Here is a 72,089-nt window from a genome sequence, read left to right as displayed (position 1 = left end):
TGATGGAGGAGTAGTTTCCATCGCAACATTTTCAGCAACCTTGGAGCTTTCCCCTACACTCTTCTTTTTCACCCAAACATTGTTTTTCAATTTTGGGATTGGGGCCTTTGCAACCTGTTTTCCTTTCCCTTTGACTATTGGAGCTTTCTTGCGAGTATATGGTGAAGGTTCTTTAATTTTCACATCTTGTTGCGCAGGTTTGGAGGGAGCATTTCTTTTTGTTTCCTTCGAACGAGCCTTAGGGTATGAGAAGTCTAACTTTCTTCTCACTCCTTTGTTTTGACCACTAGGAGGAGTAGTAGTGGTTGAATGCATCAAAGGCTTAGTTGGATTTCAAGGGGTGGCGGCTTGAAGTTGAGATTGAGCCTTGTTTAATTCACCCTTATTCGCCGCATTCATCCAAGCTTTGTAAAAGGAAGATAATGTGATACTCGCAGGAGGATTTTGTATTACCCATTTAGAAAGACTTTACCAATATTCCATCCAACGAGCAATCCTTTTGGGTTTAAAAGTCACATATTTAGGGACATCACAATCTTGCGGAGGAATATATTGCCTTATCCCGTATTGTCTCATCACCCTACAAGGAAAAATATAAGTAGTACTAGATAGGCCTAAAAGCCTAATGTAAGGGCAATTGAGACTATTCCCAATCATACTATTTATGTCCCACCAAGGAATCACAAATCGTATGTTAGGAACTCCATGACAGAAAAATGATGTCCATTTCTCTTCATTGTTATGCTTATAAAAGATTCGACGTTCAGAAAATGTCTTTACTCCATTAGCCTCAAGGTTTTGAGGCTGATCAACAATCCGCAAACGCTCCATGAGCCAAATCTGAAAAAAGCAAAAAAAAAAAATTATTTTGCGATTTATTACACGAGCAGGTGGCGCGCGCAAATAAGTTGCGAGCACCCTCTGCGCGCAACTCAAAAGATTGCGCTAGTCATGCCAACGCAACTTCTTGACTTGCGCTGATAAACGCGGAAAAAAAAAACGTACGTGTAATTAGAGTGGACTTCCCATGAAACCATTTTCGTTAAGATCTCCTCTAAGGCGATTCAAGCATAGAACGGTTTCCGCCAAAACCAAAGGAGCGGGTGAATGACATCCCTCTATTTGCTCTACTATGGACACCATTAAATAATCTCCGTATTATTTGCCTGTCCTAAGTAAACAATTAACAACAAGACAATAACATAAAGCACGAATTTTAAAGCGTTGCTTAATCATGTTGTCACAAGGGCGACGAAGTGTTCAATAAATTGAATTAAATTCACGCCTTTTTCAGTTCCTATGTTGGTCATATCATTGTCAGACAAACCAAAAAATCTTTGGAATATAGGTTTGGGATCCGACAAGGTAGGTGAATAAGTCATAGGGACAGTGTTTGTAGGGAAACCTAGCAAGGCCTCAAACTTACCAGGAAGGGGGACAATTTTATCCCTTCTAAACAAGAAAAGATGGTGGTTAGAGTTCCAACGGTTGACTGCGGCATGAAGAAAATCAAAGTTAACCACTAATTGCATATAATTCAATAATGGGTCCAAGTGATAAATTTTGAAAGCTAGTTTGTCATCGGTTGAAACAGAAGTGACCCATTGCTTCAAACGTTGTTCAAAGGTCTTCACCATTGTTCAAAAAAAAAGGAGAGAGATAATAAGATTTTAGAGAGATTAATTCTTTTTAATTTCTTATGTTACTAAGCGAATGAATACGAGATGATCAAAAGCCTACACAAAACCACGTTTAAATAGACCCAAGAGTGGCAAATTTTCGGCAAATTCGGCTTAAAGGAAAGTTCACTGACTGGTGGCGCGCGCAACTCCTGAGTTGCGCGCGACATCCGCGCGCAACAAAATTACATGCGCGCGACTCCCCTGACGCGGCATGTAATTATGGTTAATTTCCGTATTTTGGCTCATATAATGACGTAATCTTCACGAGATCTTAAGACGAATCATACGCTTTCCTTCTAACACTTTGTGTCCCTTTTTTTCTTGCCTACCTTTTTTATTTTCTTTTATTATTTTCTTGTTTACTTTTATTTTCCTTTTTTCCATTGTTTTCCTACTTTCTCTTTCTTTTAATTTTTTATTATTTTCCTACTTTTATTTTTCTTTTTTTTTCCTTCTTTTTTGCCTTCTTTTTTGAGTTTGTTTATTTTTGCGAGGGGAGTAAGTCGGGAACCCTTTCCCTCCCTCGAAAATTTTTCGCATTAAAGTACACATGGAAACAAAAAATAATAATAATAATGACATATATACAAATGTGTCACATATATACAAAAAAAATACAAAAAATATATATACATAAGTTTCCTAAAAATATAATGTGTACAAGAGGAATCAGGGTGCTCAGCGACTACTAGACGGTTGCTGCACATCCTGCAAAATCCAAAAACGAAGATTAATACATGAAATATAATAACTTCATTGCGAAAAAAAGAAATAAAACTTATCGCGACCATCCGATGATCATGACATGATAAAGTCACGAGGGCTCTCTGATAAGCAACTCGGAAAGCGCGTAAAGTCCTCACCATGCAGTTCACGGTCTCTCGCGGAACCTGTTCCAAAGAATACAAGGATGGTTAGTAAACAAATGTAAACAAAACAAAAAAATAAAATAGAAATATTTAAGTACATATACATAAAAGGCATACCGACTCAACCGTCTCAGGTACGAACGGTATCCCCTCGATCCTCCTCAACATCAACAAACGGAGGCGAATCCATTAATTAGTTTATTTTATTTCCTAAACTAAACTAATATACGTATTCTAGACCCATTTCGGCAGCATAACAGCTACTGGTAGGGCAAAACACGGAAATCGAATGCCACCCATACTTGGGGGCTTTGATACCTGTAATTAAACTCAATAAATGAGGGCTTTTAACACCCACAAAAGCCATCCTATACCAGTTTCAACTAAGCAATCAAATGATTATATTCTTAAATCTCAAAGAATCAACTAATTCTAGATGAATAACAGTAATATAAGCATGATTATCGTCTACTAAACAATTTGGGAGTTCGAATATGGTGAAAATAGGCTAAGTATACACTTCGCGCCATTTTTTTCGGATTCAAAATTTTCAAAATGTTAATTATGGAAGCAAAACTAGTTCCAATACTACAATTGTTGCATAATTAACAAGTTTAACCAAAATGGGCAAACAAAATAACAAAAAAACCAAGCAAAAATTCGAAAAAAGAAGCAAGAACGAACTTGAAACAAGAAATGCTCATACAAGGTTCAAAACTGAACCATTTTTCATGAAATTTGTTGCAAAACACTCCTTAAACATAACATAACAACATAGAGCAAACAATTCCAAGAAAAATAAGCCAAATCGAAAACCCCCAAATTCGAAATTTAGGGTTTAACGATTCGAAAATCGTTCGAATTCAGCCAAAAAAGAGCAAATTTTAGCAAAAAACTTACATTGGATTACGACAAATTTGAATTGAAAACGAGATTAGCTTCCTTTAGCTTCAAAAATTGCAAAAAACCGAGCTTTTTAGAGAGAGAAAGAGTCGAAAATGGCGAAGGAAGGAAAAAATGGCAAAATGAAAAATCGCGCCTGCGATTTTCATTTTACTGACATAAATGTCGCGCACAACTTTAAATGTTGCGCGTGACATACCAGCGCAACTCAAAAAGATGCGCGCGCCTGGCCAGCGCGACCTTTTGAGTTGCGCGCGGATACAGGTCACTAAAAGACCGGATTTTTTTATTTTGATCCGTTTGATCATTTTTTAAACGGTTTTTGCTCGTTATTAGACGTGGCACGCAAATCATCAAAATCTTTTTAATTGCTTTGCATATTGTAGTTTGTTTTATTTTTTGTTAGTTTTTGCACCATATTGCATGCACACCGTGCTTTGTGCCTTCCCCAAGCATACGTTTTGAACGTTTTTCGTAAGAGTGCCTTAAGACGTTATGTCTTGGTGCTTTACGTAAAATTAAAGCACCCATAGACAGGTTTGTCATTTTACTGTACTAACGTTACAAATGTCCGGGTTTTCTTCTTTTTTCACTTTCGAAGCAAAAAGGAAGGCGTTTTCATGCAGCGTAAAAATGCAAATGGCATATCGTACGGCGCAAAATTGTACGGCGTAGGTGATGCGTAAAATTTCACTCAGCCCAAGCTTTGCGAGATCTACCTCTCAGAACTAATAGGTAGAGCATTACTGTAGGCGTTAGCTCAAAGAGTCGACAGGCGCGCCGAACCTTCAGGATCAGGCACTTCTTGAATGGGAGCAAATACGGTAGTTAGTGCGCTTACTAACTTACCGGACAGTTATGGTGTCGAATCCATCCCCTGTATAAAGAAGCGACGAGACGATGTCGCACCTATGTAGTCACGTGCCCCCAGTCCTGAGACAAGTGTACTCATCTTGTGGACAAAACTGATGAGAGAGTTGCTGACTTTCTTCCCCTCACTGAATTTGGATATATGCCTCCAGTCCTGAGACATGTATTTTTATCTTGTGGACGTCCGGCTCGAATACCGGACCCGACTCGAATACCGGACCATTTCGGCTCGAATACCGAAAACCCCCTTTTTCATCTTTTACTTTGTTAAAGTCAGGCTAAAGTTTCAATGACATTTCGAGGGACTTTAGACCAACGATGACACGATTGAGAGGAAATCTTCCCCTTTTATTCTTTTAAAACCGATTTCTTTTCATGACCTGACATCACCCAGAATACTTTTACTTGTAAGAACGTTCTACGATTGCAAAGGATCAATCTAGATTCTTTAGCACGTTAAGACTAGGAAGGAATTTTTCTAGCCTCAATAGCTACTTGTTTTAAACACTTAGCGAACCAAGTATTGTTTCGACATCCTTAAACGTTACTGAAAGATTTTCTATCCTTAGAGAACTTCGCAGAATGAGTCTCGGATTTATTTCCTTGGCTACTTTGATCATCGTCTATTCTAGACTCGATCAAAGTGGGGGCTAACTGTAGACATCTATTTCTGGCCTCCTGTCCCGACAGGAAGTGCAATGACGATAAATAAATCCATCTTCGTGTTGGATCAAAGTGAAGAATACTTATGGATAACTGGTTAAGCCACAAAACACAAAAGACTAGCCCAAATTAAAGAAAAGCCAAAACAAAGGTCCAATTAACTAAACCCGATCATAATTAGGATTAAGCCCGTGCTTAAACCCTAATAATGACGGATTTAGGAGCGCCTAGGTTAAAACTTAGTGCTGCCGCAGGAAAAGCCGCGCGCATCTGACAAAGTCGCGCTGGGCTGCCGCGCGCAACTATTTCAGTTGCGCGCGACACCTAGAGTTACGCTGCGGAAGATTTGTAATTATTCGGAAATTATACAGAAAATATAAAATCGAATCTTACCATAAAGTCGCGCACAAGACCAATAGTTGCGCTACACATAGCAGCGCAACTCTATAACTTGCGTTGGGTTGCCGCGTGCAACTTCATCTGTTGCGCGCGACACCTGCTGCGGCAGAAAGTTTAAAACCCTAAATCTAATCCTTCTCTATAAATACAAGCTTAAACCGAGGCTTCAACAGATAGAAATTAACCTAAAAACTGTGGAGAAATAACTTGTGAACTTGTGCAGCCTAGCCTTCTTGTCCTAAACACTCACCCTTTCGTTACTTTGTTACTACGGTGGAGGTTCCCCAACAAGAAGGTGTCCATAAGTGTTCTAAACGAAGAACTAACAAAGAGAAGTGGTAAATTCCCAAGCACTTAGTTAAATCACCTTTATTTTCTTGTTTAAAAGGACTTTAATAAATTAATTAGTGTTATTTGATCACTTTTAAAATAATTAATTAATCAATTCCATATAGTATTTTGCGTTAAATAAAGGCTAGAATTCAATTAAATAATTGTTGGTTGATCACCTAAGCCAAGGCGAATCTTATTTATTCATTGTTCTTTCATGAATTTAATTAAATAAGAATAACGACTTTGCAATGTAATTCGTACGTGAATTAATGTTTGTACAGAAAATCAACTAACATAGTTTTAGGTATCACGTTGCATATATTGTTTGGTGATGAAATTATGAAAAAGGAAGAGCTAGTAGAGGCTGTAATAGGGCTAGGATGACGATTCCCCTCTAAAAGGAACGTTATCTTAGTACCCTCACTCCCGAACTCATTTCTAGTTTATAGACAAATTTGGGCATGGGTAAACTTATGATTTGTGCTAATTATTCCATGAACTCCACATAGAAGAAAAGCAGGTGATAGGCCATCATCGAGCCTACCAAAGATAAAGTCCTATCTTGGTCTCACTAGCTAATAGCAAGGGTAAGAAAGGGTCGAACCCAAGAGAGGCGTTGAATCAACCACCGAAATACTACCGCATAAATAAGCTAAATGAAGTCGAAATTGGTTTGGTTTTATGTAACAAGTGCTAGTTTAAGTCAACTAAAGCTAGGGGGAGATTAACAATATTTAGAGAGTTCTAGGGCTTGGGATATACCACTCAATTTCGTCACAAATCACAATTAGCAAGTAGCAAACAATGGTAATTAAAGGGGATAATATAGGGGAAGTCATCTAAAGCACCCAACTACTCTCTCAAGCTAGAGGGATTACTTGAATTATGAATACAACCTACTCTCGTGGTTACAAAGCATAAAACAAGTATTAAAGCATAATCACGATGACAAAAACATTCCCTTGACTGGAAATTCCTATTCTCATGGTATTTCAAGTCAATTAAGCATAAGGGAGCTAACTCAAGTTCATCTCTCGATCCTTCGTTGAGAAAGCTTAGATAATAGTTCTAGCAATGACCATATACAAGAACTAAGCAATTAAACCACTTAAGCTCAACTAATTAATACCCAACAATTACCAAATTAACACATGCATCAAGTAATTAGTGACTACATTGAGGGTTTTACCCAAACCCTATAAAATTAGACTACTCACAATCCATGGAGATTAAAGCAATTAAGGATTTCAAGTAACTCATGAACAAGAATTAACTAAAGATTAAGCTAAATAACAATCTAAGCATACAAGAATTAAGCAAGATAATTAACAATCAAAGCAATTAAAATGGAAGAGAAGAGTGAGAAAATGTTACTAGAAGCTTCAACTTGAATATCAATGGTGGAACTTGTCTTCTACAATGATTGAGAATGAAATTTCCAAGCTAATAATTATAATCTAACTAATGATTTGAGAATATTTGTGTTTCTACAATTGCAAACTAAGAGGAAGCACTAAAAACTTGGATGTCGTACAAATGAGCTCCCAAGGTTATTTATAAAGACCCCCAAATAAAAAGGACGAAGAAAACAAGAGTCGGGCACGGCTACAGGTCAGCACGGACGTGCTGAGGTTGGTACGGACGTGCTGAGATTGGCACGGGCGTGCACCTGGGAGGCAGAAGGTACTGTTTTAGTTAGGGCATCTCGCACGGACGTGCTGATATTGGCACGGGCGTGCACCTGGGAGGCAGAAGGATCAGTTTTGGCTGAGCAACCTGCACGGACGTGCAGGATCAGGCACAGACGTGCTGAATATCCTGCACGGACGTGCTGGGTTCTGCACGGACGTGCAGGCCTTGAAAGCAGTAGGCAGTAGCTTCTGGTCGTGCTGGAACACTTCTGCACGGACGTGCCATACATTGCACGTCCATGCAGACTCTCTAAGGCCTCTATCTTCACTTTTCTTCGGTTTTGCTCCATTGTTTCGGCTTCTAACCATGGTTTATCATCCAAATGCCTCAAATGGTCGTCTTTGAACCTAAAAACCCGACAAAAACACTAACAACCCGTGAAGCAAGGGATACACTAAAGTTGAACAAAAATAGAGTAAAAGTGAACCAAAATGTCAATATACCAAGTAAACAAGGTTCGAAATCACTCTAAAATCGTATCAAATAACAAGTTATCAAATCCCCCCAAGCTAAGCTTTTGCTAGTCCTCGAGCAAAAAAAACATGTCAAATCAAGAACATGTCAAATCAAGAAGGAAGATTACTTGCTAATGATCAAACCAAGAAAAGATACTTAAAGAGAAAACACAAACACAAATCCGCATGGCAAGAACCATAAACACTTTTAGCACAAGTGAAAAGCAATTTGAACCCCTAAGTCGCCTAAGAGGACGAGTTTTTATCTCGTGAGGGTTTCCCTTGAGCTTAACCCACAACTCACACAAACCATGCCAAAATTGTCATAACACATCATCATCATCAAGGTGATCAATTCACACCAAAACCAATGTTTTTATTGCCCAAGTCAACTCATCGGGATATAAATCACAAGCAAGACAAGTGAGCGACTTTCAAGAATTACCGATCATACAAATGTGCACATGAGTTGGGGGTAGAGAGGAGAATTAAGCAAGGTTGCACTAGGATACTTCCTTATACCTTTTACTAGTTCATTAGAGCACGTCTAGATATTCCAAAGTTGCAAAAAGCCCTCCTTCGGTTATAAAATCTCAAAATGCAAGTCCACATCCCAAAATACACTCCCAGTCCCCTTTAACTACACTCTAACTCGGAAATTTACACAAGAAACATCAAAATAGACAATGTGTGGGAGGCATCCACAATTTGACCTCTATAGAAGAAAAAGTGAAAACTTTGAGAAATTTGGAGGAGTTTTTGATCTCCTTTTCTTTTTCTATTTTTTTTTTTTTTTTAACATTCATTGCCCTCACCTCTTTTAACTGTGAGCGGCTCTTTCTTTTATTCGATACATGTGGCTTATTATGCCACTTATTACACAAGATACAAATAGAACCAATTTCCTAATAGAGTTTCATTTAGGGGGAGGAGGGGAGGAACATCAAGGGCACAAGGGACCGCAATTCGATTCAAACATATCCTACTTTGGGCAAATTTGAGAATATCCTATACTAGACGTGCAATTGAGCATTCATCGGTTTTCATTTCATATACTCTAATGCAATCAAGAATAATAAGCCTCTAAATGACCCCAACTCTTGCACACACGCTTCTAAAAGAACTTTTACTCATCACTCAAGAGTCAAGCAAGCAAATCATATAAGCATCGTCATTTGAGTCTCATCCAAGGGATTTTTTTTTTTTTTTTTTTTTTTAAGCACAACTATACATCTAAATAAATAAAGAGAGAAGAGAAGAGAAGTATTCACATATTAAGAGATTTGGATTTAGGGTGTTGGATTTCAAAGGGAGCAAATTTGGATGTTTAGGGGTTTGGATGCTAGGGGAAGGAACAAACAACATGCAAGGTTTATACCAACAAGGACATACAAGAACCAACATATGAACCAAAGAGAAAGACTCCCCCCAAGCTATCATAAACATTGTCCCCAATGTTAAAACAATTAAAGCATAAGAAGGGGAAGAAAGAGAACTAACTCATTAGCTCGGGCCTCCTTGGGAGCTTGAGCCCCCGGGGTACTAATGTCGGTAGACGTTCCGGAATTCACCCAATTCCGATCAAAGATCCTCAAAGCTTGTCCTCATATTGTCATAGGAGGACCTCATGTCTTCGTGAGACTTTCTCATAGTCTCGAACTCGGTGGACATGCGGTTGAACCCGGCATTCATCATCTGCATTTGTTGCTCAAAGGAAAGGGGCGGGTTGCCCTCACCCATGCCTTGAACTTGGTACCCTTCTTGGTACCCTTGTTGGTGCTCATATTGTTGTTGTTGTGGTTGTTCTTGCTCTTGCTCTTCTTCATCATCACCGGGAATCCAAGGGTGGTCCCTCTCGAAGACCCAGTTGCTCTCGTCGTAGATGTAGGTCCGCTCCGGATCGGGGAGGTAGGCATAGGGGTGGCCACTCACTTGCCACAAGTAAGGATGTGGCCCTTCCACATCCGCAACCCATCTCATGATCCTAAGCGACTGCATGTCTAGTTGCATCGGCCTGGGCAAACCTGCTCATCTGCAAAATCAAGGTTAAGAGCAGAAGCAATAATAGTGATCATGCCGCCTATGGTGATGTTGCCGGACCCAGTGGCAACATCCTCTAGGTGATCGACAAACCAAGCCCCTACATCTAGGGCCGTACTACCCTCGCTCAAGTGCCATAGGAAGTGAAGCTCCCTAGTGGACACTACACCCGAACTATCACCTCTAGCGAACGTCGTGTTCGCTATGGTGCGCTGTGACATCCTAAAGGCAGGGTGGATTATGGTCGTAGCTTTATCAGTCCTAGGGTTGTAGTCGAAAAGGCCAGTGATCTTCCTCCAAAACTCACCCGTACAATAGTTACGGGGGGGCCTATCCTTTGGTCCTATGGTGCCGTTAATTGGCCACCCAAAAGCTTGGTTCACCCTCTTTATATTCAAGTTGTGTTGGGTGTTCATGAGTTGGAAGGTAAGGCGGCGGGGGGATCTATTATTATCTCGTTGCACTTGAAGGGTGGAGAGGAATTCAAGTGTCAACCTTTTGTAGGTCGGGGCGCTTAAATCTAGCCAATTTCCTAAGCCACAGCCCTCGAAAAGCATCCTAACATCGTCCCCTACCCCTAAAGCCTCGGCAACACTCTCGTCATAGAACTTTGTAGGTCGAACTCTCCTCCTACTTATTCTTATATAGTTATTCAAGAATGTTGGGTCATTGAACACGATTCCCATGGTGTCCACTTGTGGTGGATCAACGGGAGGAGGAGGAGAGGGGTTGCGGTACCTAGCATCCGTGTTTCTAGGTCGATTTCTTCTAAACATGGTCGGTCTTAATGTAATGCAATCAAACAAACCAAGACAAAATAATCACCTCGCAACCACACAAAGAGACTAAGTCCGCAAATCGACCAACCAAAGCTCAAACAAGGCCAATGGACACAACACAATCAAGTCAAGTTCTAAGTCTCCCACCTAAAACAAGCAAATCACCAAGCAACAAAGACCACTTCAATAATGCATCTACAACAATTTTGTATCGATTTCATGCAACATTATCAAACAAACCAACACAACAATCCACCTAAACAAGCATGTTCTTCCTTCATAAAAATCAATTTTTCAACCTCACTTACAAAAAATCCAATTCTCAAAACACACCAAAATTCATTCAAACTCAATAATTCTTTTCAATTATCAACTATCAATCACTCACAAACAATTCAAACAAACTTTCTCAAGCAATTTCATGCAAAAATTCAAGGAATAACATGAAATTAGTAAAAGGGAGGAACGATTATACCGAGCTTATCGTGGGTGTAAAACCCGCAAATGAACCTTTCTAACCTTCCTCTTGCTTGCTTGCACTTACTCCTTCAACCAATTGTCTTGAACTTCAACTCCAAAGAAAACCCCCAAATTGATTTTTCAAGGTTAGGGTTTGAGTATTTTGGGTGATTTTTGGGTTTGAATGTGAGAAAGAAGTAGTAGATTGTGAAAAATGTTGAAATGGAGTGAAGATTTTGGAGAAAATTGTTGAATTTGGGTGAGAATTTGGGTGAGAATGGAGAATTTAGTGGGTTTTGAAGGAGGAAGTTAGAATTTTAGAGAGAGGAGGAGTGAGAATCGTGAGATAGAGAGTGTGAGGGAGTAAATTTTTTTTTTTTATGTTATAACCGTGATGCTGCCAGTCAATTTCGGGGCGGCACGGACGTGCAACAATTGGCACGGACGTGCAGACTCAGACAGAAGCTTGAATAAGACACTGACTTGTTTGGCACAGACATGCAGAATTCGGCACGGACGTGCAACCTCTGACAGAAACTTAGTTAACATACTGACTTGTTCAGCACGGACGTGCAGGACTTGGCACGGACGTGCTTAGCCACCTTGCACGGACGTGCTTAATTTGGCACGTCCATGCCAATCTGAAGAAATTTAATTCTAAGTTTCTAATTGCTTCTGACTGCCTCTGCACGGACGTGCGATACTCTACACGTCCGTGCAGACCTGATGCTGCACGATCCTCTTTTTTTTTTTTTTTTTTTTGAATAATAGTAATAGTAAGGCATAATAATAATAAAATTATTATCATTATCATTATTATTATTATTATTATTATTATTATTATTATTATTATTATTATTATTATTATTATTATTATTATTATTATTATTATTATTATTATTATTATTATTATTATTATTATTATTATTATTATTATTATTATCTATTACTTCACTTCCACAAAAACCTTTTCTTACTTTTCTTTTCATCAACACCTACAAAAGACATTTGAGAGAAAAGTTAGTAATAGTAAGAGTGATGGAAATTAAATAATAGTTTGTGAGAGAGAGAGAGAGTTGAGAAACTCGGGTTGCCTCCCGGAAGCGCTCTTTTAACGTCACTAGCTTGACGACATTGCGAGATCAATGAGAGTAGGGAACATCAAACTCATCAAGGTGAACAACCTTGGCTTCCTCATGCACAAAACCGTCAAAGTATGCCTTAAGCCTTTGGCCATTCACCTTGAACGGTTCACCATTGTTATTTGAGATTTCTATCGCTCCATATGGAAACACCTTCTTAACGGTGAAAGGTCCACTCCATCTTGACTTAAGCTTACCCGGAAACAACTTCAACCGGGAATTGAAAAGTAGGACCTTATCACCTTCCTTAAACTCCCTTTTGCTAATATGCTTGTCATGCCAAGCCTTGGTCTTTTCTTTGTAAATCCTTTCACTCTCATATGCATCCATTCTTAATTCTTCCAAGGCGTGGAGGTCAAGCAACCTCTTCTCACCGGCGCTTTGAAGGTCGAAGTTCAATGTTTTGATAGCCCAATGAGCCCGATGCTCAAGTTCTACCGGCAAATGGCATGACTTCCCATAAACAAGCTTGTATGGTGTGGTGCCAATAGGAGTTTTGAACGCGGTGCGATAGGCCCATAGAGCATCATCAAGCTTTGTAGACCAATCTTTTCTAGACCTATCCACCGTTTTCTCAATGATCATTTTTACCTCCCGGTTTGAAATTTCAGCTTGACCACTTGTTTGGGGGTGGTAAGCTAATGACACCTTGTGCCTCACACCATATTTCTCAAGGAGAGCTTGAAAGGATCGCTTTGCAAAGTGTGAACCTCCATAACTAATCACAGCCCGGGGCACTCCAAACCTTGGGAAAATTACTCTTTTGAAGAGCTTGACCACAACCTTAGCATCATTAGTAGGAGATGCAACCTCTTCCACCCACTTTGATACGTAATCGACGGCCACTAGAATGAACTTGTTCCCAAAAGAGCTCGGGAAAGGCCCCATAAAATCGATGCCCCATACATAAAAAATTTCAAGTTCAAGGATGTTGTTCAAAGGCATTTCATTTCTTTTTGAAATATTACCGGTTCTTTGACACCGGTCACAAGCTTTCACCATGCCCCACACATCTTTTAACATTGTTGGCCAAAAGAAACCGCATTGCAATATTTTCGCCAAGGTCTTGTTGGCACTCATATGTCCTCCACAAGGTGAGGAGTGACACATTGTGACAACATCTTCAATTTCATTATCCGGGACACACCTTCTAAAAAGGCCATCAACACCTTGTTTGAAGAGCAAGGGGTCGTCCCAAAAGTATTGGTGAACATCATGAAGAAACTTCCGTTTTTGTTGATAGGAGAGGTCGGGAGGGAGAATAGAGCAAGACAAGTAGTTTGCAATGTCCGCAAACCATGGTGCCGGTGCTTGGAGAATAGCAAATAGTTGATCATTCGGGAATGAATCGTCGATTGGCAAGTTATCAAGATCGCCTACAAGGATAGGCAACCGTGAAAGATGATCGGCCACCACATTTTCGGCACCCTTCTTGTCCCTAATCTCAATGTCATAGTCTTGTAAGAGCAAGACCCACCGTATCAATCTTGGCTTTGGTTCCTTCTTGGACAAGAGATACTTCAAGGCCGCATGGTCAGTGAAGACTATGACTTTAGATCCCAACAAGTATGACCTAAACTTCTCAATTGTGTGAACAATGTCTAAAAACTCCTTTTCTGTGGTTGTGTAATTCCTTTGTGCATCATCCAAAGTTTTGCTAGTGTAGTAGATAGCATGGAGCTTCTTATCCTTCCTTTTTCCAAGAACGGACCCAATGGCAAAATCCGATGCATCACACATAAGCTCAAAAGGAAGCTCCCAATTAGGGGGTTGAATGATAGGAGCCGAAATCAATGCCTCCTTCAACCTATCAAATGCTAGCAAACAATCATTAGTAAACACAAAAGGGGCATCCTTTACCAACAATTGAGTGAGCGGCTTTGCGATTTTTGAAAAATCCTTTATGAACCGGCGATAAAAACCCGCGTGTCCAAGAAAGCTCCTTATCCCCTTCACATTTGTAGGGGGTGGGAGGCGCTCAATGACCTCAATTTTGGCACGATCTACTTCAATGCCCCTACTAGAAATTACATGACCAAGAACAATTCCTTCCTCTACCATGAAATGACATTTTTCCCAATTCAAAACCAAGTTCACCTCTTGACATCTTTTCAATACTTCAATCAAATTTGAAAGGCAAATGTCAAAAGATGAACCAAAAACAGAAAAGTCATCCATGAATACTTCAATTGATGATTCAAGCATGTCGGAAAAAATAGACATCATACACTTTTGGAATGTGGAAGGTGCATTACAAAGTCCAAATGGCATCCTTCGATAAGCAAAGGTGCCAAAAGGGCATGTGAATGTAGTCTTCTCTTGATCCTCGGGTTGGATTGGGATTTGGAAGAATCCCGAGTATCCATCCAAGAAACAATAGTGACTATGTGATGCTAGTCTTTCCAATATTTGATCGATGAAGGGGATTGGGAAGTGGTCTTTCCGGGTGGACTTATTCAATTTTCGATAATCAATACACATCCTCCACCCGGTGACCGACCTCGTAGAAATGGTCTCACCCTTATCATTCTTGATGATGGTCATGCCTCTTTTTTTAGGCACAACTTGAACCGGGCTAACCCACTTACTATCAAAGATAGGGTAGATTATGCCCGCTTCAAGAAGTTTTAAAACTTCTTTTTTCACAACTTCCTTCATGTTTGGATTGAGCCTTCTTTGGTGCTCAATCGAGGAAGCATGATAATCATCAAGTAAAATCTTATGCATGCATATAGTAGGACTTATCCCCTTAATGTCATCAATTTTGTACCCAATGATACCTCTATACTCCCTTAAAACAACTAGAAGTTTCCCAAGAGAGGTATCATCAAGTTTATCATTGACAATAACGGGATAACTCTCACTATCATCAAGAAAAGCATATTTAAGTAAAGGAGGAAGGGGTTTAAGTTCAACCTTGTGAGGAGGCGTAGTCCTCTCCTCTTTTACCTCCACATTAAGCACTTCCACTTTCTTTTCGTTGTGGACTAAAGGTTGGTTGAGCAAAAGATCATACCCCCTCGTTTCTTCACCTTCCTCAACTAAGCCTCCCGTTAGGATAGCTTGTAAAGGATCTCCTTCAAACAAATTTTCTTGGGACTTCTCTAAGTCCCTTTCCAATGTATCAACTCTATGAACTTCATCATACAATGGCTTTTTCAATGTTTGTGGAAATGAGAATGATATTTTCTCATCTCCCACATTCAAGGTCAATCTTCCTTTCTTCATATCAATCACAACACCCGCGGTGTTCAAAAACGGTCTTCCCAAGATTAGGGGCACCGTAGTATCTTCTTCCATTTCCATTACCACAAAATCACATGGCACAAATACTCTTCCAACTTGAACCGGTACATCTTCAAGAATTCCCATAGGTAGCCTAACCGTGCGGTCGACCAATTGTAAGGACATCCTTGTTGGCTTCAAGTCTCCCACTTTCAAACTCTTAGCAATATAATAGGGCATCAAACTCACACTTTCCCCAAGATCACATAAAGCATCCATAGCCTCTAAGTCTCCAATCTTCACCGGTATTGCATAGCTACCGGGGTCACCAAGCTTTTGAGGGAGCTTGTTTTGAATGATTGCACTCACCTCCTTAGGAAGGGAGATGGTTGCACTCTCTTCAAGCCTACTCTTGTTGGATAAAAGATCCTTCAAAAATTTTGCATATGTAGGCATTTGTGACATAGCATGAAGAAAGGGGATATTCACTTGAAGTCCTCTCATGACTTCAAGAAAGTTTGAAAACTTTTCATTCAATTTCTTTTCAACAATCCTATGAGGGAATGGAATGGGAGGCTTGTATACTTTCATGGGGGGCTTTTCTACCTTTTCCTCATCTCCCTCATTCTTACTTTGTGGCTCCTTTCTCTCAACATCAACTATCTCATTTTCAAACTCATCCTCATTTGTCACCACAACTCCCTCATTTCTCTTTTGTGGCTCCTCTTCACTCATAATCGGCCCTTCATAACCTCTCCCCGCTCTCAAAGTAATGGCCTTAGCTTTCTCTTTTGGGTTCACAACCGTTGAGCTTGGGAAGTGACCACTAGGATTGGAGGATGAACTTCCAACTTGTTGCGCAATTTGAGCCAATTGATTCTCAATTATCTTGTTGTGTGCTTGAAGTTGTTGGATGTTCGCTTGCATATCCGCATTGCTTCTTCCTTATTGTGTAATGAAGGTTTCAAGTGCGGCTTCAAGGCTAGATTTTTGAGGAGGTGGAGGAGCGGGTTGGTTATATTGTTGCCTTTGTTGGTTTTGGCCCCTTTGGTTAGGGTGACGGTAAGGAGCTTGTTGGTTTTGTAGATGAGATTGATTGTATTGATTTTAAGGGGGGCCTTGATTTTGTTGTTTCCAACCCGTGTTTTGTTGGGGTTTCCAACCTTGATTGTAGGGTTGAGAGTATTGATCGTTTCTTTGCCCGATAGCCGCAGCTTGTTCTTGGTTAGTTGAGTTGCAATAGGAGGACAAGTGATCATTTCCTCCACAAGTTTCACAAGACATGACTTGTTGTGAAGAAGAGCTTGGAGATGTAAGGGTGGCTTGATCTAGCTTGTGAGCTAGCATGTCAAACTTTGATGCAATAAGGTCTATTGCACTAAGGTCGTGGATTCCGCCCTTCTTTGATTGAGGTTGTCGTCTATCACCTCCGTATGCATAGTGCTTTGCCACTTCTTCAATCATCTTGTATGCATCATCCACCGATAGCTTTTTAAGGCTACCACCGGCCCCGTTATCAAGGTTGGCCCTTGAAGTAGGAGTAAGACCATCATAAAAGCTTTGAACAATGATCCATGATGTGAAACCATAGTGTGGGCATTTTCTAGTGTAGTCCTTGAAACGCTCCCAAGCTTCACTTAAGGTTTCATCAATCTCTTGGTTGAAATTAGTGATTTTCCTTCTTAGTTCGGCGGTCTTTTCGAGTGGACAATACTTTCCAAGGAAAGCTCTAGTAACTTCATCCCATGTGGTCAATGATCCCTCTTCTACCGTTCTCAACCAATGCTTTTCTTTGTCACGGAGGGAGAATTGAAACATGTGCATACGGATGAACTCTTCCGTAATGTTGTTTTGCTTTATGGTTGTGCACAATTCGAGAAAGTTGTCCAAATGAGCAAAAGGACACTCATGAGAACTCCCACCAAATTGATCACTTTGTATCATATGGATGAGTTGAGGTGAAAGTTCAAAATTATTTGCATTCGTAGTAGGGGGACGTATGCCACTCCGAAGTGTGAAGGCATTGGGGTGGTCATAATCCCGTAACAATGGTGGAGGAGGATCGTTATCACCCATGTTATCTTCTTCGTTGGCTGCAAAGATTTCCACCGGATCGAAATCCGAATATACAATAGAGAACTCGGGTGTACCTTGCAAAAGCCTCCTCACGTTTCTCAAAGTCCTATTTAACTCTGGATCAACGGGAATAAGCGGTGATTGCTTACTCTTCCATGTCATGCAAGGTCAAACAAAGCTAAGAAAAACGTTAGCAATGACTATCACAAGTTGAAAACACAAATATACAAAAATAAATAGGAAAAATTATAATACAAATATACACACTTAGACTCATTCAACAATAATACATTCAATGTGACTTTGCCTCCCCGGCAACGGCGCCAAAATTTAATAGGTCGTCGTCGAGCCTATCAAAGATAAAGTCCTATCTTGGTCTTACTAGCTAATAGCAAGGGTAAGAAAGGGTCGAACCCAAGAGAGGCGTTGAATCAACCACCGAAATACTACCGCATAAATAAGCTAAATGAAGTCGAAATTGGTTTTGTTTTATGTAACAAGTGCTAGTTCTAGTCAACTAAAGCTAGGGGGAGATTAACAATATTTAGAGAGTTCTAGGGCTTGGGATATACCACTCAATTTCGTCACAAATCACAATTAGCAAGTAGCAAACAATGGTAATTAAAGGGGATAATATAGGGGAAGTCATCTAAAGCACCCAACTACTCTCTCAAGCTAGAGGGATTACTTGAATTATGAATACAACCTACTCTCGTGGTTACAAAGCATAAAACAAGTATTAAAGCATAATCACGATGACAAAAACATTCCCTTGACTGGAAATTCCTATTCTCATGGTATTTCAAGTCAATTAAGCATAAGGGAGCTAACTCAAGTTCATCTCTCGATCCTTCATTGAGAAATCTTAGATAATAGTTCTAGCAATGGCCATATACAAGAACTAAGCAATTAAACCACTTAAGCTCAACTAATTAATACCCAACAATTACCAAATTAACACATGCATCAAGTAATTAGTGACTACATTGAGGGTTTTACCCAAACCCTATAAAATTAGACTACTCACAATCCATGGAGATTAAAGCAATTAAGGATTTCAAGTAACTCATGAACAAGAATTAACTAAAGATTAAGCTAAATAACAATCTAAGCATACAAGAATTAAGCAAGATAATTAACAATCAAAGCAATTAAAATGGAAGAGAAGAGTGAGAAAATGTTACTAGAAGCTTCAACTTGAATATCAATGGTGGAACTCGTCTTCTACAATGATTGAGAATGAAATTTCCAAGCTAATAATTATAATCTAACTAATGATTTGAGAATATTTGTGTTTCTACAATTGCAAACTAAGAGGAAGCACTAAAAACTTGGATGTCGTACAAATGAGCTCCCAAGGTTATTTATAAAGACCCCCAAATAAAAAGGACGGAGAAAACAAGAGTCGGGCACGGCTACAGGTCAGCACGGACGTGCTGAGGTTGGCACGGACGTGCAGCTATACCTGCACGGACGTGCTAAGATTGGCACGGGCGTGCACGTGGGAGGCAGAAGGTACTGTTTTAGTCAAGGCATCCCGCACGGACGTGCTGATATTGGCACGGGCGTGCACCTGGGAGGCAGAAGGATCAGTTTTGGCTGAGCAACCTGCACGGACGTGCAGGATCAGGCACAGACGTGCTGAATATCCTGCACGGACGTGCTGAGTTCTGCACGGACGTGCAGGCCTTTAAAGCAGTAGGCAATAGCTTCTGGTCGTGCTGGAACACTTCTGCACGGACGTGCCATACATTGCACGTCCATGCAGACTCTCTAAGGCCTCTATCTTCACTTTTCTTCGGTTTTGCTCCATTGTTTCGGCTTCTAACCACGGTTTATCATCCAAATGCCTCAAATGGTCGTCTTTGAACCTAAAAACCCGACAAAAACACTAACAACCCGTGAAGCAAGGGATACACAAAAGTTGAACAAAAATAGAGTAAAAGTGAACCAAAATGCCAATATACCAAGTAAACAAGGTTCGAAATCACTTTGAAATCGTATCAAATAACAAGTTATCAGCAGGAACGAGGTTTATGAGTTTTTCCCTAAAACTCATTGGTGACTCCTACTTGTTTCTTATATAAAAGCGTGATGATAAAACCAATTCTAATTCAAGGTCCCCCAAACAGTCAGGAATTCAAATCCTACTACACCTTAACAAGTGTAAAGTCCTAGGCTTTTAAGTGGCCAAGGGAATTTAAGGAGAGTACCCCTTATGACAGGATCACCCTCCTTACACCAGCGCACTGATGTTCAAGGCAGATTCTTTGATCTTTTTGACAAGAATCTTCTTCTATAAGAAATGAATGAAAAACTCAAGTATGAAAATATTATGGTTAATGTAGAACTGACTTAATACACTCTTGCCAATGCTGACTTTAAATCTTCAAGTTCCTCTTCTGAATCATTGCCTAAATTTAATGAAGATTTTGAAAAATTAAAACACAATCTTGATGAGTTAAGAATTGAAAAGGCAAATTTAGAAAAGGAATTTGCAATCAGAAAATAGAGAAGCACTGGTCAACTTGGCATACCTAAGTGGATTGAGAATGCTCAAACCAAAAGAACTGAAGGACTAGTTAGGATACATTCGATCTAAGCATAAAGGTAAAAAGAAATATGTTGATTTACATAGCTATAAGTTTTGTTCCTTTTGTGGAAAAACAGGTCACTTAGTGAATACTTGTTATAAGAAGGAACAATCTATTAATAAGAATGTTAAGCAACTTTGGGTTAGGAAATCTGACATTGCTTCAATGTCTAAGGAACCTAAGGAAACCTGTGTTCTTGAAACTAATCAATAAGTTCTTTTGCAGGTCCTAGTGAGGGGGAACAACATGTGGTACCTCAACAGCGGTTGTTCAAAGCATATGACAGGAGACAAATCAAAATTCCTCTCACTTGAGGCCTATTCTGGAGGAACTGTGACCTTTGGAGATAACAAGAAAGGAGAAGTTATTGCAAAAGGAAAAGTAGGAAGGTCAAGTTCCCATTCAATTGAAAATGTACTTTTAGTCGAGGGTTTGATGCACAATTTGCTGAGCATATCACAATTTTGTGATAAAGGAAACTCTGTAAGTTTTACTTCTGATTCATGCAACATCATTAATGACAAAACAGGAAGGGTTGTTCTTGAAGGAACTATAAAAGGGAACACATATATTGTGGATCTCAATTATGTCCCAAGGAACAACCTTACATTTCTGAGTGCCATTAATGATGATCTTTTATTATGGCATAAGCGTTTTGGACATGCTAGTTTCTCACTCATGGATAAACTTAGAGTGAGGAACTTGGTCATAGGGCTTCCCTCAATCAAGTTCCTCATACAACATATATGTGATGCATGTGTGAGAGGTAAGCAAGTCAGGTCATCTTTTAAAAGTAAAAACATGGTGAGCACCACAAAGCCATTGGAACTCATTCACATGGATTTGTGTGGTCCCATGCGTGTTCAAAGTAGAAGTGGAAAGAAATATGTTCTAGTTATAATTGATGATTTTTCTAGATTTACCTGGGTGATTTTTCGGTCTAGCAAGGATGAAACCTTTGATGAATTTGTGTCATTCGCCAAGAAAGTGCATAAAACTAGTGGAAATCAAATTATTCACATTCAGTCAGATCATGGAACTGAGTTCGAAAATACAATATTTGATGAGTTCTGCAAGGAGAATGGCATGGATCATAACTTCTCAGCCCCAAGAACCCCTCAACAAAATGGGGTTGTGAAAAGGAAGAACGGGACCCTAGAAGACATGGCAAGAACAATGCTCATAGCTAGTGGACTTCAAAGGAACTTTTGGGCTGAAGTTATTAATATTGCATGTTATATTATAAATCGAGTTATGATGAGACCGATCATCAATAAAACTCCATATGATTTGTTTAAGGGCATAAAACCCAATATTTCTCACTTTAGAGCTTTTGGATGCAGGTGCATTGTCCATAATAATGGTAAAAGGAACATTGGAAAATTTGATGAAAGAAGTGATGAAATTGTGTTCCTTGGCTATGCATATAATAGCAAGGCTTACATAGTTTACAATAAAAATACTATGTGTGTCGAAGAAAGCATTCATGTGATATTTGATGAATCTAATGTGTTTATGAATGTGCATGAACAAGACTCTAATGATTATGAAATCGGAATGGTTAGAGACAGGGAGGATGATGAAGAGGCATCTAGTCATCCCAAGGAAAAGCAATTTGAACCTGAACTAGATCATCAAGAAAATGCTGAAGTTCCTCCACCTGAAATTCAGGAGGAACAAGGTCATGAAGGAACAGACAACGAAGAGGAAGCAGAAGAAGAAGTGCCTCAAATAGGAGTTCCAGCCAGAGAATTTCATCCAAAGCCTTTCAAATATCAAGGCTCTCATCCTACTGATCTCATCATAAGTGACATTGGTAGAGGAACTCAGACCAGATCACAGATGAGGAACTTTTGTGCCTTCCAAGCCTTTATATCCATAATTGAGCCAAGAAATCAATAAGAACCTCTCAAAGATGCTGACTGGATAATTGCCATGCAAGATGAACTTAATGAATTTGAAAGGAACAGGGTCTGGCATCTTGAAGAGAAACCCAAGAACAAAAATGTTATAAGACCCAAGTGGGTTTTCAGAAACAAGCTGGATGAGTATGGAACCATTGTAAGGAACAAGGCCAGACTTGTTGTGAAAGACTATAATTAGCAAGAAGGTATTGATTTTGGAGAAACTTTTGCTCCTGTTGCTAGATTAGAAGCTATTAGAATGTTAATTGCTTTTGCTTCATTTATGGGTTTTAAGTTATACCAAATGGATGTCAAGTGTGCTTTCTGTAGACACCTAAAAATGTCTCCCCAAAACCAAGCCCGATGATAAATAACCTTTCACCGCCGCTATTGGTCGGGTTTAGTATTTAATCCCGAGAGTGCTTAAAAAATCGTATTTTATTAAATTCATATTTTTGAAAGGTCCATGGATCAGTCTTGGTGTTTGGTAAAAGCATAGTTTTAATTTTAGCCCAAGCTTGTTAATTAATTTTAAGCCCAAACCTTTTTATTTTATTATTTTATTATTTATTTTTGGCCCAAATATTTTATTTATTTTTATTTTATTATTTTCTTATTTTAGCCCGAATAATAAAAGTCAGAAAAAAGCCCGAAATTATCAATCGACACTTAAAAAGACGAAAGAAATTAGGGTTAAAAATGAATTTAGACGGAAAAATGGACTAGAACTGACCGTGTCACGGGAACTCTTCTCGTCTGACGGTGGGACTTCCCGTGACACGGGAGGTCTGCCGTGACACAGAAAGTTCCGTGTCCTTTCCGCGTAAACCCTTGACGCGTTTTCCGTTCCGTTTTCTGAAAATTTCCCGCGTCACTCCAAAACTGACCGTGTCACGGGAACTTGTACCGTCTGACGGTACAGTCTAACCGTGTCACGATACAGTCTGACCGTGTCACGGGATACGTTTTTAGGGTTTTTATCATTTTAGGGTTCCGTGTGCTCCCTCAGCACATTTCCCTATAAATACCCCCTCATTTCTGATGAACGGGGCAACCAGAATTCTATGATTCTTTTTTTTTCTCTTCTATGCTCTTAACCTAAACACTAGCCTACCCTCCTCACTTCAAAATTCCTTCTTCAAGCACTCAAAGGAGTCCATATTTTACTCGAGGTTCTGTCCTTAAACCAAGGCGTGAAAGGCAGAATCGTTTGAGGGTTTGGCCCCAAAATCAACCTTATTTTATTTAATTTAATTTAATTGTTGTTTTATTATTTCCTTGAAGTTACTAACTCGTTTATTATTTTGTAGTTGCAAACAAACAGATTCAAAGTAAGGGTCGCGCTCTTTTTATTATTGTTATTTTTCTAACGATTTTTTTTATGTTGTTAGAATTATAATTGAATTGGTTTTTATATTGATTCTATTATTTATATTGATCACCATATTGCATGTTTAAAGGGAATATGTAATTGAAAATCATGACTAATAAGATAATTTGGACAACCGGTTTAGGTTCCTTTTTAATCTTGTTATTAAAACAAGTGATCACCAATATTTTAGAATAATATGTTGCATTAATATTCAACCGATTTAGCCTAATAATAGATTGGAGCAAATTGAATCTTTGTTTGTATGCCTTTGAGATCCAGGAATCACTTTTCACTATAAGAATCGAGTAGAGGCCAATACGGGCGAATGTGAATCCATGACTCACTTCGTACCATCATCCCCGATCCTCCTTTCGTGGTTCCGAACCATATGGAGTTAGTAATCTCATGGATTATGAATGGGGTGTAACCTTCACGGGTCAATCGTTGTTGCCTATCGTTGTCCCTTTATCGTGGTTGCCTTTTATGATCCGTGAACGGTTTACAAGTTCCTTAAAAACTTGTTGGCGGCTCCCTACTTTATTTGTCCCTAATCGTAATGTCAATTCCCACTTCCTATGAGTGCCAAGCATATTCACAACATGCTTTTTAACGTAGGCGCACTTCGAGCGACGCCTACAATTTGGCGACTCCACTGGGGAGGATTCTTAATTATTTATTGATTTGAGTGATCGGTATTTAATTAAGATGAGTGGATGAGACTTGAAAGATTCTTGAAAAAATATTCCTGTGATTAATTTGGCATTTTTGCATCGGCATAGACGTTTTAACGTCGCATTCAGGTCTGTCCCGTAGGAAAAATTGGATAACTTGGTTGCGCGCAAAAGCAAACAGGGCACCAGTCAGATTTTCTGACTGCCGTGTCACGGTACAGTCTGCCGTCTGACGGTACAGTGTACCGTCTGACGGTACACTGTACCGTGACACGGGAATTTCTGCCGTGTCACGGCAGTCCTAAAATCAGTCCGGTGACCTATTTTCTTTTCTCACAGTCGACTTCCTTCGATTTTTCTGAAAAAACGTATGTGTTCTACATGCATCTTAGCCCCGGGGGATTTAAGCTCTATCAACCCAAAAACGCTCATGGCAATAAGGGTTCATCCGAGTTATTAAATCCACCCAAACCATGGAGTCGAGTTCGATTTCATCACGAACTCGCGGAGCCGCCCGTTGGCATACACCCTCAAGGGAGGCTGCCTTGCTAACGCGTCCAAACTCTTAACCATGGTACCCTTTTGACACCCAAAGCTTGACCAATAGTTGAACATAGATCTTGACTTTAGGTTGCGAACTTTTTTTACATCATCGTGCCTAAATGCTATGTGTTTGTTCGGTGCTAACCCTAATGTGTTTGCTTTTTTTGTTTGACCCATGACCGAGGGTTTTTTTATTCTCACATAGTAATTAGTACGGACTTAAAATCGATTAAAATCTAAAAAAAATCACAAAACTGACCTGGAACTGCGCACCGTGTCACGGCATTTTCTGCCGTGTCACGGTGAACAGTGTCGTGACACGGTAAAGGCTACTGTCTGACGGTAAGTCTTAACCGTTTCACGCCAGTCTGCACCGTGACACGGTGCCCAGGAAAGTGTCCCGTCAGTCTTTTTTTTCTCGATTTTTGTGTCCAGTATTGAGTCGTGTCTAGTTATACGGTCAAAATACGCGTCTATAACCTCACTTAATCACTCACATGTCGTGTTTACACACTTTTTTGCTTTAAGTCGTGCACCACTTTTTTGACCGTATTTTAAGGAAAGTCATGTTTTTATGTCTTTTTTTAAGTCGGATGGTATCCTCCCTTTAAAAATAAACAAGCAACGTTTCAAAATTATTTTTTTTTTAAAAAAAAAAAAAAAAAAAAAAAAAAAAAAAAAAAAAAAAAATTGACCGTGACACGGGAACTTATCCCGTCTGACGGGAGAAGTGTCCCGTGCCACGTCACCCCTTTTTTTTTTAAAAAAAAAAATAATAATAATTTTGACCGTGACACGGGAACTTATCCTGTCTGACGGGAGAAGTGTCCCGTGCCACGTCACACCTTTTCAAAAAAAAAAAAAAAAAAAAATTGACCGTGACACGGGAACTTATCCCGTCTGACGGGAGAAGTGTCCCGTGCCACGACACCCCTTTTCAAGAAAAAAAAAAAAAAAAATTTGACCGTGACACGGGAACTTATCCCGTCTGACGGGAGATGTGTCCCGTGCCACGTCACCCCTTTTCAAAAAAAAAAAAAAAAAAAAAAGAAATTATTTGACCGTGACACGGGAATTTATCCCGTCTGACGGGAGAAGTGTCCCGTGCCATGTCACTCCCTATAAAAAAAAATTAAAAAAAAAGCGTTAGTTTAGTCTTCCGTGTTAATTTGGTCCTCGCGTCAGTCATTTTGGTTATTGTTCACATGTCTAGCCATACGATCATACCACGAGTCTTATAACATCACTTGATCACTCACGAGTCAAGTATAGTCCACACACTTTCTTTATGTCCGACTCGAGTCGTGCACCAGGTCGTTTATGATCGTATATTAGGTTCATGCACCCTTTTTTTCGTCATAATAAAAAAAGTGAGTGGAGTTTTCTCACCTGTTTTCAAATGTCTATTTTTTCCTTCCTTTCCTATCTTGAGCAATGAGGCAAACAATTAAGTGAATTGTTTTATTTCACAGTACTTGGAACAGAGATAGATCAATACGGTTCGAGCCATTACCGCAGCAATCTCTCAGATCTAATAGGCGTTCAAAGAGAACTTTGTCATCTTCGTTACTCATCACCTTTCAATGGCCACTAAAGAAGACATTGAGAACATCAACAAATCCATTGAGGCACTGTTTTCCATGATGCAAACCCTTACCACTAGGGTCACTACCATGGAACAAAACAAGGTCACTGTTTCCACCCTTGACAAACTGAAGGAACAAATGAGTAAGATTTCTGAGGATTTCACTTATGTGGAACGGCCTCCCACTCCTTTGGATGTGAAGGATAGACTCCCTGAAAAGTTCTCCACTGCTGATATTCCAAAGTTCAAGCCTACTGACAATCCAATATTCCATTTGAAGGCGTTCTCTGCAACCATGGCTCTTAAGGGATTGGACGTAACACTCTTCCCTACGGTGTTCCCTCTCTCCTTAGAACATGCTTGCCAACAATAATTCTATTCCCTAGATGCCAAGCGTACTGCGACTTGGCAAGATGTCACCGACAGTTTCATGAATCGTTACAAGTGTAACATTCAAACTAAAACTTCTGAACGTGAACTCTCCATTCTCAAACAGAAAGAGAATGAAGGCTTCACCGCTTACCTGAACAGGTGGAGGGAAACAGCTTCACTCTTGGTAGATCCCCCCAAAGAAAGAGAGATGTTTCGCCTCTTTATTCAAAATCTGACTCATAAATATAGGGAACATCTCAAATTTCTTCCACTGAACACTTTCGAAGCTGTATACGACATCGGCATCAATATCGAGGATGAGCTAATAAAGACTGCTGGTAGTAACAATAATAACACTTGGAAAAACATGAAGAACGACCATCCTTCTTCTTCGTCTTCTAAGCACGAAAATACTACCAACAATATAAGCCGAGTTGATATCAATGAAGTGTTAGCTCTTGATGCTCCATTGCCCAAGAAGAAAAGAACTTACACTCATTTAGGAATGACTTATGATGCGGCCTTTGATCGCCTTTACGGTCAAGGCTTGATCACGCCTATTGGACCATTTCCAAAGCCAAAACCTGAAGAAAGGAGCGCCAAATGGAATCCCAATGCCCATTGCAAGTACCATCAAGGAAGGGGCCACACTACGGAGCAATGTTGGAATTTGAAGGACGCCATTCAAGACTTGATGGATGCAAATAAACTTCCTGTCCCTCCAGGCGGCAAGAAGTAATGAATACAAGGCACACAGATCCTTCGTGCAAGATTTCATGCTTTTTTTATTCTTTTGTTTCGACCCTCTCCCCCAATAAGTCTAGCATAGGTTCTCGTTATCCATGTGTCTATGTGTCACATTTCTTACATTCTTCATAAATGAGCATCTCTTTCTTACATTCGATCATGTGATTAGCAAAAAAAATAAAAATAAAATAAAAATAAAAAAATGCCGAACTAAACACAAGGTACACCAATGATTTGAGGCACCTTTGCAACCCTGTCATTCCCCATTAACCACTCAATCACATATCCAGTTCTTCATCAACCATTTTGAGCCTCGTCTAACGTTTGGCCTTCATTTCTTCAACCCACATTCACTCAACCCTGGGATTTGAAGATGTGTAATTGTATAACATTCAAAAAGCAAGTAAAAAAAAAGTAGCAAAGCAAAAATAAAACAATGTCTAAAGGCAAGTGTTCCAATGTCTTTGATATGAACACGTCTCAAATTGCGTCTCTCATCAAGTGCTCGGTACCGTGCCTGAGAAACATGAATGCTAAGTGAGTGATGGACCGCATGATCTGAGATTGCCTACATAGATTCAAAAGATTGGAAAAAAAAAAAAGTTCAAAGCAAAAAAAAATGTGTTGAAAATAAACTTGCAAAATTCAAAATTTTCAAATTGAGAAACATGAATGCTAAGTGAGTGATGGACCGCATGATCTGAGATTGCCTTCATTGATTCAAAAGATTGGAAAAAAAAAAAGTTCAAAGCAAAAAAAAAAATGTGTTGAAAATAAACTTGCAAAATTCAAAATTTTCAAATTCACAATTACACATCTTGGGGACTTCTCTCGGGTCTTGAGCCTTTTACCTCTTTCTTCCTTAAACCATCAACTTAACCACATTACAACCCTTGAAAGACCTCTTTGAGGTGTACATACACTTGTGCAAAGTTCGGATAGAGCTAAGTTCGGCCTGATTCCTAACGGATACGTAGGCAACCTCACATCGAGGTGCGGCCACATTCATATTCATATCCATGCATGATCGAGTCAAAGAATATCCAATGCTTATCCCTACCCATTTAGAGCTAGACTTGGGGGCTTGAACCCAAATCACATTAGCTTACCCAGCCGGAGGAGTCATCATTTTTTACTCTTCTCACATCTATTTCCATCACCATAACCCTTGCAGCCAGCCTTAGTATCACATTCACACACTTCACTCACACATCCATATCCATATCAATCATCCTTCCCTTTAAGAGCCCTTTATCATGAAATCTTGTTTCAACACTGTGCATGTTTCATCATATTTGAAGACAACATTCAGTAGAAGAAACATTGCATACTTGCTTAGCTTCCTGACCTAAGCAATGTTCATTGTTTCGCATAATGTGCTAAGAAACATTTATATATCAATGATTTTTAATCATACAAAGCATATCGTGCTTAGCTCCTTGACCTAAGCAACGTTCATTATGCAATAATCACTATACGTGCTTAGCTTCCAGACCTAAGTGACGTTCAAAATCGCTTCTTTACACCATATATGATGCTTAGCTCCATGACTTAAGTTCATTCATCTATCGTGTTATACGTGCTTAGCTTCCAGACCTAAGTGACGTTCAAAATCGCTTCTTTACACCATATATGATGCTTAGCTCTATGACTTAAGTTCATTCATCTATCGTGTCACATGATGTAATTGTCCTTAGCCTCCTGGCCTAAGAACATGCATCATGCATACATTATTTTCAGGACAAACAATTCAATCCATACGAATCATTTCGTCTTGCTCAAGGAAGAAGTTCAAAACTTCTCTCCCTTTTCATTATTTTATTTTTGGGAAGTTCAAAAAAACTTTTTCCAAAGTTTTCATCGAAGGAAGTTCGAAAATAAAAGTTCAGTTTTCACATCTTTCTTTTTCGGGAGAAAGTCGGTACCCTCCACTCATGACAAAAATTGACGGAAAATTTTTGCTTTTGCATCTTCGTTTGCTTATGTCTACACACACACACACACACACACACTCACAAGTCATACACATGTCATGTCACATCAAGTCAAACTTGGTCAAGTTAGTGGTCAAGTCAATCACAGTGTATACGAGTCCATTGACAAATTTATTTTTGCAGGTCTTATCTACAGCCCACGTCTGGGGAAAAACGTACCATTTACAGCCCACGTCCGGGGACAAACGGACCATTTACAGCTCACGTCCGGGGACAGCACACGTCCGGGGACAAGCGGACCATCTACAGCCCACGTCCGGGGACAAGCGGACCATCTACAGCCCACGTCCGGGGACAAGCGGACCACCATCATTTCATGACGCAAGGTTCTCGATACACAGAGACTTGCAATCTCATCATCTTTCGACTTTCCTCAAGCATGGAAAGTATTATCCGGTGGATTTTTCTTCAAGTATAGAAAACCGCCAAGTCGGCTTTCCTCAGGCATGGAAAGTATTATCCGGTAGCTTTCTTCAGGCTTAGAAAGGTACCAAACTCTTCAGTCGGCTTTCCTCAAGCATGGAAAGCGTTTCAATCAATGTCACTCGGTAGATTCCTTCAAGCATAGGAAAATACCAAACTCGTTTGTCACCGATACACTGGTGCCAGATATGTATTCTATCCCTTTACTCTTTTATCTGTGGAATTAACATTTTTCTGCAGGTATCGGCGTATACAGAGTGATTTAGGATCGCAGAACGTCTTAAATCATTCTCCGTCCCTATCGACTACTTTGACTATCGTTTTCGAAACTGACGTTTCTACAAACTCAGTCAAAGTGGGGGCTTCTGTAGACACCTAAAAATGTCTCCCCAAAACCAAGCCCGATGATAAATAACCTTTCACCGCCGCTATTGGTCGGGTTTAGTATTTAATCCCGAGAGTGCTTAAAAAATCGTATTTTATTAAATTCATATTTTTGAAAGGTCCATGGATCAGTCTTGGTGTTTGGTAAAAGCATAGTTTTAATTTTAGCCCAAGCTTGTTAATTAATTTTAAGCCCAAACCTTTTTATTTTATTATTTTATTATTTATTTTTGGCCCAAATATTTTATTTATTTTTATTTTATTATTTTCTTATTTTAGCCCGAATAATAAAAGTCAGAAAAAAGCCCGAAATTATCAATCGACACTTAAAAAGACGAAAGAAATTAGGGTTAAAAATGAATTTAGACGGAAAAATGGACTGGAAATGACTGTGTCACGGGAACTCTTCCCGTCTGACGGTGGGACTTCCCGTGACACGGGAGGTCTGCCGTGACACGGAAATTTCCGTGTCTTTTCCGCGTAAACCCTTGACGCGTTTTCCGTTCCGTTTTCTGAAAATTTCCCGCGTCACTCCAAAACTGACCGTGTCACGGGAACTTGTACCGTCTGACGGTACAGTCTAACCGTGTCACGGTACAGTCTGACCGTGTCACGGGATACTTTTTTAGGGTTTTTATCATTTTAGGGTTCCGTGTGCTCCCTCAGCACATTTCCCTATAAATACCCCCTCATTTCTGATGAACGGGGCAACCAGAATTCTATGATTCTTATTTTCTCTCTTCTATGCTCTTAACCTAAACACTAGCCTACCCTCCTCACTTCAAAATTCCTTCTTCAAGCACTCAAAGGAGTCCATATTTTACTCGAGGTTCTGTCCTTAAACCAAGGCGTGAAAGGTAGAATCGTTTGAGGGTTTGGCCCCAAAATCAACCTTATTTTATTTAATTTAATTTAATTGTTGTTTTATTATTTCCTTGAAGTTACTAAATCGTTTATTATTTTGTAGTTGCAAACAAACAGATTCAAAGTAAGGGTCGCGCTCTTTTTATTATTGTTATTTTTCTAACGATTTTTTTTATGTTGTTAGAATTATGATTGAATTGGTTTTTATATTGATTCTATTATTTATATTGATCACCATATTGCATGTTTAAAGGGAATATGTAATTGAAAATCACGACTAATAAGATAATTTGGACAATCGATTTAGGTTCCTTTTTAATCTTGTTATTAAAACAAGTGATCACCAATATTTTAGAATAATATGTTGCATTAATATTCAACCGATTTAGCCTAATAATAGATTGGAGCAAATTGAATCTTTTTTTGTATGCCTTTGAGATCCAGGAATCACTTTTCACTATAAGAATCGAGTAGAGGCCAATACGGGCGAATGTGAATCCATGACTCACTTCGTACCATCATCCCCGATCCTCCTTTTGTGGTTCCGAACCATATGGAGTTAGTAATCTCATGGATTATGAATGGGGTGTAACCTTCACGGGTCAATCGTTGTTGCCTATCGTTGTCCCTTTATCGTGGTTGCCTTTTATGATCCGTGAACGGTTTACAAGTTCCTTAAAAACTTGTTGGCGGCTCCCTACTTTATTTGTCCCTAATCGTAATGTCAATTCCCACTTCCTATGAGTGCCAAGCATATTCACAACATGCTTTTTAACGTAGGCGCACTTCGAGCGACGCCTACACTTTCTTAAATGGTTTTCTTGAAGAAAATGTTTTAGTGGAATAGCCACCTGGATTTATGGGCTCTTTATGGGCTGAAGCATGTCTTCAAGCTTGATAAATCTCTTTATGGGCTGAAGCAGGCACCAAGAGCCTGTTATGAAAGGCTCTCCAAGTTCCTTCTACAAAATGTTTTTAAAAGAGGAAAAATTAATTAAACCTTGCTTTTGAAATCTAAAGGAACTGACTTATTAGCTATTCAAATTTATGTTGATTATATTATTTTTGGAGCAACTAACGAAATCTTGTGCAAGTATTTTGCTGATTTAATGAGTGGTGAATTTGAGATGAGTATGATGGGAGAACTCAACTTTTCCTTGGACTTCAAATCAAACAAACTGAAAAAGGAAGTGCAATTCACCAACAAAAATATGTCGAGGAACTTATGAAGAAATATAACCTTGATCAAGCAAAAACTAATCATACTCCAATGGGAACTGGCACAAGATTGGATGAAGATCTACAAGGAACTAGTGTAGATCAAACCAAGTATAGAGGTATGATCGGATCCCTTCTTTATTTAACTGCTAGTAAACCAGATATTGCTTTTAGTGTTGGCTTGTATGCTAGGTTTCAATCAAATCCTAAAGAGTCTCACCTTACAACAGTTAAGAGGATTCTAGATACCTCAAAGGAACTGACAATCTCTGTCTCTTCTATCCTAGAAGTGATACTTTTGATTTAAAAGGTTTAGCAGATGCTGACTATGCAGGAGATTTGGTGAACAGAAAAAGTACTTCAGGAATGGTCCAGTTCCTTGGACCATGTCTAGTTTCTTGGGGCTCCAAGAAACAAAATACAGTGGCCTTATCAACTACTGAAGCTGAGTATGTGGCTGCTGCAGCTTGTTGTTCTCAAGTTCTTTTGATAAAACAACAATTAAGAGATTATGGTATGAAGTATAATTGCATTCCTATTTATTGTGATAATACAAGTGCCATATGCTTTTCAAAAGATCCAGTTCATCATTCTCGTGTGAAGCATATTCACATAAGGCATCATTTTCTTAAGGATAATGTGGAAAAAGGCTTAATTAAGTTGGATTTTTGTGATACTGAAAATCAAATTGCTGACATTCTTACAAAGCCTTTAAGCAGGGATAAATTTGAAAAGATGTGTATGGAACTTGGTATGATACAATTGAGTTAAGAAGACCTCAAGTCCCCCCCCCCAAAGGTATAAGTCAATTATATATGCAATGTATGTCTTACATAAACTGAATATGTGAAAACATAGTCCTGAGCATTAGAATGTATGGCATTGCATATGGGATTGTGACTGTATGTGAAGAAATCAAATTGCATTGGGCATGTCTATGTTATAACAAACTATGTTGATTTGTTCCAAGTTCCTCCGAAATATTCTATAAGATTTTTCTCTATCTCTTTGTGAATTAATTAGCTAGTCAGTTAATTAATTTTATCTATTTAAAAATCTTATCTCTTTATTTTGATTTTGAATTATTTCTAAAATGTTTATCTTTAAAATTTCAAATTCATCCTTCAAAATTGTTGATTAAATACTCGTGACTCTTTGCGTTCATTTCAAAGTTTCTGATCAAGCATTGCTTCTAGACTCTTCCTTGTCAAATCATATTTAGTAAAAGTTAAATCTGACCAAGTGAGAAGTATTATTGCTATCCTTCATCAATCGACACCTAACCCATTCAATTCACCTTCTACACTATTCCACCGACCTAATTTACCTCTTAAAATTCCACCACTATATAATGAAACCAAACCCTAACATTGTACCTCACCACCTCACTCCGTAAAATACACTTTCATCTTTAGTGATTCTTCTCCAATTCCCATGGAAATCTCACCCAAAATTCAAACCTCACCTCAAAAGGAATCACCCATGGACATAGAGAATGAAACCTCAGTCAAAGCCGCTATTGAAAAACCCCAAAATAAACCTATGGCTCGCTGTGATTCGAAAAAGAGAAAAAACGAGGTTGAAGAAGAATTGGACTATGAGGAACTTGGTGAACCAATTCAGGGGGAAAAATCGAAGTCAGCTGCTGTCAAAAGGCTTGAAGCTAGTTCTGAACGATTCATTCCTGGGTTTTGTATAAACCTAAAGTGGTGCGAGCTGAGTAAGTACTCTGAACTTCTTGATATTCTTGAAGCGCAAAATTGGATTAAGCTGTTTAGTGAATGTTATGATAATGTGATTGCTTATGCTCCCCTAAAGTAATTTTGTGCGAATTTTAGGAATGTGAATGGTGTGTGTACTAGCAAAGTTAAAAATAAGAAAATTAGTTTTGATGCTCATTATTTGTGTGTTGTGTTTGGAACTCCTAATGAGGGGTTTGATGAGTATTTTAAAGGAGAAACTGAATTGAGTGTTGATGGTGTATCTATTGAGAAAATTGTTGAATCAATTGGGGGTAAAGCTTCCAAAGTTCGAACCAACCATAATTTGTTTTCACCTATTCAAAAGTTGTTATTCATCTTTGTTCATCTAGCTATCATCCCAAGAACCCAGCATAGACATGAGGCTAATCACCTTGATGTTAGGCTTATGTATTGCCTTGAAAACAAAATTCAGATAAATTTTACATCTTTGATGATCCAACACCTCACTCACTGTCTTTCCAACCATCTGAAGGTTGGGTATGCCAATCTGATTAATACCCTCCTTGAAAGCCGTGGCATCTCCATGACAAACTATGAAAGCCTCAAGCTTAAAACAAACCACTATGTCCAACCCAAAACCCTTGAGCCATAAATGTAATTGTTGTTGATGGAGTTACCCAATTCCTTTCAAAATCTCTTCCTAAGCCAAAACAGGATGAAAGTATTGTGAAGAAAATAGAAGATGAAGAGTTGGATAGGTGGTTGGAGGAAGAAGAGAGTGAGGGAGAAGGAGAAAAGGAAGGCAAAAAGGTGTTAGTGATGTCTAATAAGAAAAATACTTCAAGTGTTGGGAAGAGAAAGAGTACCAGATTGGCGTTTAGGCCAAAAGGGAAGGATAAAGATAAGTCCACTGTTGTGGTTGATCTCAGTGAAGAGAAGGGCATTAGTGAAGTGAGAGCTTTTGTTCAAGGGGAAAATGGGATATTTGAGCAAGAAACTGTGATCCGTTCTGCTCCAGTTGGTGAAGGTCTGGGGTTTGCTGGATTCAGTTCTGTCAGTTCCACCTTAGAATTGAAATCTCTCAAAGACTCTGTCAAGCTACTTCTTGATGCTCAGCCTGCCCTGGTTTTGAGAATTGAAGCTCTAGAGAAGGTGGTACGAGATCTGGTACAAGCTTCCAAGGAGTTAACTACAGCTATGCAGCAAAGCACCTCAACTCTTTCTCAAGGACAAGCTGATTTGTTGAAGAAGCTAGAGGATCTGGTCATTGAAGAAGTGCCAGTTGATGATGCAGAAGAAGAGCACCAGCCCTCAGCCCCTGAATCCTAATCTTCTTTTCTTTTTGTCTCACCTATGAAACTTTATATCTTTGAACTTGGTCTGGTTTGAACTCGTTTTATTTTGCTTCTTTTAGTCTGTAAACAATTAAACAGGGTATTTTCTTTTGTTTTGATGTTCTGGAGGAACATCAGTTTGTTTATATGGATGATGCTTGCTTGCTTTATGACTATTTGCATACTATTTCTGCCTATATGTGCTTTGTTCTATGCTTTGGACACAAACCATTACTATGGTGCTGTGTTTAGATATATATGTGCATTAATTTTGATGAAAGCCAAAAGGGGGAAAAGAAAGACAAACTCAATTGTTGACAAGCTCTCCATCCATCTGAATATTGAGGTACATCAGTTCCTTGAAAATTTCTAGTTCATTTATTTTCTAACGTTAGTTTTGTTTTTGTTGTTTTTAACTGATTGTCACTTCTTTATTTTACTGAGTTTGCTTAGGTTTGTCATTCATAAAAAAGGGGGAATATTGTTGACCTTAAGTTTTGATGATGACTCAAGGAACCTAAGCAAACCCATATAAGCTTAACTTTCGTTTTTAGCTTTGATTAATGACAGGTTTATGCTATGAAAGTCTGGAGTAAGAAGGGAGCATGGAACAAGGTCTAAGTCAGCTATGGAAGGATAAAGAAGTCAATCACAAGTCGTGTTCCTTTAGTGAGGAACTAAAGCTCCAGAGTCGAAGATTCTTAGAGTTTCACGGAGTCTAATGTATTTTATCTTTATTTTAGGCTTCTTATACTTATGTTAAGTACAATGATAAATTAGTATTTAAGTGGATTTTATTTTATTTTTGATAAAGATTTTATTTTCCATATTTTAACTTGTTGATTTTCAAAAATATATTTTTAAGTTAAAATATCTTTTTTGAAAAGATTTTCTGTTTTGATCATGCCTATCTTTTTGGAAAATCAGTTTTGGAAAATCTTTATATCATCGTATGGTTACTTTGTCAAAAGTGTTTTTGAGAAAATTGAGGAAGCAGTAAAACCACTTCCTAGTATTTCGTTTTACTTGCTGCCCAAGATCCACTCCTTGCACATCCTAGTTTTAAGGGAGTTGTGGTTGAGTGGTGATTAAGGCAACGACTATTTTAACTTCCTAAATTCTTCTATAAATAGTTTCGGTTTTCTGTTGAAAAGAACACACTTGAGCATTACAATCTTTTAGCTTTCAAAAGAGTCATAATCGACTTAAGTCCTTGAGTGTCTTTGTACTTAATAATTTAGAGTTTAATCTTGAGTTGTATTGGGATAGAGTTTGGGGAAACTCTAAGAGTGTTTATTGTTTTGAGTCAAGCAAGGAGAAAGAGGGAGTGAGAGAGATCAATTGATTGAGGGATTAGTTGAAGGGAGTTTGAGTTCGTTGAGGAACTTAAGTTTAGAGTCTTAATTTGTAATAGGTTGTTTGCCCTATTATTATTAAGAGTTGAGTTTAAAATCCCTTGTGGTCGTGGTTTTTCTTCTTGATTAGGGCCAAAAAGTTTTCCACGTAAAATCTCTCTTTGCACTTTTAGTTTTTGTTTGAGTTCCTTTATAAATCCTGCAAAAATTACCCTAGTTCCTCTACAATACAATTCACCCCCCTCTTGTATTGTTCATTTGAGTCAACATAAGCCTAAATATCAATTCTCATCTCTCGAATCTCGAATTAATATTGCTAAACTCATACATAAAATATCTGCGCAAATCTAGTTGCATAGCATTAAATCAATACATAGGAAATTAATCAAGCATTGATAATCAACAACAATAAATTACCCCTTCGTATTATTTATGGATCCCCATAAACCCTAGGTGTAAACTTCAGTTAAGTGAAGATGATTTAATTGAAACAAAATGACAAAATTATCTGAGGTGTCTTCAACCTTCATTGAATACTTTGTGGAGCAAGTGGTGTATTAAGCTTCTATTTAAGTTCACACTTACATGGCTTTCTAAAAAACATCCTATTTTGATATATTGGGTTTCTTTATTGTTGTCCTATTGTATGAACTCTGTTTCTCACATCCAAACAGGAAAGATTGCTATGTGAACAATGTATGTGAACAATCTATTATGAAGTTTCCTTCACATAAAAAAGAAACAAACACAAATAATATAAGCTTTCAAAGTTCAATATTTCTAAAGTTCAAGTCATGATGGTAAACAGCAGGTATTCAAGTTATAATCAAGCAAATTTCTGATTTTTAGGAACTGAACAACTTTGTCAGAAAAGTAGTAATGTGTTTTAAAAATTTATTGCAGTTGAATGTTGAGGCAAACCGTTGGCCTTACACCTTTGTAGTTTCGGATGATTACCCATTAGCTTACTGTTTTGTGTCATGCATTATTTTTGCTTCCTATATATAATTTCTGTTCTGTACTCCAATTCACATATATAATTTCTGTACTCCAATTCACTTGATTTAAAAATGATGTACATGTATTAACAATGCCCACAAAACAACTTTGACATGTTAGAACATAAAAAACATAGAGGCACAAAACTAATTATACCTCGTGAATCTGTCCTTCTTGAGTCTCAACCACACATCGAAGAGGAGTACAAAAGCCCTCCTCCAAACCATGCTCCGAATGGTTGAAATCACCATCAACTAAAGCCATGTCGCTACAATACAAGTTTGTGAGTCAAGGACCATATCAAACAAAGCAAATATACCAACTCCAAATCATGTATTAATGTCAATTTAGAACTAAGGAATTATACTAAATTCAATTCAGAAATTAAGCCCACCTCCAAATTCAAGGAAATTTATAATGGCCTTAACAAGTTCACCGAAAGTTCAACAGCTCATAAAATTGGCCTACTAAGATCCAACAACTTCTATCATATACTCCCCATATTGCAGTATATTATTTACAAAATAATTAAATAATTGTGCAAAAAAAAAAATAATTTAGAGATTAAAACATAGCTCCAACACAAATTACATAGATACTTCAAAAAACTACGAAGAAATTGAAAACAACACTACCAAAACCTACTGATACGAAAATCCACTTATACTACTCAAAAGGAGTAATTATAGCCCAACCAATTCACTCATAATGTTTCAATTAACAAAAATAAACCCTAAAATTGAGAAGAACAATTCCCCTGATAGAGAAGACAACAATTAAGGGAGAGCTGAGCTACACCTCTTGAAGGACGATCTCTTCTTCATACAGTTGACAGGTTGCGGAGCCAGATCTACTCTGTTTTTCTTGGATATAGTTTAAGCGGTTTTCCGGCCTTCGTAATACCTTTCGCGCGAGTTGGATTAAATTTAGCGGGTTTCAGCCTTTTACCCCCTCCTGTCACTTTTACTTATTTTTTTTCTTTTTAGCTTTAAAAAAATTGAAAAAATTAATTTTTTATTATGGTATGGGTTGGGCATATCCCATACCAGGTAGTGGTACATACTTCCTCTCTTTCATACAAAGAAAAAACACAGAGTAAAAGTTGATTATTTTCCCTCCAAAAGACAAACATTAACATCTCTTCTATGATCACATCTCATGTACCTACCATTAAAACCCAAATCATTTCTTCAATTTTTACCACCATTTTCTTCTCTTTCTTCTTCCAATTTGATATGGGTATCTCATTTTTCGTCGAAATCCCCTCAATTTTTATCAGAATCGAAAACCCATCCCGCAAATTTCTTCAATTCAATCAACATTCAAAGTGGAAACCAAAATTCAAACAAAGAATGTATTGACCATGAACTTGAATTGGTTTCTGCTCTGAAATCTTGTTCTTCCCTCCAGTCAATTTTTCAAGGTCAGCAAATTCATTCCTTAATAATAAAATCAGGTCTTGATTCCAATATTTTTATTCAGAACAGTATAATTAGTATGTATGTTAAATGTAATCAGATTGGTGTTGCTAAAAAGTTATTCTATTCGTGTTCACGATTGGATTCAATTTCATGTAATATTATGCTTGGTGCTTATGTGAAATCCGGTATGTTGGGTGATGCCCTCCAACTGTTTGATATAATGCCTGAAAGAGGGGGTGTTGCTTACACTACCATGATAATGGGTTTGGCTCAGAGTGATAGATGGAGTCAAGCAATCTCAATTTTTAAGGGTATGAGAGTTGCAGGAGTTGCTCCAAATGAGGTAACTATGGCTAGTGTCATCTCATCGTATACTCGTGTTGGTAGGATTTCGGATGGTAGAGCTCTCCAAGCATTGACTACAAAGGTAGGACTCAAAGACTTTGTTCTTGTTTCTACTAATTTGCTGCATTTATATTGTGTTAAATCTAGTTTAGAGGATGCTAGGCGCTTGTTTGATGAAATGCCGGAAAAGAATATAGTTTCCTGGAATGTGATGTTGAATGGATATTCTAAGGCAAAGTTTGTTGATGTAGCCAGGGATTTATTTGATAAGATTCCTGAAAGGGATCTGGTTTCATGGGGCACAATTGTTGATGCATATATACAAGTAGATAGGCTAGTTGAAGCTTTGACACTGTATCGTTCAATGCTAAGTGCAGGATTAAGGCCCAACGATGTTATGATTGTGGATTTAGTTTCAGGATGTGGGCGAGTAGTGGCAATTGGTGAAGGTCAGCAACTGCATTCCACAGTAGTAAAAGCTGGGTTCAACTGTTATGATTTTATTCAATCTACAATTATTCACTTCTACTCAGCTTGTGGGAAAATTAATCTTGCTTGCTTACAATTTGAGGAAGCTTGTCAATCCCATCTTGCATCCTGGAATGCCCTTATATCAGGGTTTGTAAGAAATGGAATGATTCAGAAGGCCCGAGAATTCTTTGACAGGATGCCTGAAAGAGATATCTTCTCCTGGAGCTCTATGATTTCTGGTTATTCGCAAAGTGGACAGGCTAGTATGGCTTTAGAATTGTTCCGAGGAATGGTGGCAGTTGGTGTCCAGCCAAATGAGATCACTATGGTGAGTGTTCTTTCTGCCATTGCATCTGCTGGTGCATTGAAAGAAGCAAAGTGGGCACACGAGTTTATCAGAAATAATTCTATCCCTCTCAATGACAATTTAATTGCAGCGCTTATTGATGTTTATGCAAAATGTGGGAGCATCAGCAACGCATTGGATGTTTTCAATCCTTTACGACCCAAAATCACTTCAGTCTCTCCATGGAATGCAATAATATGTGGATTGGCAATGCATGGACATGTTACCTTGTCATTGAGAATATTTGAAGACTTAGAAAAAACAGGTATTCAACCCAACGCGATAACTTTTATTGGAGTTCTGACAGCGTGTTGTCATGCTGGATTAGTGGAAGCAGGAGAAAAATATTTTGAGAGCATAAAAAATGTCTATAAGATTGATCCAAATATTAAGCATTATGGTTGTATGGTGGATCTCCTAGGCAGAGCAGGGAAATTGCAAGAAGCCGAGGCAATTGTAGAGAGCATGCCAATGCAGGCAGATGTGGTCATATGGGGTACTTTGTTGGCAGCCTGTAGAACACATGGTAATGTGGAGGTTGGAGAGAGAGCAGCTAAGAGTTTAAGGGACTTAGATACCTCTCATGGGGCAAGCAGGGTCCTGCTGTCCAACCTTTATGCCGATGTTGGGAGGTGGAATGATGCGATTGGGGTTCGGAAATCGATGCAAGGTGAACAGATGATAAGGCTGCCTGGTGCTAGTTTTGCATGATATTTTTTTTTAAGAGAAGTTGGGAAAGTTTCGCTGTTGAAGTTCTCGAGTATAAAAAATTATGAATTGTACTAATTGAAGCTCTCCGTAGTTGATGACTTGTAATGACAAATATTAAGTAGTTGACGACTCATACTAGTATTAATTAAGCAATGGCCTTCTGCATTGTAATGAAAAATGATAATGATGCTTGTTTAAACAAAATTTCTGCCACTTGTGTATAAACATTAAACACTACTGGGGTCAACTGCCCTTGTATTATGGTCCAAGTGTTTTGAAGCCGGATCATGCAGCACGCTCATCACTGGTATAGAATAAGCTTGTGAGCCAAAGCATCAAAAGAGGAGACAAGTCTGAGTCCTTTGAGGAGCACTCGTGCTTATTGACTACGAGCAAAGTTGATGAAAAATCAGGGCTTATGAGTTATGACGACCAAGTAAGTTGAGGCTAGCACAAGTGGGTCTAACAATGAGATTTACCTGTTTCACCTATGTCAAACAGTCTCGGACCATGACATTTTAGCAGATGAAGACTAACATTGCCTTGATATTTTAGTAGATGAGCCAATAGTGATCTATGATTTATCAGTAAATAAGTCACCTGGGAGCTGCTTCATTTATCTAAAAACATGCATAAAATTTGGAAATATGGAGTGCATAATAATGACTTGCCAACCAATTTGATACCAAACAAAAAATTTGAATGGAAGGCCTGAAGAAATCATCACCTACGAGTTCACTGGAAAGGAAAAAAAACCAATACTATACACCTCTCCCTATTTAATACTCGTAGCAAGGTAATAAAAGATAGCTATGGTACAAAGATTAGTTACGTAATCTCAATATGAGTAAACATGTACTCCCTACAAATAAAAATAAAAATACAATGTGGTCATGGCTGCACAACTACCCTACATGAAGATGAAACTCATGTACAATTCTACAAGAAACTAGCAGGCACCTTTTATAAAATTTCAGGTGCAGCAAAAAGAAAGAAAGAAAGATGCGCGTTATCCCTCACTTTCTACTATGAGCTTTGCCGCTGCACCCATGGTATTCATCCCACCAGTCGTGAGCAATGCAAAAGCAATGTCCTCTTCATTCCAGTGAATCAGTCCTTCACTCAATCTCATCAATACATTCACGTCCATTTCCACCACCCAATTTGGTGTGCACCCTACCATCAAGTTTATGAACCTCGAAACATAGGCTTTCCATACAACTGAATCACAACCCAAAGAGATCTTACCATCCACAGCACTTGCTAGAAATTCCAAGTATTGCCCAAGAATTCTAGGGCGTCGTCTGGATGCAGGTGATGATGAGTCAACACCCCAAGCAAAGGCTCCACACAGGACTGCAAAATACGCCAATGCATGACCTCTAAACGTTGAAACTATTTCTTCTGGTTCTTCTTGTGCAGATCTCTGAACTGAGATGAACCAAGAAGGTAGAGTTTCTTTTAATAGACACTGAACCAAGCACTGTCCCCCAGATAACCACAGAAGTGTAGCAGCAAGAGAAGCTGCCAGTTTCACTTTAGTCATTACCACATCGAGCGAGACCTGCCCGTATATTGGTCCCATTTTTGTCCTTTTAAGTTTCTTTCTTGATTGCTTAGATATCCCAGCACCTACTATCTCTCGAACAGACTGCATTAAGAGAAATATTATTTCCTCTGCTAAATACATGATCTCTCTAACAGAGCGATATACACGCAAATATAGAATTCCTGGAGCAACAGGAGATATCCCCCCATTGAAATGAGACCCAAATCCATGGCCAAGAAGGGCAGCAACCCCACCTCTGCTTGAAGAAGGATTGGTGCTCAGACCAAGTGTGGTAGTAAAGCAACTACGGAGAAGCTGAACCACAGCATTGTTGTCATGGAGGAAGACGGTACGTGATGCCGAGAAGACAAGGAAATCACTCCAACGTTTTGCCTTTTGTGTCCACAAAGAAGCCACAATAGGCATGCATGGCCATGGGCAGTCAGCTGCAAGGGACTCAAGGGCTGGTCCTGCCAGATTGAGGAAACGCTGCGATACTTTGTCAAGTTTATAGGTTATAGTGAGGCTCAAAAATGCAGCCAACGGCAGAGGAAGAGTAGCTGGAGAATTTACTGCTGTAACAAAAGCATATATGTATTTAATAGATTGATGAGAGGAAAATATATGGGGATCATAATAACTGCGACTCATATGAAATAACTCCAAAAAACAGAGAAAGCTGCAAAACATTATAGAGCAAGCAATTCTAACCAACCATTGAGATGATTATTAAATGAAGTTGCTAAGTGTTATACTGGAAAACATGTATGAGAAATGTAAACCGAAGCGTAACAACTTTGTCCAGGGATGCAAACATAGTCTATGAAGCATCTCTACCCTTTCTTACAAGTTATAATTACATCATTAATACCTTTGAGATCACCTGAGTAGGGAAAATTCAGGAGACAACTCTGACATTACAATCACAGAAACATTCCTAAATTCTTTGGTGTAAATTCACATGCAATTTTTAAATTTCAGAATTTGTTTCTAGTTGCCACAGAAGACAAGCCAACCAAACCCCCATTTTGAAAGAAATGTTCACAACCTATATTATCTTGGATGTCAAGGGACAAAATTTAGATACCAAATCAGCATATACTAAGAATGGATAGCTTTTAAAATTGCCAAGGATGGGAATGCTATAAATTATATTACCTGCAGCAAGGCTGGGAACATCAACCCCAGTTGCAGCAAGTATATTCTTGATTTGTTCCTCAACATTAGATAAATTTGCTGCAGGGCTTGGCCAATCTGTTCCATTCATAAGAGCCGGTTTCCATATTCCCCGAGTCACTTCAGCAGAAAAGTAACTCACTATTGTTGCCAAAGACGCAGGAAGAAAATCAGCAAGATCTTTAAGACCTACATCAAGAAAAAATTATCAGGTTTATGTCATCATTGCACAAAATCACAAAATCCAATATCATTGTAGAATACCTGTGTTACAAATTACACACAAGAAAATTGAAGGAGTTGGATCGGAGTAAATGTGTATATACAATTACTTGAAAAAAAGACGCTTCTTATACATTTTCAGCATAGAAATATTACATGTCAAACTGTAAAGACATTCACTAGTATCACAGAGGTTGAATGAAACAGGATTTACCTGTAGCTAGCTCACGAGGAGTGACCTGTCCATGAGCACAGGCACTTAAGGCTGCATCAACAACATAGGGAACAGCTTCCAGAATATCCCAAGCAGGCAACTGGGGTCTTAAAGAGCTGTCTTCACTAGCAGGCCCAGAAGAATTACTACTTCCAGAAGCTGCAGAAGACTGAACTCCTCTGTTGATCTTTCTGAAAATCATATTTAAAAGTACCTCAACAATCTGATGCACAGGACTTTCAGGAATTAGACCAGAGAGAGGTGCAGCAATGCATGCTTGGTGCTGACGATACCAGACTTTCAATTTTGGAAAGGAATCAACGAATATGGGTTTTGGGCATGATGCACTAAAAACAGCTGAAAGTCTTCTTTTGTTACGATCCTTGAGGACATATCCTGCAGATGAAAGGAGAGCGTTCCGCACTAATAAAAGGTACTCTGGAGTAAGTTGAGACCCAACTGGAGGTACATCTCCCACACCATAGTCAAGAGGCGGATGATTGAACCGCCAGAGCTTCAAAAGTAGAGCGAAGGCATTTGAAAAAACAGCATGAGCGGAAATTTCTTCCTCATTGACTGTCCATGAAACATTAGGAACACATGATCCAAAAACTTCACAGATTGTCATTAATGATGCAGCAAGTTGAGGCACCTGCAAAGAAGCGGAAGACTAAATGAATACCAACAAAATCTCTATCTCCACCTATTTTTTTCATGAATTTTTCACAAGTATAGTTGAGACAAAATAGTCATGCCCCAAACAATCGACACTGTTTAAAGCGAGCACTTGTTTCAAAAAATTAGTTCATACTTCTATATCTACCACAACAAAAAGTATTCCAGTCAACAATCCTAAAAGTCCCTTCTTTACATGTTTGCAAAAACATAAAGCAAATTCTGCCAGCAAATAAAAATCATTCTTGTTTAAAAAAACTGTCAACTTGCTCCAGTAATCAGCAGTTTATTTGCTCAACTACTCCCTTCGTTCTTTTTTTTTTTTTTTATCTTCCTACTTTCCGTTTTGATATGTTCTTTATTTATCTTCCTACTTTTACTTTATTCCTTTTATGGTAAAAAAAATACTCACTTTTTCACCTCCTTCCCCACCACATGGTCCACATTTTATTATACAAAAAATACTAATGTCTCTACACAATTTTCTCTTTCCTTCCCAAAAAAGTCAAAAAAGGGCCCATTTTCCACTAATTCTCACTTATTCATGTTCCAAATTGTTAAAGTAAATCAAAGATAAATAAATAAAATAAAATAAAAAAATAAATGAATAAAAAAAGAGTGGGGGGAGTGCCTCCGTTCCTAGAAGTTCTATTTGCACACAAATTAAGGCAAAGGGAGAGAGAGGGTCAATGTGGTGTGTGTAAGAAAAAAGTGGAAGAGTAACAGATAGTACAAAGGTGTATATATTGAGGGGTAAGGGAGGTAAGGTAGTAAATTGGGTTTGTTAAAATTAGAATAACACAAGAGTGTAAAGAATTTCAGAACAGACTAAACGAAAAGCAAAAATAACTTTCAGAAAGGAAGGTAGTATTTACTAATAACTCCTAAAAGAATATAATGATGTGAACTTATTATATAAGGTGTCCTAAGAAGCTATACAAATTCAACAAGACAGAAACAGAGTCAAACCCCAGCATACCAAGCCATGTAACGAGAAGATCTGGACACAGTCAACTGGTGCTATTCCAACCAAGAGCACAAAAAGCATTGGTGCATATGCTATAAGATGGCTGTCATTACCCAGAAAATCAGCAGGAACTGGAGGAGACAGTAACCTAGTTATAAAAGACACACTATGCTCCTGCAAGACAAGACATCAAATGTATCAATAAATCAATGTTCACTCATAAAATGCCGACACTAGTTTAAAGTTGGAATGTCTAATTTATTACCTGTACATTCCATCCCCGAAGTAAGGATGCCCCACAAAGAATTGTGGCTGCGTAAATCTTTTCATCCTCTGATCCGCTCATTGCAAGCTCAAATACTTTCTCCAGCTCTGCTAAACTTCCATCAAGTGCATGAGCTTAAATTCAGTTGCTTTACCCTCAGTTAATTTACTAAATAGAATATCTTTTATACCTGACTTCAGAAAAATACATGTAGCAAGAGGCCAAGTATAAAACATAATGAAAAAGAGACTTATAATTTATACTCTTGTAATCTCTTAAATAGACCCGATTCACATTAATTTATTGTGGACCACTAATATTAGGGTCACTCTATGCTTACATGTTGAAAGTCTTTATATTAATAAAAAGGTCACCAAGTCAAAATAGAGGTTATTATGTTAAATTGTAAGTCATTGTGTTATAATAAAGGCCATATGATATTAATATATATTATAATGAGAGTTTTAATATACTAGTCAATATATATATAAAAATCACTATGCTAAAATTAGGTTCATTATGTTCAACATAACATCAACGGGCTAGTTCATCCGTCTTTTTTAGTTGCGTCACTTTAGTTTTCACGGACTCCTAGACAATTTTTGGAGTAGAGAGAGGTAGACAGAAAAAACAAATAGGGCCCATGTGACAGGACAGAGATAGAGAGAATTTATTCAGTAAAAAGGAAAGTGATGCATCTACATTGAAGATTCCTTAATTAGAAAGTGATGCATCTAAAAGAAAATGGAGAAAGTATTATTGTTGATCAGGTCACACAAACTTTAATAAAGCTCACTATCTTAAAATTAGAGTCACTATATTTAACATAACATCAGTTGGCACATTATTACTTGTGTCAAGACAAAGAGAATCGATTAAGAACCATTCTAAAATTCTGAATCTCTATCCCACGTCCCACCCTTCACACTACTTTAAAAGGCGCATACAATCTTCCACGACAATATAAAAAATTTACAAACTCTACAGAAAACAAGTAGGAATCGATAAATCCATAGAAGCTTTTAAAAGGCGCATACAATCTTCCACGACAATATCAAAAATTTACAAACTCTACAGAAAACAAGTAGGAATCGATAAATCCATAGGAGCTTTAGAAATAATCTAGAGGAAGACTTCTCAGGTAATTCTTAGCATACCTTGAAGCTGGAGCAGCAACCATAGAATTGATCATCACAGGTCTAAGTGAAGCTCCCTGCATAAATGATGACCAACCAGGCACTTGAGAAGGAATACGACTAGGAAATTGATTTATTTGACCATTCACATAGCCTGGCCAAAAATATGCCGATGTATCAAGAAGATTCCTAGCTATGCAAGCTTCAACTATTAAGTGACGCATATTCCCAGCTGCAAATGAGGATTAATAAACAGATCAAAAATAGGCAGTAAGATCAGCAACAACCATGCAAACTTTCACAAGTGTCATCAGCAAAGCATATGCACAAAGTAACTAATTGGTTACTTCTGATGCTGACACTAATAAATTATGTATCTGCTGCTGTTTGGGTGTAATTTGAAGCAAGTATTTGTGCCTCCCACCCATCTTTTTAATATGAGCTTCATTAACACTTGGTTAATCTATTTAAGTAAAGGATAGACAAAATATCAGACATCCTTATCAATTAAGTTTGTCCAATTACGTAACTTAGAATTAGATATTCAATAGAATGCTTTACTAAACAAAGACGCGTAATCATAAACAAAACTTTTAAGTAAACAAAAAACTGGAAAAACTTAATTACTCTAACCTTTTCCCCTTTCCATCTTTCTCAGAGAAAAACAGCAAAGTTGATAAAGTCCAATACCCTTACTCCAAGGTCAAACAATTTGAAGTTTGACTGAACTTGAGGTGGGGAGCAGAATTTCGCCCACCTCAGTTCCCTGATGAATAATGATCACAGGAAGGAGGAACCATGATCGCTCCATCCAGGTTGGCTTGTTGGAATCCTCCACCACCCCCCCCCCCGGGTTTCCCACCTTCCAAACGCAGAATGATCACATTACCTTCCACTTTATTCTGAAGGCTATTTAATTCTTGAGCTTAAATTGTTTTATTTTCCCATATGAGTGTAATACTGTACACCAGGTATACAGCTATTAAATTATTACAAAACTTGTAGTTCCCCCTTCAAATCTTTCTTGAGAAGAGCAGCAAAGTAGATAATACACAACACTCTATTTCAACACTCTATTCCACCTAAATGGAATTTGGTCATTATAATACCATAGATAAATGGGACATAGTGCGTCTGTAAGAATTGTAACACAACAGAGCAACAGAATCAGTTAATCAAAAGTAAAAATTAGGAAATATGGGACTATGGGCGGAATTCCTATTGCCTTGAAGACGCTGAATGAAAGCAATGACAAAAAGTAATGATAAATATAAAAGATTATAACACTAAAGAGGCAGGCGACAGAAAATCACACAGGCACACAGCAAAATAGGAAGATTGTCACTTAATTCTGGCAGTTTCGCTTACAATAGATGATGGTCAAGCAAAGAAAAATATAGGGATTTCATTAAACTAATGAGGCAGACGACTAAGAACCGCAGAGGCAGACAGAAAAATTGGAAGACTGACACTAGAACTTGACAGTTCCGCTTACAGTAGAAAAACACCTTGGCAGTCAAGCACAGAACATAATCATTCTTTTTCATTAAATTAAAATAATTCAGAAACTTTGTAATTCAATCCTGATAAATACTTACCGCAGTTAGTTGGTAGATCATCCACATTAATGCATTCAAAGTATCCACCAGAGACATCAATGCCTGAAATAATCATCATTGCTTTTGCAGCAGCCAAATTGGCAGAAGGAACAACAGATTGAGGTGGGGACAGCAAAGACTGATAATCGCCAAGTATCTGCAAACAGGAAACCAAATCTTTGCGACGAGTGTAGGGATCACATCTTCTATTCCAATTATTGGTTAAACCACTTTCTGATTCATCTAGTGGATTTTCCTCTTCGTCAATGAGATCAGCAACCACTAGAGGAGTGATCGACAACAAAACACACATCCGGGTGTCAAGGCGAGGAACAGGCCCTTCCATTGGATCCCTTTCCTTGAAAATTCAAGACAGATCAAGAATGTGAGCTGTACCGTTTATATTTCAACCAAAATAAAAGACACAAAATAACAAAAACAAATTCAGTCTGTCTCTTGTGTAAGGCGTTACACACGCAACATATTCCCTTTTGGGATGTTTCACTACATGCATCATTTCCTTCAAAGAAAGTTTATTTTGATGAAATCAATTCACTAACCAATATATAAGTAGAGATTACTCGACTTTTGTACCTTTGTTGTGCACACTCTTTTAATCAAATGTCTTTCTCCACTCAACTGATTAGCGTGCAAAATAAATGATGCAAGTATTCGGAAACAGTGATAGTATTATTTAGGGAGTTTATTATCAAAATATTAAGAAAACTCAACAACTCAACTCATAAGCCGATTACCAATATTAGATACAAGTTTTGGGCTGAAGGGAAACTTCACTCAGCCATGGCTTAAAAATTTTAATATAAAAGATGGATAATAATCATCTTCAATGGAGATGAAAGATTCATCATTTTTAGGCTTCAGATTACAGAATGAATCAAAAAGGCATAGTATTGGGTTTCAGTTTAAGGTTTAAATGCAACAGCCACTCTAATATTGCTGGAGTGTGGCTGGAACTCTTCAGCACCACCCCCCCCCCCCCCCCTCTTAAAAAATTAGGAATATGTGGAAAACATTAATGATGAAATAATTAAATCAATAAATGCATGACATTCTAAAACAAAACAGCATCCTTATGAAAGATGGTTTGGAGTGCCAGGAACCAGATGGTCAGATGTCTTACGACTCTTACCCTTTGAACGAAACGTAGAGCACCAACCCACAAGGCTAAAAAGGTATCATACCAGGAGGTATTGTTAATCGCTTGAAGGGACTTCACCAAACCTGTCGAAAAATGTGACATTAACTTGTCGTCCTCTTTGTAACAAATTCAACATATGTAGTATAACATATCTTGCAGTTCTAATGTCGACTGTACCAGTAATGATCTCAACCGCACTTGTTGCTGTAACTTGAGATCCATCCATGACATCCTCCAAAATTATATCAAGTGGAAGCCACAAACCCGAATGGCAAGTTTCTTGACCATGAACAGGAGAAGCCAGTGATATGAAATCCAAATCACCAGAAAACTCTTCTGACTTTTTGTATTTCCAGGATGAAAGTTTGCGAGCATCAGAAGTCAATTCTAAAAGCATTTTGGGACTTAAAATCTTTGGATTCCTTAACGTTGATGAGTTAGTTGCAAGCAACTCTAATCTTTCAGTTAAAGCTGCCCATTGTTTTGGCCTGAAGCAGGAAAAGACAAAAGGTATTGAGCATCTTTAGCATAACTAAATGTAATAAAGCTTCATAACGGCAATTAATTCTGGGTTCCATGGTTACATAACTGGTACATCAAAACCGATCCAGCACAAAAGCATGAGGTAGGCAAACAAAATCATATGGAGGTTTAGCATCAAGCTGAGTTGCCTTTTATGTTCAACATACATCTGAGACTCCATGCTTTTACAGTAAACAGTTCATAATTAAATGTTGAATGGAGTTTTGAGGGATTTTTGTGCATTATATTTATATATTTTTTGGCCGGGGGAAGGGGTGGTTGGTTGATCGGAACTAGGAAGTGAAAATGGTGTTCTTGACTTCTTTCAAAGGCACTAATAAGTGCTGCCAATGAAACATAGATTGAGATTAATTAAAACTAATGAGATAGGAACTAGGCAATGAATAATTGAATATAGAGTTCAATCAAAGGTTAAAAAGTGCTGCCAATAAATCAGAGTGTAATCAATAAAATGTACTAGCAACTAATGACTAAAATGAAACAATTCTTGCAAATTCAGCCATCAAAATGTAACAAGCCAGCATAATACGGACAATTCTAAGAGATGAAAATGAAGATTTTGACTAAGAAACAATATGAATGGGAAAATTGAAGCAGCAATAAAAAGGAGATGGAATTCGCATGAACAATAAAATTTTTTATTTAAAAAAAAATAGTACAAACTTTCGAGAGGCTTGTTCTCTTCTAACCAACCTTCTAGAGGCCGGAGCTCTTCAAAGTTTTTTTCACTCTCTAACAATATTAAACATCCCCTTTCCTTATGCATACTCTCCCTATGACTATTAACGGAATCATATTTGACTACCCATAATGCCCCTCCTAAAGTCGGTTCATCACACACAACTGACCAGAATATTCTATTTGTTTGACAAAACTTGCACCAGTAAAAAGTGAGGTGTAATCATAGTTGGTGCAATCACTTTAATGTTGTTTTTTAGGGAAGGGTGGCAAAAGAGTGGAAGAAAGGGGAATACTTAATAGCACAACTTGTAGTCTAACTGACCAGAAGAAAAAACAAGAGGAGCTTCCCTTTAAGGGTTTTACCAATATAAAATAGACTTCTAAACAAAAATTTAAGACTTACATGTTATGGCGAACCAAGCAAATCATTCTAAAGGTAACTCCATTTTTAAAAAATTGTCCAATAATCTCAAAGGCCATCTCAGTATTCATTCTTCTCAATTTGTCAAGTTGTTCAAACTTCTTCTCATCATAATTATCATAAGGATCAACATCCATCTCTTGAGTACTAATAGCCCAGAAAGATTTCTTCTCTGTGGTAAGTTCCAGTAAACCCTCATCATCTAGTAATGCATCAAGCAGCTGCCACATGATAGTAAACACAGATTCAACCAATAAAACATTTGGTTCACTTGCTCGTGAACCAAATATCTGAGAAAGACATAGGACATGCTCAATTGACATCATGACTCTGCAAGAACAAAGAAAATGAGATTAAGGTCTTAAGACAAAAAAGGATATGTAATAATAAATAATCATTACAATTAAGCATAATCCACACAATGAAAGAGAAAGTCGAACAATACATGGAAAGCGCCATTAAAAGAAAAAAAAAAAAGAAGAGCGAAGAAAGTGGGTCATTTGAAACAAGTAAAATAAGAAATTTAAGTTCTATATAGATCATAATTCAAGTGCCGCACAGCTTAATCTAAAGGAGATAATAATCTAAATAGCCATGATAAGGGTCTGCAGCTCTGCTATTTGCCTATCAGGACTATCACTAATTTCTTCTCCTCAACAGTTTAGATCTTTCGGCACACAAGAAGTGACCACACATTATTTTTACAAAGTTCACATTAAGGTTCAAACTCTAAATTTACTGGAAAAGGGATAGAATCCAAATCAGCCCACCCCATTTAGTGTTTCTAATCCAAAATTATAAATATTAGACTAGTAAAGCGCCTTTCTGAGAATAACAAAAAGAAAGAGGAACAAAGGTAACTGTAACAGCAATAATAATAACACCAGCGTGCATAAAAAGGATTATTTCAGCAAATATACGGGTAAGCATCAGTAACTACTTATACCACCCAGTGAATCACACTTCTCAGACAGATCTGTAAATTTGACAGCTTGAGAACTAAATAAAGCTAAATCAATTTAATTAACCCATAGAATCCCCATATTGTGCCATCATAAGCAGAAAAACCTGTGACACCAAAGTGACTGAAAAGAATAAGAACTACTTATATACAGGTAGCTTCTTTACGTATGACCACTCCAAGATTCAGAAGCTAATAAGATCTTTGCAAATAACAATTAATTACCAGCAAAATGCATAGCTGAATAGACAGCTGTAGTGGATGCTTTAATATGGACAGAGAGCTGAAATGTTATCTAAACAACAGTAATCTAATGGGAGAGAAGATAGCTCTTAGGAAATGTTAGTGTCATGAGCTCTGAATGTGAAGAATCTTAAATACATTTTGATATATACAAAGCAGCAATGACATATTCCAAGCAAAGAGAGCTAATTCTGCACATAGTAAACACACACAACCCAGACCTACCTCAAAGCAACCTGTAAAAGCTTATCTAACGAACTGTTAGCATCAGTTTTCCCAGCCAATTATAAACAACATCGACTTTCTTTTTCAATCCATTCAGATTTCATCCAATATGTACTCAACATTATTTGTGCACAATTCACTTAAAACTGTCATGAAACACAAAAACTGAAAGCAGCACAAAACTAGATCATGAGTTGAAGACAAAGGTGATGAGTGATACAGACCCCTGCCTCTTAAAGCATCTAAATTTAGAACTTACTTTCCAAAATTAGGCACACTGATCTGAGACTTCAACTTAAAAGCATATCTCTTCAAAAATTCCATGTAAAGCCTATATCCAGTGGGTCGAGAATGTCGACAAGGAATGACCCTGTGGAGAAAGGAAATTCAAGCAAAGCATGAGTATAAAACAAGCTCAACATGCAATGACAAAAAAGGGATGAGAAAATCAGGTAACAATCTAGATTCCAAGATCAGGGAATTGTTAGATATCAGAATAACAGGAAAGACCACAAAAGTAAAGTGATTGAAGTCGGAAATGCCACAATCATCATTTTATGGGGCAGCTAACTGCAATGCATATCAAAAGCTAGAAGAATCTAACCAAAACTTAACAATAAATTAGCCTTCAAAAGAGAAGTTAACATGATAGAAAATTGTAGAGGGGAGGCTAAAAGTGAATAAGAAAAGTAGTCCATCTAATCATGCAGTTTAGTAAAAGTAGAACAGAAGAGCTTTAAGTCAACAGCTTGTCAAAAACAGTACTAAAAAACATCATTGATATAGAATTACCAACATGAGCAAAAGTACAATTACTTATTTTAAATCAAAGTAAGCAGCGCTCATGCAAATACCCCAACCAGTTTTATGTCAATTTTTTTTTTTTCAAAGGTTCTCTGATGAAAAATGAAATACCAAATTTCCCACTGAAGAAATAATTGCTAGGATAGTCATACAAGATCAACCCATACTCGTGCAATTCAGAATAGGGCTAAGACTTCAATATGATGTCGGTTTTTGTGTTGGAGAGAATGATGCCAACACTTTACTAGATGTAGTGAGTAAACCATGGGATTTTTCATTCTGATATGTATGAATCCAAGGAAAATACAGTTTTTCGTGTTAATTCCAGGACTGCTGCAAAGCTATTGATTTTCACAACCTAATATATCATTTCCTCGTTCTTTCAATATTCTCTAAGACTCTGATCCCCTTATAAGACACATCGTGTGATTCAAATCTTCATTCGTTTCCGAACACATAGAGAGCATCAATACACTTTATGCAACACCCCTCAAAAAAACAAGCAGCTTAAGTACACTTTAGGCAAAAAATTAACCACAATCCAAAATTTGAGTAGTTTGCTGCAAATGTTAGACCTGCTGTACAGTCTTGCAGAACCCAGGGATTATCACTGTAATGCATGCCTCAATTTTTTCCATCAAAACAAATGAAATAGAAACAAACAATGACAAGGTTGACCATACAAGATCAAAAGGCAGAAAATCTCAGACAAATTCGAACATTGAATAACCGAGGATAATGACACATAGATTTGCAAAAACCATCAAACATAAGGAAACTTCAATCACCAACTAATCATCTAATTTCAAGAGAACACGTCCACATAAACCAAAAATTCCAAGTTCATCTCCTAGTACTAAAAAAAAGAGTTGATTCCGGGTTATAACCGGAAAATGTTTGGTTGACACTGAGATTTACCAACCTTTGTGAGAGGTCATAGAACAATTTTTTAATACAATTATGGCTAATCACAGTATGAGAGTCGCTAACTCTTAGAGTCAATGTAACATTAATCAATATGAAAATCCAAAGTTTAATCCAAATTACCAATGATGATTATACAAACATCATGATGCAAAAAAACACCCTCAAATTTCTACAAATGCAAAATAACCCACAACATAAAAAGGGCAAAATCAATGCAAAATTCAGATCAAATCAACAAAAACCAATCAAATAACAATCAACAAATATTATAAGCAATGCAAAACAATAGAATTAAAATGACCCAGAACAACAAACAAACCTAGTAGAAAGGAGAGAAAGAACAAGCAAAGGAGGCACCATGTTCAACATAAGGGCTTTTTCTAGAAACTTCCAAGCAGAAGGAACGTTGTTGTCCCAAAAAATGTAGGACACCATAGTATGTGAAAGTTCAATAGAAGGCAAAGAAACATCTACAGAATTCAAATTAGAGGAAATTTGAATTGCCCACAAAAAAGGGTCGGTACCCTTTTGTTGGGCAGTTTTGGTAAGCTCAAGGACAGTGTCCCAAATGCTGTTCTTGTGTGTTGAAATCGCCATTGAAGAGGAGAAGAGAGAGAAAAGAAGGGACCCCAAAAATGGGAGGGAAGAGGTTTGTTATGCTAACTTTGTTGTGATTTGTTAGCCTATTATTTTTGGATGTTTTTGGTGAGTATTAGACCAACAAATTTAAAAAATTACATGTATATTTGAATGGAAGTCAAAGTAACTTTTCCACTTTGGTAATTTGATAATTACAATGGAAGTGTAGGACATTAGGACATGGGATTATTATTATTATTATAAAATGAAGCTAGAGTTGAAACTTTTAGAGTTGGAAGTAAATGAGTAATTATTCTTGTTAGTGAGTGTTATGTGTTAGACTTGTCAAATATGTATTGATTTGTCAGTAATTAGAACGTCTAAGGGATTAACGCGAGTGTCATATCTAGCCATGTTTAGATAGTTCTTTTGGTTTGTCACAACTTTAGTTATTAGTACAGAGTAGTATTAATGAGGGAAAATATGTAAACAAATATTCTTAATAGTATAAATGTCCGCACAATATTATTAAAAGTGAAAATTAATATTAATGGCGGCAATAAGTAAATTAACATTTTGGAGGGTATATTATCCAAATACAAAGTACAATACTATTTATAAGAGTTATATCAAACATTTTAAAAGATAGAGATACTTGAACATTTAACTAGTGCAATGTATTAACACTAGTATACATTTAGATGTATAATGATTTTTATAGGAAATTGAAATCCTAACAATTACAGACTATATTAGAAGTTAAGACATTACTCCGTATTAAACAAAATGGTCTGCATATTATAAATAAGGTAAAGGACAACCTTAAAGAATATATGTGACTATGTAAGAAAGGTCAACATAGAATTTGATTTAGGGTCTGTTCACATTTACTAAACTGAACTGATAGGAGCTGAATTGAACTGAACAAAAATAAACTGGACTGATTGGAGTTGAACTGAACTGAACTGAACTAAATTTAACTGAGCTAAAATGAATATTTTATGAGAGAGGGAAATTAGGAGCTGAACTGAACTAACTTATTAGAGCTGAACTGAAATGGACTGAACTAAACTGATTGAAGCTGAACTGAACTGAAATTAAGTAAATGTGAACAGGCTCTTAAGCTAGCTTAGCATGTTACAAGAACAAATTAAAAGTTTGCAATGTAAGAGCTAAGATGATTCCAAATTAAGCATAGACCACAAAATTTGAACTCATAAAAAGTGGTTTAATTGTTTGTTTAAAGATTAGACAAGTTCAAAAAAAAAAAAAAAAAAAAAGTTCATATGGATTTAAAAAAAAAAAGGTTAATAGTCTCACTAAGAACATACTTGGTTGGACTATTTTTTTGTTGGAAATAAATTTAAACAAACTATTGCCATTACCCAAGTTTGGATAAGGACTACTATTATTATTATTACCTAAGGGTAATGGTTTCCACTAATTTGTTACCTCTCTAAAACCTAAGGTAACAATTACCCTTACTCTCCTCAAACAAATAGAGCTAAGGAAGATAAGTTTAAGTGATTTCATTCCATGATTAAATCAAACAAATGAAAAGGTAAGAGTTAAATGATTTGTTTCCTCCCTTTTATTTGTTTTTTTTCCACTCCATTTTCATTAGTCATACCAAACACCCCCTAAAGGTGCACTGATCTAAAGTTGAATATTGAGGAGTACTTATACTTCACTTGTTTCCTTTTAAAAAATGAAATATTTTGACTTTTACATTATTCATATACTTAACATTGATTAGTTTGATAAAATAGTTAAGAAATATTATAGTAATGTGAAATCTTATTAGATTTATCTCTATTTATATTTTAAAATAGTATTAAGTTATGAATTTATGACAAATTTACGCGTCATTCGTTGTATATAATGTTAGTTTTATTCTAATGTATCCACTTTTAGTTCTCTTATCTAACGCCGGGCCGGGAGCGATATTTAACTTTTACCTATATATTTTAATAATATCTAGTTTTTATACTCCCTTTGTCCCCAAAACTTTGACCCTTTTGGTCTAATTTTAATCCCAAAATGATCAACTCATTTGCATTAAAAACCCATTAATTTACAACAATATTTGTGCAAAATTAGCTAGCTTCCCCATTTACAATTTTGTTTTTTCATGTATTTTTAATACTTTATCTCTCTACTTTTTTACAAACCCCATGTAAATTTATCTTTCCAATATGTTTTTATTTCTTTTTCTTTAAGTTTCTTAATAACTGCAAAATTAACCCAAATGGGTCGAAATTTTGAGGACGGATGGAGTACTTTTTACACACTACTAATAAAAAGATATTAATGATTATAATAAAATAATGTATTGAAAAATAAGTAATGAAAAATATTCCAAAAAAACAAAGAAAGTAGTGTAATTATTAAGCTTGTTAGTGTGTTACTCCCACAATTTGGAGTAAAAATTAAACAAAAATGACAAAACTAAAACTAACAAACAAAAAAAAAATCTTATCTACTTCTCGTAGGTGTATAGTTGTAAATCACTTAGTATAAACGTCAAATCATTCAACCGAATTCAGATAAAAGTCATTTTAACGTGCGAGGGAGTATGGAGTGCGCTTGGACTGAGAAATGAGGCCCATAGATGCCCTCACGTGGACTCGCCTCCTGCCTTTTTAATTGTTTATTTATTTCTTTTTTTAAGATCTCCGTATTATTTGTCAAAAAAAAAAAAAAAAAAAAAAAAAAAAAAAAAAGCAGATCTCCGTATTAATCTTTATAACCTGTTAAGATATAATTAAAGGTTAAATAACATTTCATAAGTATATATCAAAAACAATAAAAATATTTCAATAAGATACTTATTGACAAGTGTAAAACTCCCAACTGGCAATTAAAAAACAACAATCAAATAAATCGCCTCAGATTATGTAAAGTTAAACAAATTGGGAAGTTCGACATTATTATGGTAGACACAAATTTTTGTATGCGGCTTGTTATACTGTGCGGTAGGATTGAGCATGGGACGAGTACCCGTACCGTTAGTACTAACGGTTCGAGTACTTGATAACCAATATCACTAAAAGTGATATCCATAAACCGAATTGATATGTACGGGTATCCGAACTTCGCATACCCAATAACGTATCCAAAAGTGATAATCTATCTATATATTATACTAAAAGACAAGCGCCTCAATGTGAGGATGACAAATGTCACTCTCTTATTGGCTTATCTTAAGTATAAAATATATCTATATAATTACTGTTTACATATTCAAGCATAGTTATTTTTGTTAAACTTCAAACAATAAAAGCAAGTTTCTATACATGTATAAGATTTTCATGATTTCCTAACACAAATATTGATTTGATTTTTTTATAATAAATATATACTTTTCAATACTACAAATAATCCATAAAGTCTTTCCAATCTTTATTTATAGTCAAGTTAAAGAATAATAACTAATTTGAAGCAATATGATTAAAGTGACATAATTAAGGAAACAAATATTTCGTATTTTGAAAGGCTAATATTGTTTTTTTTTATGAAAATTAAATAAAATCGATAGAATTTAGTTTGACGTTAATTATGAAATCAATACAAACATTTAAAAAAAATCAGATGTACAATAAAATATTGTGCACCTATTATAAAAGCTACCCTGTAATGAATGAAAGTTATTTATGCTTTATTGATAAAAGTTACCCAAAATAGTCTACAGGTTATCCTAAATTCAATTCAAGTAATCGGTTGAATACAAAAGTTTTTGATAAAGATACAAAGTGGTGTAAAAATTACTTTTATCGTTTGTTGTACTCCTTGACAAATACTGAATGTTGAGCCGAAATGTTGTCTTGGAAAAAAATACATAATCTTGAACAAAAAATTAATTTTAATCGTCCTTTCATTTTCTATACAATGTCTTTTACGACCTTTTGTTTTTCTTGCATTTAAAACAAAAAAAAAAACCAATAACCAATCTAAACAAGAAGAATAAAAGTTAAATTGAATTAGACATTTGACGGAAAAAGGATAGATATAGAATGTATTATAACTATTACTCGTGTTTTAAATTGTAATATTCGTATTAACAATGCTATTACTTATGAATTTTTTTAGAAAAACTAACATTTTGATTTAAAAATCGTGCATTGCTCATGTACTATACTAGATATACAACAATCATGTGCAATAATTTATGTTGTTTTATACATAATAATATAATACTTTTAACTATAATAATAGTATGTATATATAATATAATATTTTTCATAATATAAAAAAGTATATGTATATAATATAATATTTTATAACACGTGTCCTCCATACCAAACGTTTGCTTGTTGGTGTAGTGGTGATTGAGACTACACTTGGTAGAGAGGACCTGTGTTCGCTCTCCTGCAACAACAATCGGAAGGGGAGTGGAACCTAATAGCCTAGAACAGATCCTCAAATCTGGATTAGCCCAAAGGGTGAACCGGATAGAACACCCAAAACTCAATGCATATATGACGGGAATTAACTTATCCTTTATCTATCTTATACAAAACTCCAAAGTCTAATTTTTTTTTCAAAATATAATAATAACATTTGTAAATTTTTGTTAATATGAAAGATATAAACCTATCAAAATGTATATATAGTTAAATTGTTTAATAGCTTATATCGAATGCGTAGTTTTGTTAAAATTATTTGCATGTAATCATTAAATGTGTTGGATGTTGTGTAGCTATGCAATGTCCAAAACTTTACTTGAGCGACTTTAATTTAGTGATTGTACGGTAAAAAGATATTGACTTCGATCTTGAAACCTAATAGTCTAATAAATTATAAATAGAAAAATTAAAACAAAAGGAAATGAAAATAGTAAATGGCTTTAAATATTAAAATAAACATAACCTTTTAAATCAATTTAGCGAATTCAAGAGACAATTTTAAGGCTTTTAAAATTAAATGGGGGAAAATATATGTAAAAAGAACATTTTTAGATATATAAATGTTCATGCACTATTATAAGAGTTTTGTTAACCATTTTATAATTAAGGTATGGATAAATCTTAGTAATATATACTCCGTATATTTTATTTATATAAAATTATCAGTATCCATACTTATATACAAAGTATTTGTATTGTATACTATATTTAATCAGTTGTTGGTTATATATATGACTATTATATAATATATAGTTTTTGCACAATGCTTAACTTAGGAAAATATATGTTCTGGTAGGTCAAATATAAGGTTATTATTGTGTCTATAGCTTTAATGAGTGCGACGGGTAAATAAAATATGTATATATTAGATTGATTGTAGCTACTGATACGGATGATATGATAAGAAAATTTTAGTTTTTTCTCAACAGGAGATATAAATAAATTAGCCCACTTCTTATATAGCTATGTGGAGTATTATTTAATTATTTTTCAATTAATAAAATAACATTATAAAAAATTAAAAGAAATTCAAATAACATAAAATACTATTCAAATAACGTTTTTTTTTTTATTTTTTATTTTTTTGTAATTGACCATTAGTAACCAAGGGCCTGTTCATATTTACTTATTTTCAGTTCAGTTCAGTTCAATTCAGTTCAGGTTCAGTTCAGCTCTAATCAGTTCAGTTCAGTCCAGTTCAATTCAGTTCAGTTCAATTCAGTTCAGTTCAGTTTTATGCATTTTAATTTTTCACTTCACTTCAGTTCAGTTCATTTCAGCTCCAATTAGTTCAACTCAGTTCAATTCAGCTCAACTCCAATCAGTTCAGTTCAGTTTAGTTCAGCTCAGTTCAGTAAATATGAACAGGCCCCAAGTCCTTTAACAGTAAATAAATTACTTTTTTTTTTTTTAATTTTCCTACGGGTTTAATAATTTGATTTATAAACCGTGCATCGCACGGGCACTATGCTAGTTAAACTTAATAAATTAGTTATTATGATATTTTTTTAACACTAATTAACAACAATACCATATGATCTTGACCAAATTATTAATAATGTTACTAATCATTGATATTATATAGTGCTGTCAAATTTCAAACCGAAACCGTTTAACTGCCCGAAACCGACCGACCCAAATGAGAACCGAACCGATTAAAAACCGATTTTGTAAACCGAAAACCGACCCGAACCGTATTTAAGTAAACCCGAAACCAAACCGATCCGAATAATGTCAGACCGTATAAGAACCGAACCCGTTAACAAACCGAACCAGTTCTAAACCGAACTGAAATCAAACCGAACCGAAAAAGAACCGAACCGTTTCTAACCCGAAACTGTTTCCAACCCGGAATCGTTTGAACCGAGGTAAAAATCGTTTACACCGAACCGTTAACAAACTGCAACCCGTTTGCACCGAACCGTTTATAAATCGAACCACTTACAAACCGAACCGTTTATAAATCAAACTGTAATTTCGATGTCACAATAACTAATCAAATCATGATTATGACACATCAATTAGATGATTGAATAAGAAGCAGCTAATAATGTGATAGTAAAACAATAATAATTCATTAATACACTAAACTTTTATAATCTACGTTACTTTGTAATAAACTAGTAAGATCAGTATGACTAAACTTGAAATAACATGATATGTATTTTTGAAATTGATGAGAATTTGTATATAATATAATGCCTAATGCCTAAATATGAAGTGATGAAGTCTCGGCTTGATATAAAACTTGTTAACCAGCAAAAGGTTAGCAAGTACTATGAAACTTCAAACCAAAATCGTTTAACTGCCCGAATCCAAATGACCTGATTAAAAACTGACTTTTTGAAATAAAAAACCGTTCCGAACCATAATTTAGTAAACGTGAAATGGAACTGATCCGAATAACGTTAAATCGTATAAAAGGCAAACCCGTTAACAAACCGAACCAAATTAAAATAAAACTGAACCGAAAAAGAACCGAACCGTTTCTAACTCGAAACCGTTTCCAACCCGAAACTGTTTGAGCCGGTATAAAAACCGTTTACACCGAACCGTTAACAAACTGCAACCCGGCTGCACCGAACCGTTTACTTCCCGAACCGTTTACAACCCGAACCGAATTAAAACCGCTCAAGAATAAACCGAAACCGAATCGAACCGATAACTATTTAAACCGAACTGATCGAAACCGACCCGCGAGACACTTAAACCGATTTCACATACCCGATTTAATACCGAACCGATTTCAAACCGAACCGAACCCGAACTGTCAAACCGTTTTGACAGTGCTAATATTATATAATGATTGTGGGGTAAAGTAAGAGTTTAAATATTGGAAATATAGATTTAAGTGGGAAAAAAATTGCTTATCGGATCGGAACGGGTAATCGTTAATTTTAAAATAATACCCAAAAACCATACCTGATAACAAATTATCGGAACGGGTACCCGAACCGTTATGGTTATCGGATCGGGTACCCCAATTTTCGGAACGGTAACGAAACGGGTTTTCGGTTTTTTGGGTAGTTTTTCTCAGCCCTACTGGGCGGTAGGGGTTACCCGAGTTTCTCGGTCCGGGGTTACTTGAGTTTTCGGGGTTACTTGAGTTCCTTGGTCATGGGTTACTCAAGTTGTCGGGGTTACTTAAGTTTCTCGGTTAGGGTTTACTCGAGTTGTAGGGGTTACTTAACTTTCTCAGTCAGGGTTTACTCGAGTTGCCGGGGTTACTTGAGTTTCTCGGTTGGGGGTTACTTGAGTTGCCAAGTTTCTTGGTCAGGGGTTACTCGAGTTTCTCGGTTAGGGGTTACTCGAGTTGTCGGGGTTACTCAAGTTACTCTGTCCGGGGTTACTTGTGTTACTCCTGACTGAGTAACTCTCAAGTAACCTTAACCGAGTAACCCCTTGAGTAACCCATGACCGAACCCCTTCAGTAATCTCTAATTGTGTAACCACTCAAGTAGCTCCTAACTGAGTAACCCCACAAGTAACCCCTGACTGAACTCTCAAGTAACCCCTGAGGCCCTGACCGAGTAACACCTAAATCGAACTCCTTAAGTAATCCCTGAATAAATTACTCGAGTAACCCTGACCAAACTCCTTAAATAACCCCTCATCGAGTAACTCAAGTAACCTCTAATTGGGTAAGTCGAGTAACCCATGACCGAATAACCCCTAACCAGTAACTCGAGTAACCCATGATCGAGTAACCTCTCAAGTAACCCTTGACGAGTGAACCCCTCGAGTAACCCCTATTCAAGCCCCTCAAGTAACCTCTGACTGAGTAACTCGAGTAACCCCTGACAAAAAAAAAAAAAAAAAAAAAAAAAAAAAAAAAAATGGTATAATATCATCATACTTGATTGTCTAAATTGGTAATTAAAATTTCTATATTTTTCAACAATTTTGTATTACAACAAAATTGTAAGAATATTAAAAATGAAAACGTACAAGATATTTGACTCTACATTTTTGCAATTTATCATCACCTCCTAACATTTTAATTAAATTAGTACTACATAATTATGAGCTACATTTGAAATCCAATTGTTTATTCCAAAGGATTTAGACTTTTTCTACAAGCAAACAAATATAATGGGCATAAAAAATAAGGACATAGACACAACATATCCATAACATATACATGATATACCACTTCCCACAAGGCCACAACTTTACCGATGATTGATCCATCCGCAATCAGATTTTATCCACAAGACCACAACATAGGATTATATGATGAACCGATGAAGATACCCACCCTAACATAAGTGGTTAGAGGGTAGGTGAAGAAAATGACGTGAGTTGAGATCCCCATCACAACACCCAATTGTGAAATTGTGATAGTGATGATATTTTGTTTTCATTAGGTATGAATAAAAGTTCAACTTATCCCTTACTTCCTCATCAAACTGCCTACTTTTTTAGCAACTTTATTCCCAATTTATTTTTTGCATGACTTTTTTGGTAGGTGAGCACTAGTGGATGATTCTGTTAGGGTCTTCATCATTAATTGACAATGAACTTTGTATTAGCATAAAAAGTCTTTAAGTTAAGTGATTAGATTACCTCATGTATTATTAAGGGCTAAGGACGAATGTCATAAAAGTCAGCCATATAATTAGGGATAATAGATGATTATCATGATTATGTATGAACATTTTTGTACTAGTGTTCTTTTTTGGCTGATTGCAAAACTTTACCTTTCCCACCAACATTGAGAAGTAAAGCTTACCTACTAATTGGTGCTAATACAACTACTTTAGGTTGCATGCATAATTTTACTCGAGTAATAATATTATTGACGGATTAGCTACCAGATGTTTGCCACGTAAATCGGATCCATATGGGTTATACCTTTTTTAGAACAAGTCGATTTCACGTGAAAATGCTAGTTATATATTCATAGAACTAAATTTAAGGGGGCGAAAGTATAAAAAGTTTATCATACACTAGGAGTCCAATTATTTGGTGTTTCTCCAATTATCATTAGTAATAGTGGAGCACCCCTCAAGAGTCGACCCAATCCTATCTTAAAAACTAAACCTTTGAAAGTTGGAAGACGAGGGCGAGGCAGGGGGCACAAGGAAAGCCCCACCTAAAAGGACAATACAGCAAAATTCAAGTTTCCAAGGTGGGAATCCTCCTAAACCAAGCATGCTTAGCAATCATACCAAACTCATTATACAAATAGTATTGTAAAACATAAATAACATATTTATATCAAAAGGTTTACACATCTAAAAAGTATAAATAAAAATACAGATACCTTGTCTTCTAATATAAGGCTACTCCAGACTAACATACAGCAAATGTTCCACTACTATAAACAAAAAAGAATATACCCAAACAAATTGGATCACTCTTTCCCAATATCAAACGAATCAACACTAAAAATCTTCATCCAGCTTGAACACAAAGTTCTTGTTACCATCCTTTAGATTAGACATCACAGATGCCTTCTGATACTCACCTACCCTTCTCTCAAAGAAGTTCGCCTTTCCCCTGCATAAGTTATGGCAAATCAAGACTCGAAGTCTAAGCCGTATAAACACTAAACAAGTGCTCAGAATATATTATAAGCACACTTTTATTCCATGATCTTGATTTAAAAAGGACTTGTGATTATATAATTTGCCCCCCACAATTTCCAAGTACATAACATGTCTCGATCAATATTACAACCATTGTCTCTTATCTAAACTACATTATCCGTATATACCAATATCACTAAACAATTGAATTTTATGTGTTAATGAGGTGTCAAAGATGAGAAGAAAATGATAGTGCAAGGCTGCAAGACACACAATGACATTCAAAATATGACTTGTATCATATGTCACTAAGATTCAGCATATTTTACCCTTGGCTATTTTTTTTTTCAACAAAAAATAAAGATAAAACCTGAGTAGGAAATTAGTTTCTTAGAAATAGGGTGAAAAAAGGGGTCAGAAGCTAAAAAACCTTTTATTTTAACAGATCAAGTAACTAGCACAGAACAGCTAAACAGACAGTTCAGCTACCAGAGCAGTTTCAGCTCCTTGAACTCGTGTAGACGATATGGTCACATGCTTTGATTTAAAATATCATTTATAGTATTACTCTGTATAAGGTTAAGTATTTGTCACTAGCTCCAAAATTAATCAAAGTAGACTCATAATACTTACGTTAGTGATATGAACTCCATCCAATCGAAAGGGTTTGCCACATTGTATTTCTTTTGGCACCCCAATGACACCTGAAAGAGTGAGAGCAACATCAATGATAATTTAGCACCCTCATATGTATCAATGATATTTCCTAAATACTTCATTAAAAAAAATCCAAAGAACTAATTAAAATGACATCAACTGTACCAGAAGTCGATCAGCAACAAATTTTATGTACTGCCTCATGAGCACAGCATTCATGCCAATCAAATCACACGGAAGTGCGTCACATACAAACTCTGTCTCAATTTCAACAGCTTCATGCACAATCTTTTCAACTGTCTCTGGCTGCAATTTCTTATGCAGCAAACTGGAAAATTGTCATTACATTGAGCACAGAACAAAGGGAAAAGAGGAAAAGCATCAGTCAAATGCACTGCATCAAACTTGAAATGATAGTGCACCATTAACAGAGGAAGAAACAAGAGCTTCAAAAAGACAACTGAACTGGAGAGCATACAGGCCATAAGAAGCTCAAAAGCAACAGATTAAAGTGTGGAGAATAGAGACCTGTACAGAAGACAGGCAAAATCACAGTGTAGGCCTTCATCTCTTGATATAAGCTCGTTCGAGTAAGTTAAACCAGGCATCATGCCTCTCTTTTTAAACCAAAATATGGCACAAAAGCTGAAATTTAAAAAATAAATAAGTAAATAAATAAAACATATCACTAACCACAGTGTGAGTTGCACAATGAATAAAGAGAGCAATATTAAATCAAGTAAAAACACACCTTCCTGAAAAGAAGATCCCTTCAACACAAGCAAATGCAACAATTCTTTCTGCAAAAGAATTTGTACTGCACAACAAACACATGTGGATAATATTCCAAATAAGATTACTAATAGTTCAGTATTAACAAAGCAAGGGAAATAATACAGTTTGACTTTACGATTCCAAGGCCATGAGATTAAATAAGAGATACTTATCATTTAAGTGACAAATCATGCAAATTTTTATAAGAGCTCTTTTTCCTGAACAGAACTTAATACAATAGCTTTAAGTACTTAGCAGCTCAATCTTGACCTCAAGTCTAAGATCGAGATAAAGTTTAGGGTGAAAATTGTAATTAGACTGCTTGCAAGTTGAAAAAAAAAATCTAATCATAAACAAGCAGAATAAAACTTATACCAACAATCAAGTAAGAAGAAAATATCTGAACACAACTACCTGATGGCTAGCTGATATTGAATAAACTTCAAGCAGAATAAAACTTATACCAACAATCAAGTAAGAAGAAAATATCTGAACACAACTACCTGATGGCTAGCTGATATTGAATAAACTTCTTCATCATTACTAAAACCTATAAGATGGTACTTATACAACTTTTGCTACAATACCTACAAAACCATAAGGCAATGCTACCTCTGAATCCAATTTAAAGCCCAGTTTGCCTTCTTCTTTATACATGGAATTGTCTCAATGGCATTGAACAAGTGGTTCTTCTCTTTAGAATCCCTAATATATGTCTCCAACAACAAACTGTACATCTCTGTGAACAGGAAGAAAAATTCGTACTTTTAATGCCTTAATCCTCATGAAGGATGCAAAATAAACAGTACGAGTCTAGATCTTACCAGAATGTATATTCTCCATTGCAATTTGAAATCCATAGAAAGCTCGAGCCTTTATAAGTTAAAAACCAAAAATCAAAAAAGACAGTCAGTCAACCTCAACAAAGCACGCATCATACTATATCATCAAAGCAAGGATAACAAAACAAACACCAAGAGGATACACAATATATATTATAAATCCTCCATTCTTGTCTTCCATCACAAAGAGAAAAGAACATTCATCAACAAACATCACAGAAATCTAGACCTTTTCAAAGTTCAAATGCCTTAGTATATAAATCTTCGCTAGTGATTCGTAAGGAAAAAGACCAAGAAATCTTTGGCCAAATATAAATTAAATCATACAAACAAACTTTAAAACATTTGTGCCATCATGCCCAATAAAACAGGGCATTAAAATTTGGATACAGTTATCTCACAAAATGAAACTTCAAGAACAATTTTTTTTAAGCAAACAGGTGTCAATTAACAAATAAAATCTAGTAAGACTAGTAACAAATTGTTTAGCTGGGCATTACTTATAAAATAACATAACATTCAACCAAGCACATAATAAATTTTTTGTCTTCTATCATGGAACTATGACAACAAGGAAACAAATCTTGTCTGGCTATTCGAAATCATTCAGAGAAATTCACCTCTGCAATTTTTACATCATTTAAAAATCTTGCAGCAAGGTTCTCCAAAACAATCCCATCAGACGCAGCAAAAAAGGCCAGTACATGAGTTATAAAATGTCTCTCTGAATCCGATAAAGAGTCCCATTGCTGCACGTCAGAGGAGAGATCAACCTCCTCAGCTGTAATTACAGAAAAAGAGCAGAATTGTTGTTAAAAGAACTATACACAACAGACAAACAAAATTAAAGCGTAACATAAGGGAAAAAGAAAAAAAAAAAAAAAAGGATACCTACATTAAAAAAAAACACTACAAGAACTTGAACAGTTGCAACCGTAATTTAACAATATAATAACATAATAGATGTGAATCTAAGAGAACCAAATGTAGCATATCAATTATTAGAAAATTAATTAGATAAAGTAGACAAAATATTTGAAACAACAGACTTAATAAATGGATAGAAAATCATCTATAGTCCATTAAAAGCTCTGCTACTTTATGAAATAACCTACACAAACACACACTAGAATCTTGGACAATCAAATCAAGTCATCAGAACGGTATAAAATACAATCTAAAAGAAACACGTACCTTCACAAGAAAGTATAGTGCAAACATTTGTAGACCCAGGCCAGTATAATGAAGGACATTCAAAGTTCAATATTGTATGCAACGTTATACTGTAATTGAGTTCATAGCATCATTAAACAAATGGTTTCTTTTTTATATACTAAGGATTTATCAATTTTCATCCGAATCTACTAAGATTTCTCAGTTTAAGATCATCATTATGATCTCTGCTTCTTCCTAAGCATAGACAAATGCCTAAGAGTACTTTTTTAGTAAATTAAGTCCATTATTGAGGCTCCAAAATCCAACAGAAAAATTATCCCCAGATTCTACCTAAACTACATTGAGGGATTTAATTACAAATTTGCCACATAATTTACAATCGAAGTTTATCAAGGAGATAATATTCAGTCATCTTTACAAAGACAAAATCATTCCAATGCTTGAAAGACACAAAAAGTGAAATGTTGACCTGTTCCTTCCCTCCCCTCTTCCTTGCTCTATAAATACCAACCGAACACACTATTATATCCAAAAAGACCTCTCCAACATTTTCAAGCACGCAGATATGTTAAGTCATGGGTCTAACACACGATTACAAAAACCGCCTTAACAATGTCAGAGTCCTAATCCCATCCAATTAAAGCTTAGCAAACAAAGCAATCCCTAAATATTGATCAAATTCTTAACAAACAGCATAACATTATCACCCCCATTTCACAAAAACATAATATAACTAGCATGAATCATAATTGTTTTCGCAAAAATATCTCAAATTTAAAAACTTCATCAACACAAAACCAACCAACATGACCAGCAATTGGCAAAAAAAAACCAACAAAACTCCTCCGAGTAAATTAAATTGTCGCATCACTTGTTCAAATTACACAATTGAGAATTCCAAACAGAGGTTTTCATATATTAACCCAATTTAAACCAATAAAAATCTGAAAAATACAAAAACAACATTGAAAAGAGAATTGAAGGAAATGTGGAAACAAACCAGTCCAAAAACTAGCAACAGCTTTCTTATACATCTCCCAAAGTTGATTATAACGAACAGGAAACATACAGAACCTTTCAGATTGTTCCATTAAAATGGGTTCATCTTCTTCATCACCAAATTCAACCTCTCTTTCTCTCTCCTCTCCATTATTCAAAGAACCCATTTCAATTCTGCCCCAAAGTTGGAAACTTTTTGATGAGATGGGTTCGATGATAATTGAAATTGGAAGAGATAAAACCCTACAAAAACCCTTTTCGAAGAAGAGAGAGAAAGTGGGTAAATTTGTCAGTACGTTAATGGTGGATTTTTGTAGAAGTTTTTTTTTTTTTGAACTTTTTAATTTAATTCACGAGATAGTTTTGATGTTGTTTCGATTGAATTTGACGACGTCGTTGTGAAATGAGGAAATGATAATCATCGTTGGAAGTGTAACCGCCTCTAGTGAAATTCCCGCGAAATGAATGGGCTGAAATTTGTGTTGGATTTTATGGTTAGAGAAACTGTTGATATCAACCGAAATTGGACGACCCAATTATATTTGAAAATTTGGGCTCTCAAAACCAACCTAATTGACTTGATTTTAGCTGGTCATCCAATTTGTATTTCATAACTTTGATAGGAACCGAATCTACATTTGACCCAAAAACAATATAATTTGACCTGATAACAAATACAAACAACTCCACTAATAGGACTAAAGGCGTGTGCGGTAAAATATAGGTGTGAAGGTAATTGTTAGCTGTAAGTTGTTTAGGTAACTTTTAGCTGTCAACAAGTTGTACCTAGATAATTTAGATACGAGTGTATGGTAATGTATAGATTAAATTTTCAACACCTATCTCAAAAACTATCTCTATTTTCAAAAGCTAATATTTCTAACTTTTCATAAAAGTTATCTCCTTCACTAAAAGCTACCCTAGCCAGTAGCCACTACTTTGTCAAACACTCACATTTTTTGTTAAGTTGTGGTTTGATCTTGGTCAAACTACTACAAGCTACTCAATCGCTAGCGTCGAACATGCCTTGTAAATGGATGTGAAAAAAAAATGGATTATACTCCGTTTAAAAAAATGTAAGGGTTATAATTAAATATCACTCTTATCTTAACACGTGTTCTATATTTTACAAACGTCATAGTCTCCTTGAAATTTTCTCTTTAGAAGGGTTTTTGTTCCTTTTAGGGTTTATCTCTTGAGAGGGTTTTCCTAGCCTCCATTGCTAGTTATTTTTAATTTTTTTTTTGAAGGTTTTCCTGTTCTCTTCACCCTTTTCTCTCCATCTCTACCATCTTTTTCCTCTTGGTCTCAGTTTTGATTCTTTGTAGGGGCTTCCACGGATGTTCTTACCGGTGGTAAACCCCAAAATCCTTTTAATCGTTTTCAATAAATAAATCTCATCCTTGAGACTCATTTTCTTTTTATTTTTGTATGGCAAAAATTGAAGACCTAGGTGTTTTGGGTGTTTTTGTCCATCGGGAGAGTTACGTCACGAAGTCTGATCCGGTTGAGTTGTACCTGCAAAACAACGGAGACTCCGGGTGGTTGGAGCTCTGCCTCCGACGATCAAGTTAGTAACTTGAAAGGGAATAAAGAGTAAGGAAATTTAGGTGGGGATCTGCCTGGATTCCAAGCTCAGGTATTTCTCTGATGTGAGAGAATGTAGGTGTAATAAATGATTGAATGTGTCCCCAAAATGGGGAAATATCTCCCTATTTATAGGATCCTTGGAGAACGTGCCCCTATCTAGGTCACTTGACCTAAATTTTAGTGGGCTGCGCCGTAAAACGACGCTTCTTGGGATTTGGGCCCTTGAAGGCCATCATTTCAGAGATGTATCTGAGGGCGCCAAGTGTCAAGAGGATATTAAGCCACATGGGCCATCCTGAGCACGACACGTGGCCTCCTCTCATTGGTCCATGTGTCTAGGGTATTTTTACCCTAAACATTTGCCCCTCACAGGTCGCACGTGCATATCACGTGGGGCCTGTGACACGTGCCCGCCACTCAAAGGTGAACAGTAACGGGTAAAATTTTGAATTTCAAACCAAAGTTTTTCCCCCCGCTTTCACCTTCTATAAATAGAAAGTTACCCCCCCCTTTTTCTCTCACCTTACGTTCATTTGACTTTTTAGAGAGAGAAAGAGAGAGCTTTTTAGAGAGAGATTCTCTGCCTCCGTCTGCATCACAACAAGTTCAAGCTTCCGTGTGCTAGCAGTTCAACACCCGGTTTACCGGCTCTTGCGGTTTTCAGATTTTTCAGAGTAAAAGCAAGGTAACCGCCTGTACCATTTTAGTTTTTCTCCCTTTCAACTTGTATACCATTTTTTCTCCGCCTGTATACCTAGTTTTTTAGAAAATATAAATGAGTTCTCAATCCACTCACTCGGCACTGCTTAGGACACTCAGCCGGTCC

The 72,089-nt window shown here is 36.8% G+C and overlaps 2 protein-coding genes, 1 non-coding gene and 1 pseudogene across 4 annotated transcripts; 2 read left to right on the top strand and 2 right to left on the bottom strand.

Annotated features, from left to right (window-relative positions):
• The first annotated feature begins 17,093 nt into the window (after window positions 1-17,093).
• LOC145633277 (small nucleolar RNA R71) lies at window positions 17,094-17,200 on the top strand. The gene has a single exon (XR_014112612.1). It is a non-coding gene; the product is annotated as a small nucleolar RNA R71 (small nucleolar RNA).
• Window positions 17,201-38,760: 21,560 nt separating this feature from the next.
• On the top strand, window positions 38,761-41,175 carry LOC145630526 (pentatricopeptide repeat-containing protein At5g19020, mitochondrial pseudogene; annotated as a pseudogene).
• A 421-nt stretch (window positions 41,176-41,596) lies between these two features.
• LOC145631984 (mediator of RNA polymerase II transcription subunit 33A-like) lies at window positions 41,597-55,496 on the bottom strand. 2 transcript variants are annotated; one of them, XM_081684228.1, is made up of 12 exons: window positions 55,029-55,496; window positions 53,238-53,348; window positions 51,532-51,879; window positions 50,082-50,392; window positions 49,896-49,987; window positions 48,746-49,103; window positions 47,169-47,379; window positions 46,012-46,126; window positions 45,759-45,920; window positions 44,105-44,756; window positions 43,651-43,857; window positions 41,597-43,067 (listed from the first exon to the last, which is right to left on the bottom strand). In XM_081684228.1, the coding sequence occupies exons 1-12, from the start codon at window positions 55,304-55,306 to the stop codon at window positions 41,953-41,955; spliced, it is 3,960 nt and encodes a 1,319-aa protein (XP_081540354.1). In that variant the 5' UTR covers window positions 55,307-55,496; the 3' UTR covers window positions 41,597-41,952. The 2 variants fall into 2 exon arrangements, with proteins under 2 accessions (XP_081540354.1, XP_081540355.1); XM_081684229.1 differs by having other exon boundaries at window positions 41,597-43,064.
• Window positions 55,497-64,887: 9,391 nt separating this feature from the next.
• On the bottom strand, window positions 64,888-70,024 carry LOC145631983 (ribonucleoside-diphosphate reductase small chain A-like). Its single transcript, XM_081684227.1, has 9 exons — window positions 69,675-70,024; window positions 68,119-68,279; window positions 67,481-67,529; window positions 67,269-67,395; window positions 66,634-66,699; window positions 66,411-66,527; window positions 66,048-66,210; window positions 65,859-65,929; window positions 64,888-65,196 (listed from the first exon to the last, which is right to left on the bottom strand). Exons 1-9 carry the CDS (start codon window positions 69,838-69,840, stop codon window positions 65,082-65,084), a joined length of 1,035 nt encoding a protein of 344 aa, XP_081540353.1. The 5' UTR covers window positions 69,841-70,024; the 3' UTR covers window positions 64,888-65,081.
• Between the last annotated feature and the right edge of the window lie 2,065 nt (window positions 70,025-72,089).

The sequence above is a fragment of the Chenopodium album genome, chromosome 5 (assembly GCF_948465745.1).
Source record: "Chenopodium album chromosome 5, dcCheAlbu1.1, whole genome shotgun sequence".
Classification (NCBI taxonomy): Eukaryota; Viridiplantae; Streptophyta; class Magnoliopsida; order Caryophyllales; family Amaranthaceae; genus Chenopodium; species Chenopodium album.
This window is presented reverse-complemented; position numbering and strand designations above follow the sequence as displayed.

Coding starts and splice junctions, on each gene's coding strand:
- LOC145631984 (XM_081684228.1), bottom strand. CDS start 55,306: ATGGCGATTTCAACACACAAGAACAGCATTTGGGACACTGTCCTTGAG. Junction 49,988..50,081: donor TGCGGTTGAGATCATTACTG/GTACAGTCGACA, acceptor ATTTTTCGACAG/GTTTGGTGAAGTCCCTTCAA. Junction 45,921..46,011: donor TTCGGGGATGGAATGTACAG/GTAATAAATTAG, acceptor CTTGTCTTGCAG/GAGCATAGTGTGTCTTTTAT.
- LOC145631983 (XM_081684227.1), bottom strand. CDS start 69,840: ATGGGTTCTTTGAATAATGGAGAGGAGAGAGAAAGAGAGGTTGAATTT. Junction 66,700..67,268: donor GCTTTAAATTGGATTCAGAG/GTAGCATTGCCT, acceptor TTTGTTGTGCAG/TACAAATTCTTTTGCAGAAA. Junction 66,528..66,633: donor GGGATCTTCTTTTCAGGAAG/GTGTGTTTTTAC, acceptor TTTAAATTTCAG/CTTTTGTGCCATATTTTGGT.